We start from the raw sequence: 72089 nt of genomic DNA on the forward strand, positions 1-72089 counted from the left end.
CTTTTTGAGATTAAATAAAATCCGGTAGTCTTTCAAAATATCCAACATGTAGCTGAGAGCTATCGTCCCTGTGACCTGCCTTATTCAATAGAATGCTTAAAAGTGTACAACTTCCAAGGCTAGAACTTTTTTCCAGGGAAATTTTAAATGTTTGAACTCAACCACCATATTTTCATTGGAAGCCCAAGCCAGACACTCATCACATGGACCACATCCAGCTGTCAGCCTCATCAAGTATAATATCAGCCATGTGACTGAGGTCTTCACGGACCATACAGACAGCCTACTGCCCAGCTGACACCACAATGTGGAGAGAGATTGTCCATAGCCCACAGGATTATGAGAGATAATAAATCATTGTTGCTTCAGGTCTCTAAAACTTGGGGGTTTTCTTTAAAAAGCTATTAGATAGTTGAAGCAATAGTGATCATAGAATGAATTGCAAAAAACTTTGAAGTGAAATGAACTCTAACAAGAAATCCTGAAGATAGATTTTATGATTTTGACAGAAGGAAAATGTTTAAAATATTTTCCTAAAATAATTCAGGAATGTATTTTAGACACCCATAGCCTTGTTCATGCTGATAGAGCTCTTTTAAACTTTCTTGAATTTCTACCAAGCCTCTAAGAAAAACTACAGGGTTAAATCATTACAGATTGGTTAGAAATAAACTGCAAACAAATATGATGACTTCTGTACAATTTATGTTTAAGGTTCTTTGTCATTTATGCTTTTATTCTACTAGAGAAAATGGTGTTATAAAAATCATAACAGTCTTCCTAGGATAAAATGTCCACATTTAATAATAACTGTTCTTTCTTTGTAATAAACATTGTCTATGAATTTTTTATCTGTATGTGTTTCTATTCATCACTCTATACATGTATGGAATTAGGAGAATTTGTTAGAGAGTTTGAAGAAAAGAAATGCTCATTTCTATCTGATTTGCATGCCTTTAAGTGCTTTCTATTAGACTTCAGGAAAAAATAAAGTTAATTTTAAATTATTTTCTTCTTTGAACAGAATGTTAAAACAATAATTTTCTGAGACTGAACTAAATGTACCTCCAAGCTTCTAAACTCATGGCTTAATTATTATTCCTACAACCCAACAGATATTTGAGTGGGTTGCAGATGTAGGGCTGGATCTTCGGTGCACTATAAACTATTACTCGTTAGCCTTGCAAAGTCCAACAGCAAAGTTAACTCACTGCTTTAATGTGCACTGACTTCTTATAAAATTAAAACTTGTATAAGGCTCATGTGCATGTATGCATGCTAAGTCACTTCAATCGTGTCTGATTTTGCGACCCTGTGGACCATAGCCCACCAGGCTCCTCTGTCCAAGGGATTTTCCAGGCAAGAATACTGAAGTGGTTTACCATGTCCTCCTATAGGGTATCTTCCCAACCTAGGGTTTGAACTCCTGTTTTTTATGTATCCTGCATTGGCAGGAGAGTTCTTTACCACTAGTGCCCCTGCAAACCCCAATAAATCTCATACTAAAGCATAAAAAGTAAATAAAAACAGTTAAACTTTTCTGAGTTTTTTTCCCACGTGTTAAAATAATCTTTGCTAGTAATTATTAATGTTTTATTTTACTTAGATTCAGCAGAATGATCTGAAACATCAAGTGATCAATCCCTGTGTGTTAAGCAAACTGAGTCCCAAAAGATTAGCCATAATGATTGTTTATGCTGTGAGACATCATTACATTGTTTTGTTCAGAAATTGCTTAAAATTATGCAGCACAGGGAACACATTCTGGAGTGACCAATGAATAATACAAAATATACTCACTACAGTTAAGTAATGTTAAATTTTGTTGACATTCACAAAGTTTGCCACAAGGTATATTGGATGCCTTTTTGGTTTCATTTTGGGTTGCTCAAAGGCAGCAGGCAGTGAGGAAAAATCAAGGTAACTGAAGTAGTAGAAAAGGTTTAGGGTAACACAAAACTTGTATTTATTTGTTCCATTATTCTACTAGTATATTTGAAGTTTCTAAACAGTGCTAGCTCCTACAAGGTTTGGGGGAGATGAGAAATAACTATCTGTTTTTTCAAAAATTTGAAATTTAGATTATTTTACAAAGTAATTAATAGGTGAATGAATTGTTAGATGCAACACTTGAGAAGTGATGAGACACCTCTAGGAAGAAGTGAAATTTCACCCGAGATCTGATGCATACATAGAAAAATAAAGCCAACTAGATTGTAAAGACAGAAGGAAGGGCTTCTGCTTCAACTATGTACAAAATTCATGATCACATTTGAGAAACCGACAGTACTCATGATGGCTGAAGCCTGGGAATTACATGAAAACGCCACAAGTAGTGAGACTACTCTGAAAAGAAGGGGTTGCTTATCAAAGGTTAAGTTAGCCAACCTTTGGGACTCTATCCTATGTCAACAGGAAATAGTAAGCTATGATTTGCATGTTAGAAAGTACACTCTAGTTACAGTGAACAGAGAAAGGATGAATAAGATAGATGTTTGGACAATAATACAGTAAGTTGTGATAGAGGCTTAAATTTCAAGTAGACAGGTTTGGGAAAAAATAGGTTAAATAATTAGTATGTTCAATATCTAATTTTTATCAGTGGAGTTTAGAAAGATATATGAAGTATATTATCTTGGCTTTGTGCCTGAATAACTGGCTGGAAGATGACACCACTTACTGAGTTAGAAAATGCATGCTTCAAAGCAGATGAAAATATTGGATGGTTTTTGAACTGCTGAATTCTCTTTTGAGCATGCTATATTTAGGTACTTTGAGAATACCTAGATGAAGTTATCTGGGGATCTCTTGAATACGTACTTAGAAATCAGAGGTGAAATCTGGCCTTGAAATTTAGACTTTTGTGACACAAAAGTGACAACCATCCCCAGAACATTTGATGAGAGCTTCACAAGAGTGTGCAAAAAATGACACAGGATGGCTTAGGAACGAAATGTAAAGTAATGCTTTAATTAAAACATAAACACAGGGAGTGGAGCCACAAGAAGAGTAAACATGGACAGAAAGATGGGATTCTGATGACTTGCAAACTAAACCAAACCAAAACAATGGTTTGCATGAAAACTAATGTCAACGATATCTGAGACTACATAGACAACATAAAAGAAGTCTCCATTGCCAATGGGAAGAAGGAGATTGTTGGTGAACTTGGAATAAGTAATTGTATAACAATTATGGTGAGAACAATTTCAGAATACAAGTTGATATATAAATGCTAAAGATGAAGCAAATGACTTTCCAGGATGTTTAGTACTGAAAGAATGAAGAGGAGAGGGGTTGATGGATAGAGGAAAAGGAAAAGAAGTCACAGGTCATTAGCAGTGATTTCAGCATGTATCTTGTTTTTAAACTGATGGGGAAGATCAAATAAATTAGTAGAGGATGAACATATGGGATGAACAAAATAGCTTGGGAACCAAAATATAAGTTTATACATTAGAAAGAGAATTTGTATGTTGTGAATAGTCATTGTGGCAATTGATCACAGAGTCTAAGCTGTTTAGGGTGAGCATTGAATAAAGGAGGCAACAGTAGGTAAAGGATACTTAAGGTTAAAGTGATTGAGTGGATACATAAAAGGCTGTAGTGTCATAACTGATGTGAAGGGAAAGTTCAGAAAGTTGTGGTCATAGGACAAGTTTTTGATTTTGGATAACTACTATTTTATCAATTGTCACATAGAAAAAGCTTCAAAATGGAATCATGGGAGTAGTATGCTCAAGAGGAATAGCAGTGGGGTCCCTGATTCCAAGATCAAGGATCTAAGAAACCAAGGTATGAAATAAGTGGTGTTCATGATGCTGATGGCACATGTATGGAAGATAAACAATGATGGCATCAACACCTGAGCCTTCAGTGAATAAGAGGGAGAGACCTGGATGCATATGTGATGACAGTGAATATGGGGACAAGCCTCTAAGCGTCAGGGAAGTGTACCTGAATGCAAGGCATAGCAAAAAACAGGAAAGAATGTTCCAGCATGAACAATGCCTTATTTCACCTGCCAGATTTAACATACGTGGATAGTTTCAAATGGAACAGCCTTTGGAAACCTGGAGAGAAATACATTTTCAAGGATGATCCAAGTTTCAGTTTAAAGAAAGAAAACTAAAACGACTGAAGATATTGGTGAGTTTGGTAACGTCAGAGCAAGAGCTACACAGACTCCAACACATCAGAGAAATATAAGTACTAGAAAAATTAAGAGTCAGGAAAGGTAATGATCTGAGATCACAAGTCAATGAGGCAATGGAAAAAGACCTCAAAATATTGCAAAAAGAATAAGCTACAGTCATGGGTGTGATGGGATTGCATAGTCTTTTCTTTTGAGAATAAGCCTAAATCTGAATACTATTAATACTGATGGAATGAAAAACCATGTGTGCACGCTCAGTTATGTCTGACTCATGGACACACAGAGGAGCCAGCCATGCTCCTCTGTCCATGGGCTTTTCCAGATAAGAATACTGGAGTGAGTTGCCGTTTCCTCCTCCAGGGGATCTTCCAACACAGGGATCCAACCCTTGTCTCCCACATCTCCTGCATTGGCAGGAGAATTCTTTGCTACTGTGCCGCCACATGGGAAGCCCATTTTAAGAGCTAAAATTTACTCACTTAACACATACTGCATGAAAGGCACTATTTTAATCACTTAAGGTATACAAACTTAGAGATCACCTTTCCAAAATTTTCTGATTAATGGGGAAATTCTTGCCTCTATGAAAAGAGTTCATTTCTATAAACTATGAATTGAGGTCAGGGAGTCCAGAACTAGTTCATGAGTTATTTTGCTTTACCCCACACTAATCATGAAACAGCAAGAGGGTTTAAGCTCTCACTCTGAGCTTCCATATCTGAAAATGAAGACGATAGCTTATCACCAGTTGATAGGGTTGATGGAAAGATGATCTGAGATGAAATAGTAGAAAAATTTTTTAAATCAAACGTATCTGCTCAAATGAAGATCATTAAAAACTGTTTCTTTTAATAAACCAGAAATCGGTTTTTAGTTCTACAAAATTATCTTGATTTTTTCTTCTCCTGTTTTGCATTTAGATGTTAGGAGCCACCCGATAAATATGTTTTCTAAATTATTTTAATGTATTTTTAATCATCCTATACATATTTCAGAAGAAGCAAGACTATCTATGTTTCTAAGGGCTTTTCTCCCTTTAATTCCCAAATATTACATAGTAATTGAAAGAAAACTAGAAATCATAGTAAGAGAACAAAATAAAATAAAAATCATCCTGAATAGTTGATATAAAGATGGTCAGAATTTAAAACTACCTTTCATACTACCCCTTCTGAAATTATTTTTTAATTTATTGTTTTCTGTTAATTAACAATTTTCAAAGAATTAACATTTTTGTTTAAAGTATTTCAATAATTAAAAATAATTGTGCTCAAATAACTGTCTTTATTTTCTTTTATTAAAAATAGAGTATTCAATTATGTTAGATTTTAAATAAAATGCCATGTTTCTATCTTTCCAAACCCCACAGAATTTCATACTTTGGAGCTTCTGCAGAGAACAAATCACTTCATTATGAAACCAGAATTTGCATGGAGAGTGTCTTTTGAATGTGTCCAACATAAGATCGGGGTGGATCAGAATCAGTTCCCAACATCTGCTTGATTATCTCTAAGGGAGATAAGAATACTCAGACTGTGTGCTCTAGGGGTTTTATTGTTAAAAACAAAAGTTAAATCTCTACCATGGCAAAAGGCAATTATTCTGCAGTGTCTGAGTTTATCCTCTTGGGACTCACAGATAATCCAGAACTTCAAGCCACTCTCTTTGGTGTGTTCCTAGTAATCTATTTTGCTAGCGTCCTGGGTAATCTTGGTTTGATTGTGTTAATACAAGTCAGCCCGCAGCTTCACACACCCATGTATTTTTTTCTCAGCCACCTGGCTTTTATTGATTTTTCTTTTACTTCGTCTGTCACCCCAAACACCTTGGTGAATTTCCTGTGTGAAGTTAAAAGTATAACATTTTATGCATGTGTCATCCAGGTGTGCTGCTTCATCACATCTGTAGCTTGTGAACAGTATTTGCTCTCAGTCATGGCCTATGACAGGTCATTTGCAACCCTTTACTCTATGCCATCCTCATGCCTAAAAAGCTCTGTAATCGGACCATTGCTAGCACATATATTTATGGATTCATTGTGGGTCTTGCGCAGACAGTCGCAACATTCCTCTTGTCTTTCTGTGGCTCCAATAGGGTCAACCACTTCTACTGTGATGACGTTCCCTTGGTCGCACTGGCTTGCTCTGACACTCATGTCAAAGAGCTGATGCTGTTAATCATTGCTGGGTTCAACACCCTTTGCTCTCTACTGATCGTGATCATTTCTTATATCTTCATCCTCTTTGCCATTCTGAGGATCCATTCTGCTGAAGGAAGGCAAAAAGCCTTTTCTACCTGTGTTCCCCATCTGACCTCAATCACCATATTTTATGCAACAATCATTTTTATGTACCTCCTGCCCAATTCAAGCCATTCTCTGAACACAGATTAATTTGCTTTGGCATTCTATATGGTAGTGATTCCCATGTTAAACCCATTGATCTACAGCTTGAGGAATCAGGAACTGAAGAATGCACTGAAGAGCATTATAGAAAAGTTGCATTTGGCTATCAAATAACTGAAAAAATCAAGGACAGGGAGGAATCAGAGGACATGGAGTTGTGGCTTATCTAGAGTCAAAATGCTGATAAATGATAGGGTCAAATTCCTCACTTCCAGTGTTCATATTTACTCAACATGTCCTAAAGCCTACTCTGTCATTCTCGATGATTTACACGTGAAAGGACTTTTATAAATTTTGAGGTGTTAAATTTAAAAGGAGAAAGAGACAGACAAACAAGGAAAGACAGAGAGTGAAACAGAGATAGAGATATCTTAACCTGTTTGAAAAGACATCTTCATAATTAAAGAAATGAAACATCTAGCATAGTCCCTTTATCTGAATTCTGTGTCATATGGGTCATACTAAGATAGACCAACATTTGGTATCTTATATTTCAAGTTTGCTGCATACATAATCTGGAAAATAAGGCAAAGATTAATACAAGATTTTTTTTTCTTTTTTCCAACAAGCTGAATAATCTTCCTAACACTCCTCTACTTGCATTCAGCTCAAAGAGTAGCACCAACAGAGCCACCTTGACATTGAGCCCTTGGTGACACCGATCCTGACACTGTGTCAGTTAAGTTCACTAGAGCTCTTTCCTGCCATATAACTCCTTGCTTGTTCTGTATCAATTGTGATTAGGAACATGGACTCTTCCTTCACACAGTTTGGCCAACAATTTTAGTTTTCCAAGTAATAGCTGTTATCTTGGGTAAATTATTATATTTCACATCTCTTTTTCTTGGTTTCTTCATCTACAATAGTAATAGTTCCTTTGTCCTGGACTGATTGTGAAGATTAAATAAGATTATGACTATAAAAGTCTTACATAGTTTGTAGTACATGCCAAGCACTTCATGAGTATTGACTATTACACCTAATTAGTAACATTATTTTCAGCATTGTTATTGCCTGTATAGCCTTTTTTAGAAAGAGTTGGCAATATGATATGATTTATTTTAAAATCAACAAAATGAAAATATAAAAGCTAACAAGTTATTGTATTGTCATCATTAAAACAATTTCATTCCTTTTCATTTTTGTTTCAAATTGATATGTGACTTTTTAAACTGTACATATTTAAAGTGCTCAATTTGATAAGTTTTGAAACATCACCACGTGAAAATGCTGAACACGTTTGTCCCATACCCCAAGGTTCCTCCTCCACTGACCCTGGGCAACCACCAACTGGTTCCTGTCACTATGATTGCTTTGCGATTCTTAAATGCATGCTGCATATGCTAAGTTGCTTCAGTCATGTCTGACTGCTTATTTCCTACAGTTTTATATAAATGGAATCAGCAATATGAACTCTTTAAGACAGAGAAATTTTATATTTCAGAAGTGCAAACAGCTTCATGTTGAACATTTGGCATAATTATTCTCTGAAAGTGCATTGCCCACACCACTGAGATGCCGTGCAGCATCCACACCACTGAGCTATTCCAAGGCCATTCTATCTCCCACGCATGTGTGCATCCTGTCCCTTCAATCATGTCCTTGTGACCCCATGGACTGTAGCCCACCAGATTCCACTGCCCATGGGATTATCCAGGCAAGAATACTGGAATGGGGTGCCATGCCCTCCTCCAGGGGATCTTCCCGATCCAGGGATGGAAGAGAGGCCCTGGCTTCTCCTGCATTGGGAGGCAGGTTGTTAACCACCAGCACACACTGGGAAGCCCATCCTACCTCCCACTGCCCCTAAATTTCATCACAATTGCTTTTATTAATTTTGTTGGGTATAGTTGCTTTACAATATTGCATGAGTTTCCTGCCATACAGCAAAGTGAATTAGCTCAGTTCAGTTCAGTAGCTCAGTCGTGTCTGACTCTTCGCGACCCCATGAATCGCAGCACGCCAGGCCTCCCTGTCCATCACCAACTCCCAGAGTTCACTCAAACTCATCTCCATCGAGTCAGTGATGCCATCCAGCCATCTCATCCTCTGTCATCCCCTTCTCCTCTGCCCCCCATACCTCCTAGCAACAGAGTCTTTTCCAATGAGTCAACTCTTTGCATGAGGTGGCCAAAGTACTGGAGTTTCAGCTTTAGCATCATTCCTTCTAATGAATACCCAGGACTGATCTCCTCTAGGATGGACTGGTTGGATCTCCTTGCAGTCCAAGGGACTTTCAAGAGTCTTCTCCAACACCACAGTTCAAAAGCATCAATTCTTCGGCGCTCAGCTTTCTTCACAGTCCAACTCTCACATCCATACATGACCACTGGAAAAACCATAGTCTTGACTAGATGGACATTTGTTGGCAAAGTAATGTCTCTGCTTTTGAATATGCTATCTAGGTTGGTCATAACTTTCCTTCCAAGGAGTAAGCATCTTTTAATTTCATGGCTGCAGTCACCATCTGCAGTGATTTTGGAGCCCAAAGATATAAAGTCTGACACTGTTTCCACCGTTTCCTGCCAGGAGCCGGTGAGGCATTCCACTTGTGACAAAGGTCATGAGGAAGGAGGCTTGGCATACGCAAAGGCAGGATCAAGCCTCAGGAGTCCCCCTGGATATTCTCGAGTATCTACCCTCCAAAAAACCAGAGTCTGCCTACTTTATTGCTTTGTGCTTTCACCTCTGACTTTACTGGGGGCTGTACCCCACCACCATCTCACTCTCTCTGTCAAAGAGTTAACTTACAGCTCCAATTAATAAAGTTCCTGGGCAACTAGGAGTGTTTAAATCCAAACCCCTCAGATAGCTCTCTAACTTGCCTGACAAGTTTACCCAGACTCCTACAGCTATGCATACGATTGTTTACAGTCTCCCAGCCTCCAGAGGCATGGGAAGCTTAAGATATTCAAATAGCTTAGAGCCTCTCAGAGAATTAGAAACTGTCAGAAAAAACTAGTAAAAGATTTCATTGATGAGCCAATGCTTGTTGCCAAGTTTTCACATCCCCTGTATTGTATCCTTGAATGTGTATTAATTAATATATTTGGTATGTAGAAAAAATAAGTAGTGGCCTTGGTGTTAGCAACTTTAGACCCTAATAAATTCTTTCCTTTGTTGTAAACCCATTACACATCCGCCCTATAGGAATGCAGTTTTATCTAACACCTTCAGAAGATGGCACCAAACCTTAAAATAATTACTGTTAGAGAAAATAAGTCTTTGTCAAGAGTCATAAAATGTTAATAGGCCTTCTTGGCCAGAAGATGATGTAAATTACCTAAACCATTTGTATACGATAAATTTGCAGGATAGAAACCCTGGTTTTTGAAAAGGATCAAAGACTGCTGACTTTGCATCCCCTATTATCCTCTATGTGTAACTTAGGGTATATAAGCCCCCGTTGAAAATAAAGCTACGGGCCTTGCTCACCAAAGCTTGGTCTCCGCATGTCATTCTTCTCCTTAACTTCCAGCTGAGTCTCCATCTGGAGCATGGAGGTCCTCTGCGACCATTTATTTGCCTGGGCTTCTAAGACCCACTCGAGAAGGTGCCTAAGGTGGGGCACCTTCCACTATTCGAGAGGGCACTTGCGGCCTCCGTGGTCAGAGCTAACCTGGTGTCACAGGTTATATTGATTTTCCACGTAAACCAAGCTACTCAGCCTCTTTTCTCCACTGAATTTTCCTACTGAGCTATCCTCATTCTATTACTCTTTATATCTTTGATGAATATTTAAATAAATAAGTCGCCGAAGCCATCTCTCCTTTGAATACCCTGGATCAGCCGGGGCTGGACCTCGGCAGTTTCCCCATCTATTTCCCATGAAGTGATGGGACCAGATGCCATGATCTTCGTTTCCTGAATGTTGAGTTTTAAGCCAACTTTTTCACTCTCCTCTTTCACCTTCATCAAGAGGCTTTTTAGTTCCTCTTCACTTTCTGCCATAAGGGTGGTGTCATCTGCATATCTGAGGTTATTGATATTTCTCCTGGAAATCTTGATTCCAGCTTGTGCTTCTTCCAGCCCAGCATTTCTCATGAGGTACTCTGCATATAAGTTAAATACGCAGGGTGACAATATACAGCCTTGACGTACTCCTTTTCCTACTTGGAACCAGTTTGTTGTTCCATGTCCAGTTCTAACTGTTGCTTCCTGACCTGCATACAGATTTCTCAAGAGGCAGATCAGGTGGTCTGGTATTCCCATCTCTTTCAGAATTTCCCACAGTTTACTGTGATCCACACAGCCAAAGTTACACATATACATGTATCCACTCTTTTTTAGATTCACTTCCCATTTAGGTCACCACAGAGCACTGAGTAGAGATCCCTGTGCTATACAGTGGGTTCTCTTCAGTTATCTATTTCATACAGAACAGTGTGTATATGTCAATCCCAATCTCCCAATTCACTCATCTGTCTTTCCTCCCTTGGCAATCATAAGTTTCTTTTCTATATCTGTAATTCTGTTTCTGTTTTGCAAACAAGTTCATCTGTACCATTTTTATAGAATCCACATATAAGGAAGATTATATATTTGTCTTTCTCTTTCTGACTTACTTCACTCACTTTGACAGTCTCTAGGTCCATCCCTGTTCCTGTTAATAGGATTGTTTCATTGTTTTTATGACTCATTGGAAAAGACTCTAATGCTGGGATTGGGGGCAGGAGGAAAAGGGGACGACAGAGGATGAGATGGCTGGATGGCATCACTGACTCGATGGACGTGAATTTGAATGAACTCTGGGAGTTGGTGATGGACAGGGTGGCCTGGCATGCTGCAATTCATGGGGTCGCAAAGAATCGGACATGACTGAATGACTGAACTGAACTGAACTGAAGATTCCATTCATCTGGTCCCATCACTTCATGGGAAATAGATGGGGAAACAGTGGAATCAGAGTCAGACTTTATTTTGGGGGCTCCAAAATCACTGCAGATGGTGAATGCAGCCATGAAATTAAAGGACGCTTACTCCTTGGAAGGAAAGTTAAGACCAACCTAGATAGTATATTCAAAAGTAGAGACATTACTTTGCCAACAAAGGTCTGTCTAGTCAAGGCTATGGTTTTTCCAGTGGTCAAGTATAGATGTGAGAGTTGGACTGTGAAGAAAGCTGAGTGCTGAAGAATTGATGCTTTTGAACTGTGATGTTGGAGAGGACTCTTGAGAGTCCCAGGGACTGCAAGGAGATCCAACCAGTCCATCCTAGAGGAGATCAGTCCTGGGTGTTCATTGGAAGGACTGATGCTGAAGCTGAAACTCCAATACTTTGGCCACCTTATGCAAAGAGCTGACTCATTGGAAAAGACCCAGATGCTAGGACGGATTAGGGACAGGAGGAGAATGGGACAACAGAGGATGAGATGGCTGGATGGCATCACAAACTAGATGGACATGGGTTTGGGTGAACTCCAGGAGTTGGTGGACAGGGAGGCCTGGCATGCTGTGATTCATGGGGTCGTGAAGAGTCAGACACGACTGACCAACTGAACTGAACTGAACTGGAGATTCCATTGTACATATGTATATCTTCTTTATCCCTTCCTCTGTTGATGTACATTTAAGTTGCTTCCATGTCCAGGCTATTGCAAATTGTGCTGCAGTGCACATTTGGGTGCATGTATTCTTAGAAATTATGCTTTTCTTCAGATATATGTCCAGGTGGGTTTCCCCAGTAACTCAGCTGGTAAAGTTGTCCAAGAGACCTGGTTTCAATCCCTGGGTGCTGAAGATCATTCAAAGGAGGGCACAGCAACCCACTCCAGTATGCTTTCCTGGAGAATCCCCATTGACAGAGGAGCCTGGTGGGTGACATTCCATAGGGTTCCAAAGAATCGGACATGAATGAGCAACTAAGCTCACAGACAGCACCTGTAGTTTTTTTGTTTTTTTTTTAAGAAACTTCCATACTGTTCTCCATAGATACCAATTTACATCCCCACCAACAGTATAGGAGGGTTCTTTTTTCTCCATACCCTCTCTAGCATGCATCGTCTGTAGATATTTTGAAGATGGATAGACATTTCTCCAAGGAAGACATATAGATAGTAAAAAAATACATGAAAAGATGCTCAATATCACTAATTGTTAGTGAAATGCAGATCAAAACTACAGTTGGGTAGCAATGACAACCCACTCAAATACGCTTGCCTGGAGAATTCCATGGACAGAGGAGTCTGGCAGGCTACATACAGTCCATGGGGTCTCAAAGAGTTGGACAGGACTGAGCGAATATCACTCACTCACCCACTTACCTAGTTGGCCATTTTAAATTTATTTTTGAATGGCCATTTTAAATTTAGTTTTTCTTGTGTTTGTGAGCATATTTGAAACGTATTTTTTTTTTTTTGGTTCTTCCATTTCTGCTATTGAAATAAGCATATATTTTCTTGAAACAAAATTTGAGCTATTTTCTGCATTTAGTAAGGATTGTATTAATAAAATGTTAATTTATTTAGTTCCACTTTTCAAAGTAAAAACAGAGATAAACTTAGTTGAATCTTCTTCTGTGTGTCTGGTGCTGGATGAAAGTCTTTAAATGGATGGTATCAGCTAATTTTTATAACCCTTTACTGAGACGGGTATTTAAAAAATAAAAAAGTCCAAAACAGTTTATGTAGTTCTTTAATAAGCATGTAGTTTATAACTAGAAAAAATAAGTTTTTGGTTTTTTTTTTGTAAAACAGATTTTTAGTGATTATTTTAAACATTTTTAACTATGGCGTCAGAGAAGACTCTCAAGAGTCCCTCGGACTACAGGGCAACCAAACCAGTCAATCTGAAAGGAAATATCAGTCCTGAATATTCATTGGAAGGACTGATACTGAGGCTGAAGCTCCAATACTTTGCCCACATGATGCAAAGAGATGACTAATTGGAAAAGACCCTAAAGCAGGGAAAGTTTGAGGGCAGGAGGAGAAGCTGATGAGAGAGGATGAGATGGTTGGATGACACCACCAACTTGATGGCCATGAGTTTGAGTAAGCTCCAGGAGTTGGTGATGGACAGGGAAGCCTGCTGTGCTGCAGTCCATGGGGTCACAAAGAGTTGGACAGGACTGAGCAACTGAACTGAACTGGTTTTGAACATTGATCCAAATTCATTTACAAAGTAAATTTAAATTATTTGTTTAATTAGAAAAATAATTTGAAAGATAGATGAGCCTGAATCTGGCACAATGAATGAATATTTCATGGGGCTCACATACTCTGGAAAAGAAAATGAAGGGAAAAGTCACCACACTTGGGGCAAAAGCTCTTTACCTTTATCATTTCTTTGCCTTCCAGTGATGTTAATTTCAGAAGTTTCTGAGAATATATCATCATCTCCCAAAAGCTAGATTTTTAATAGTTTCTAAAAGATGTAACCATATTTCACTTCTACCCTTTGGTGTCACTTGATCCCTTTGCTATTACATAACTGCTTTGGCTTAGAATATAAGGAAAGGATTTTAACAGCTCTGAGGCACAAGTTTTTCATGTAAGTTGAGATATTCAGGAGAAATGAACTCTAACGGTCCTCAGCCTGGATTATTACTTATATAATAAAATATCAACATCCTATGCTTAATTTAATTATCTAAAAACCAAATTAAGTGACAAGGAGGTCTGAGGGGAAAAAAAATCGGTCTATAAATATATAATTACTAATGGTTTTTCTTCATAGGTAACACTGTAATGTTACTATGAAGCAGTCAAACTATATTAAAACATGGGCTTCTCTGAACTAATATGCAAATAAAAAATATAATTGAGGAAATATGAGGTACTTATACATAAACAACAAATAATTAAACTCATCAGAATATTTACATTCTAAGCATATTCTTGATAATCTAGTACTTCTACAACAATTTTTTTGTTAAATTAATAAATTATACTTCAAGAAAATTTAACTTCATATGTTTTCAACTTATCATTTTCAAAAAGGCAAAACGGGTTAAAGCTCACTTTGTTTATTTTGTAAATCCTGATTTTCACATTGCTAAACTTAAATACATATGACTTATTTCTTAGCATTGGTAAGAGGATTAAATCAGTTGATAAAATTCAAAATTAGGCTAAGAAATAGCAAGCACTCAATAAATGTCAGGTATTTTTCTTCTTTTTCTTTGTTGCTAGTAAATAAATTGTATAAGTGAGTGATGGTCTTTGTTTAAATATATCATGTAAAAATAAGTTGTAAAGAAAGTGTGCTGTCCTCTTTAAAATAATTCAATTGTCACTCAAGAAACTGAAAATTTGATGTATAGCAAAACCAATACAATATTGGAAAGTAATTAGTCTCCAATTAAATAAATTTATATTAAAATTTAAAAAATAAAAAGAAAGAAACTGAAAAGAATTGAGAGGATCTTGCTTTCTGTACCAAAGGGTCTGTTTTCTTCCTCAGGTTAGAGTAATTTTCTGCCTTTTTAAAAATTTATATACACATGTATTATTTTTTGAAATTATTTCCATTATAGGTTACTACAAGATATTGAGTATAGTTCCCTGCTACATAGTAAACCTTTATTGTATGTCTATTTTAATTAGAAATTTAACATTCTATTCAGAGTAAGTCAAACAAGAGGAGTCAAATGTCATATATTTTTAGTTAGGCAAAATTTATATTTTTTCTAAAATACATATATTATATATATTATTTATATAAGTATATAAAAAGTTTTTCTATTACTTTTGATAAAGGTTTAAGAACATCCCCCCTCCAAAAAAAAAGAAGAGGTGGAGAAATTGGAAAACAAAATAAATGAAATGGGAGCACTGATTACAAAATAGAAAAAGTGAAACAAACGAGGTAAAATAAGAGATCATCATATAGTCCAGTTGTTTTTAAACATGATTGCTCATTAGAAATATATCTGGAGCTATGGGAAAAAAAATACCTGTATACCATTATTTCTTCAAATACATTTTCTGCCCCTATCTCTCTCTCTTCTCTCTCAGGGATCCCTTTAATGTGAATATTATTATACTTGATATAGACACAGAGGTCCCTTAAACTCTCTTCATTTTTATAAATTTTGTCTTCTTGTTGCTGTTCTTATTGGGTGATTTTCACTATTCTATCTTCCAAATCATTTTTCTCTAACATTGATTCTCTCTCATATGTTATATATATACATATATATGTATATGTATATATATATATATATACATACATCTTTTAAAATTTCAGTTATTGTATTCAGTTGTGTTGGTTCTTTCTTATATTTTCTGTCTCTGTTGATGTTTCTCACTGAATCTCTCCATTCATTTTCTGAGTTTGGTGAACCTCCTTTGATCTTTTCTTTGAACTCTGTATCAGGTAAACACTTATCTAAAGACCATTTCATTAGGGTTTGTTCTGGGGTCTTATTTTGCTCTTTTGTTTGGAACTCATTCCTTTGTCTCCTCATTATGTCTGACTTTTGATTTCTGTTCCTATGAATTAGGCAAAACATCTAGCTCTCCTTGTCTTGAAGGAGTATCTTTGTGTGGGTGCATGTCTTGTGTCCACTGCTTGCAACTGGTGACTTTGGCAGGTTGACTCCAGCTAGAGTGAGTGCAGACCTGGGATAGACCTGGGGAAGTGCTGCTCCTAAGACTGCATAAGAATGTGGATTTTGATATTTTAGCTGAGGGAATGATGTTTCACAGTACAGTTTTAAAGGCCACACAGAATTGTATGTGTCTGTTTAGGAAGAAGCTGAATAACATAACTATTGATTACATGTGAATTTCTTCTTGAATTTCCCTGAGAAAAGTCAGGATTACATTAAGAAATGACTGCTAATAGTAAGGGATTAAAATTGTGTGGACATGGAAACTCCAATTAGTGTTTCAACATTGCTATTGTAAATAATCATTGGAAGCAAAAAGGTAAAGTTAAACATAAGAAGAGCAGAGTTCTTCAAGTGAAGCATTAAGATTCTTTAGGTTTGAACCTCTTTACCTGTGAAAGAGAAACTTCCTGTGTTCCTTCTTTGTGTTTTGTATGTGATATGTGAGAATATGTGTGAATATCCATCAGATAAATATGCACTCACAAGGCATAGTTGCAGTGACTAGAAGCACCATGTTCTCTGTCAAACCTGACTTAAAAATCTGAGGATTCATTCAACTCACAAGATTCTAAACACGCTTCATGGCAACATACATGGGTTTCTTACAAATTAAGTGCAGAAGAGGAAATAATTCCCTTGTACAATATACCTCAAGGCTTCCCTATTGGCTCAGGGTGAAGAATTCAGATGCCATGAAGGAGACTCAGGTTTGATCTCTGATTGGGAAGATCCGCTGGGGAAGGAAAGGGCAACCCACTCCAGTATTCTAACCTGGAAAATGTTATGGACAGAGGAGCCTGGTGGGCTAGAATGCATAGGGTCACAAAACAGTCAGACATGACTTAGCAACTAAACAACAACAACATTACAAACCTCAAACTGACTTTTATATAATGACTGTAACTAGCAAAGTCACCTTCCAAAATGGTAAAATGATAATGTTAAATCAGTAATTTAATTAATTTTTATAAACTCAAAATAATAAAAGAACTTAGAATCACTAATTTTTAAATTTCATGTCATGATCCTATAAGGGTAATTGAATAAATGACATTGTAACCTAAGATTATTTCTATTTGAACATATGAGAATTTATTCATTTTTAAAATATAATTTCTTATAAACCATGTTTTCCAATTATATTTAAAAATCTGATAATGACACCTCTAAGTACAGATAACCTATAATTAGGTTTCCCAGCTGGCTCAGTGAATCTGCCTGCCAATGCAGGGGACCTGAGTTCGATCCCTGGGTCAGGAAGAACCCCGGGAGAAAGGAGTGGTAACCCACTCCAGTATTCTTGCCTTGGAAATCCCATGGACAGAGGAAACTGGTAGGGTACAGTCCATGGGGTCACAAAGAATCTAACAAAACTTAGCAAACTAAATAACAATAACACAGTGATCTATAATTAGAGCTTCCCAGTGACTCTAGTGGTAAAGATTCTGCCTGCAGTGCAGGAGACACAGGAGAGGCAAATTCAAGCCCCAAGTTGGAAAGATCCCCTGGAGTAGGAAATGGCAGCCCACTCCAGAATTCTTCCCTGGAGAATCCAGTGGACTGAGAAGCCCGGTAGGGTACAGTCCGAAGTGTTGCAAATAACTGGACAAGACTGGGAGACTAAGAGTGCAATCTATAATACCCTTTACTCTTAACATCCAAAGTGTTAAGAAAACAAACTTCAAATAGACTTGAATTTGAACTTAGAATATTCCTATTATTAGTTATGTGACCTTAGACAATTTATAAATTATTGAGACCTAGAAGTGAAACCTTACACTCCAGTAGATTTGATATATAGGATTCAGTGCAACTAGGTGATTAAAGTCCTGGAAGGTAGTAGAAATCTAAAAGCTTTGTCTTTCTTATTTAAGACTGATAGACTTTTAAGAACTTAACTGATTGATTTTTGTTACACATAAAAGTATTTATATAACAACACATAGAACTTATGGGCTTCCCAGGTGGACCTAGTGGAAAAGAATCTGCCTCCAGGAGACTTATGAGATGCAGGTTTGATTTCTGGGTCAGGAAGATCCCCTGGAGGGCATGGCAATTCACTCCAGTATTCTTGCCCAATAAATCCCATGAACAGAGACGCCTGACAGGCTGTAGTCCATGGAGTCACAGAGAGATGAACGTGACTGAAGTGACTTAGCAGGCATAGCACTTACTATAACATGATACAGTTCTAAGCCTTTCATAAACATTAACCTGTTTAACCTTCAAAACCAATCAACCATCTGGTTCCCATTATTTTGTAAAGTTGTAAAGAGAGTCATGCAGAGTTCAGGTCAATTGTCCAGAGTTTCACAGCTAATAAAAAGAAGATAGAATTCAAACACATGCAGTCTTGGTTCTAGAGTCCTGAGTTCTAAGAAAAAGATGCTGCTACCTTTGTTTGGGATACATGTATATGTGTTTGGGAGTGTATTTGTGTTTGCTTTTGAAGATGATTTCATGGTCTTTAAATGCTACTATGTCCTGAGCAGGACTCAGAATCAAACTGACTTTCCAGAATTGACCTGGGTCCTTGTAGTAATTATCAGGGTCTGTTGAAGTAATAATCACATTTTCAGTTTACTGGTAAAGAATTACAAGCAATGTCAAAAAGGGAAAGACTGACTTATTTTTCTTCTTGTATTTAATACAATGTTATTATTATTATTTTCTTAATTTTAATATCTTTAAAGTTTCACAACCTTTTCCCAAGACTTTCTTGGAGGCACTTTTCACCTCTTTGTTTCTTAGACTATAGATGAGTGGGTTCAACATGGGGATCACCACAGTGTAAAACACAGATGCCATTTTGTCTGTGTCCAGGGAGTGGTTTGACTTGGGTTGCAGGTACATAAATATCAGAGTGCCATAAAAAATAGTAACAGCCACCATGTGGGAGCCACAGGTAGAAATGGCCTTGAGTCGCCCCTGGGTAGAGCGGATCCTTAGGATGGTGGTGATGATGAAGAGGTAGGACGTGAGGACAATGGAAGATGAACAGATCATATCAAAACCAGCAAAGGCAAAGATCAGAATTTCCTTCATGCGTGTGTCTGAGCATGACAGAGCCAAGAGAGGAAGGTCATCACAGTAGAAATGGTTAATGACATTGGGGCCACAGTAGGTTAGACGGAAGGTGATGATGGTATGGAACAGGGCAACCAGAAAGCTGTATACATATGGAACTGCCACTAGTTGAATGCAGACTCTCTTTGACATCAGTGTGGAATAATGCAGGGGACTACAGATGGCTACATAGCGATCATAGGCCATGGAAGCTAAGAGGAAACACTCCGTGATCATGAAGGTGAGAAAACAGCCCAGTTGCATTGCACAAGCATAGAAAGCAACAGTATTGTGCTCCACAACAAAGTTCACCATCATCTTTGGTGTGATAGCAGAGGAGTAGCAAAGATCAACAAAGGCCAAGTGACTGAGGAAATAGTACATAGGCGTGTGCAGTCGAGCATCAGTTCTGATCAAGGTAATCAAGCCCAGGTTGCCCAGCACCGTGACCAGATAAATGACCAAGAACACCACAAAGCAGGGGACCTGAAGCTCTGGCCGTTCTGTAATTCCCTTGAGAATGAATTCAGTGACAAAAGTAAGATTCACTTTAGCCATTTAATCTGATGGATTTTGAAGAGTTTGTTGTGAGTTGAAGAATAAAAACGACACCTTCTACAGCCTCTGCCAGTGTTGGGGAGGTGATCATTGGCATCTTCTATCCGTGAGTCACTCCACCTTGTGGGCAAAAGGTAGCTGCAGCTCTCCAATGACATGCTGTTCTTGCTCCAGGGAAAGGAATCTACTACTCTCAGAGTAGTCTTCTTAAGCCTTACTTTGCTTTACAAAGAAGTGGTGCTTCTTTGCTTTATGATGTAGAAAATATAGGAAGATGCTGATGAAAAATTAAATAGTATCTGAAAGAAAGCACTTGAGACAATTAATAGTAATATTCCAGTGTTTCTGGTGCCACCAAGGTTTTGGTGCCCATGTATATGTTACAGGGAATAACTTACTCCGTGTTGGATATATTTCTTTCCTTTAACCTTTGTTTTCTGTGGCATTTGTTCACTGAAAGAACACTGTTCATACATATTGGTCTACTTTGGAAAACCCTGCTCCTCTGCCTGAATGTTAAATCAAAGTGCGTTTGTTCAGGACCCTGTCCACTTGTGGACGGCTACAGGAGGGAAGAAATGATCAAATCCTCTGCCCAAGGCTTGCCATTCTGGGAGATAACTACAAAACTAATGGACTTTTTAATTTACTTCTTCACTTCATCTGGACCCCGATTATATGACTATTTTGAGACATCAGTCTGCTATCTTCTTTTTCTGCTGGCTTTCTGCATAAAGTCAATATCCCTTGCCTCAACACCTAAACTCACAGTTAATTGGCTTGCCTTGCAGTAAGCAGAGTGAGCTTAAATTAGGTAACATATGTAGCAGTTAAAAATACATAACAGATACATGAAAGTACATTTTTATTTCCCTGTTTTTCAATTTTGTGTAAGTCCCCAAAGCTTTAAAATGTAAAAATGATCTAGCATGACTTACTTACTTTTATAAAATAAGTACTTGGTGCTATGTAAGTTAAAAAGTAATTAATCAGATCTATGGGAAACTATCATTTTATTTGCATAGGAATTAAAGAGCCTTAACATTATTTTCCAATTTGAAAATTGACTACATTTTGTAGTTTGTTTCTGAGAGATAACATTAAGTAGTCTGTTAGATAATTTTTTGTATACTATATGTAGATGAACACCTTTTCCCATAAACATGTGTCAGTATATTTCAGGGGCTTAAAATATCCAAAGTACTTACCTTCAGTTGTAAGTGAAGTTTTGTGGAAGCATGTATAGTAGTTCTTGATGAATGCTTCAGAATAATTACTTGTATTTTTAACAGCTCTGGAAAAATAAGACTAGTTTCTCTAAATCCAATGTTAGCCTGTTTGAATTTTATTTTTGATCCTGTCTTTATTTCCCACATAGTGGAACCATGAAATATTAACAAAAAAGGAGCCTCAAGACATTACTGTGTATAACTCCTTCATATTTCAAATTTTGTCTATTAATACTATTATTATTTATCTGTTGAATTTGAGAACTGTCCTTACAGATACTCTACATAGTGCAAAACATGAATTCACCTTTGGTATGGGCTTCCCTTACAGCTCAATTGGTCTACCTGCAATGCAGGAGAACCCAGTTCAATTCCTGGGTCGGGATAATCCACTAGAGAAGGGATAGGCTACCCACTCCAGTATTCTTGGGCTTCTTTTGTGGCTCAGCTGGTAAAAAATCTGCCAGCAATGCAGGAGACTTGGGTTCAATCCCCGGCTTGGAAAGATCCCCTGGAGAGGGGAAAGGTTACCCACTCCAGGATTCTGGCCTGGAGAATTCCATGGACTGTGAAGTCCATTGGGTCCCAAAGAGTTGGACACAACTGAGAGACTTTCACTTTTCATAGTTTGTTACTAACACACTCTGATGAAATTTCTATCCCATCATATCTGAGTAGCAATGGAAAAAACCCAGGCTTAGAGCTATGGTCACAGAGTAGGGACTTCCCTGGTGGCTCAGCAGTAAAGAATATGCCTGCCAGTGCAGGCAATGTAGGTTCAATTCCTATGTTAGGAAGATCCCCTAGAAAAGGAAATGGAAACCCACTCCTGTATTCTTGCCTGGGAAATTCCATGCATAGAGGAGCTTGGTGGGGTACAGTCCACGGGGTTGCAAAGGGTTGGAAATGACTTAGCAACTAAACAGCAACAGCAACACAGAGAGTAGATGGTACAGTGTGGGTGTAACTGGGTTTGTTTGACGGCAGAGCCCATATTCCTAATCCATCAAGCCATGCTGCCCACTGTGTAACAATACTGGCAGATACATCCATTTTGCTCTGGTATGAACCTGATATTTAGAGAAGTCAAACATGAAAACTGTAGTTGAGCCAAATTTCAGGAGATCAAACTTCTAAAAACTTTTCTAAAAGTATTTGAAGTACAAATAGATATCCTGTAGAAAGGACTGAAATGCAGAGTATGAAAGTAAGAAATGAAGTTAAGACGTTAGAAGTATTATGATTCCATTTAATACAGCAGCTCATAAAGCAGAAAGGTTTCTAGTGGAAAGCTAAGTTCCAGGTGGACGGTTGACTATTCACTCTACAAACTTCACATGACTCACCTGCTCAGCCATGATTCTGGCTCCAAATGTACTCATTCCGAAGTTGTCTGGGTCATTTAATAGTTCCTAGATCCTTCTGAGTCTAAATTTGAACCTCTAGAGATATCTGAAAGATGTAATATCTCCATCTCTGTTTCTCTCAAAGTATGATGAGCTGAACAAATTATACTGGGGATTTGAAAAAAATATATAATTATCTGTATTCCTGAAGGAACTATACTTCAAGTATACCTATCAGACAATTTCCACAGAAGCAAAAGAAGGCTGTATTAAAGACAACAATGTAAAAAGACCATACACTTTCATTCATTTAAATAAGAACTCAAGTTTTGTGAAAGGTTAAGACCAGCATTTAAATTCTGAGTAAATTATGGAAATGTGGGTAATGTCCGTTTTTTTATTTTTTGGATCTCAGCTTTCTCAATTGTAAAGTCAAGTGAAACATGTTTTATGTTTTAATGAATATTGAATGTGTTAATGTATGTAAAGACTCAGTAACTCTATGATAGTGAATACTCAAAAGAGATTTGCTTTAAAAAGGAAAGTAAATCAGAACATAAAAAAAATAAACATACTTACTCCAAGAAACTACCTGAAAAATGGAACAACTTCATCACAGTGTCAGACTCTATCTTGGTGAATCTGCACAGTAAAGGAAACATTATCATTAATGATGAAATCCATAATTTTTTTTTTTCACAAATTACAAACAAGAAAATCAACTTTAAACCAATTTAAAAATGTTTGTGCATGAAAACGGTAATCACAGCAGTAGACCAATTCCTGAAAAGTTATCCACTGCTTCCGGTTTCTCCTAACCTTTGTCCTTTCCAACGAGTTTTTTCCCACAGCACTGACACCAGTCCTTTCTAGGTTGTGTGATTATTATTTGATCAGTAAACACAACAAACTTTTGCCAAGTCTTAGTTAAATTCCTCTGAAATCTGAAAATGTTGTACATTATCTCACTTCTTGTCATTTATGATACCATGATTCCCTTGATTTATTTTTTTAATGTTATTTTTAATTTATTCATTTTGATCTTCATTGCAGTGCATGGGTTTCTCATCTCAGTGGCTGTGCTCGTTATGGAGCATGGGGTCTAGGACCACAGGCTTCAGAAATCTGTGAGTCTGTGGTGCACAGGCTCAGTTTCTCCACAAAATGTGGGATCTTTCCAGACCAGGGATAGAGCCTGTGTCCCCTGCATTGGCAGGCAGATACTTAACCACTGGGCCACCAAGGAAGTTCCTGTTTCTTTCTTTCTTTTTTTTTTTTTTTTTTTTTTTTTACCTGTAGTAAGTCAAAGATGGAGAAGCTCGATACAGTCAAAAAAAAAAAAAAAAAAACAGGAACTGACTGTGGCTGAGACCATGAACCCCTTATTGCCAAATTCAGACTTAAATTGAAGAAAGTAGGGAAAACCACTGGACCATTCAGGTATGACCTAAATCAAATACCTTATGATTATACAATGGAAGTGAGAAATAGATTTAAGGGCCTAGATCTGATAGAGTGCCTGATGAACTATGGAATGAGGTTCAGGACATTGTACAGGAGACAGGTATCAAGACCATCCCCATGGAAAAGAAATGTAAAAAACAAAAATGGCTATATAGGGAGGCCTTACAAATAGCTGTGAAAATAAGAGAAGTGAAAAGCAAAGGAGAAAAGGAAAGATATAAACATCTGAATGCAGAGTTCCAAAGAATAGCAAGAAGAGATAAGACATCCTTCCTCAGAGATCAATGCAAAGAAATAGAGGAAAACAACATAATGGGAAAGACTAGAGATCTCTTCAAGAAAATCAGAGATACTAAAGGAAAATTTCATGCAAAGATGGGCTTGATAAAGGACAGAAATGGTATGGACCTAACAGAAGCAGAAGATATTAAGAAAAGATGGCAAGAATACACAGAAGAACTATACAAAAAAGATCTTCATGACCCAGATAATCACGATGGTGTGATCACTGACCTACAGCCAGACATCCTGGAATGTGAACTCAAGTTGGCCTTAGAAAGCATCACTATGAACAAAGCTAGTGGAGGTGATGGAATTCCAGTTGAGCTCTTTCAAATCCTGAAAGATGATGCTGTGAAAGTGCTGCACTCAATATGCCAACAAATTTGGGAAACTCAGCAGTGGCCACAGGACTGGAAAAGATCAGTTTTCCTTCCAATCCCAAAGAAAGGCAATGCCAAAGAATGCTCAAACTACTGCACAATTGCATTCATCTCACACGCTACTAAAGTAATGCTCAAAATTCTCCAAGCCAGGGTTAAGCAATACTCAAACCACGAACTTCCTTATGTTCAAGCTGGTTTTAGAAAAGGCAGAGGAACCAGAGATCAAATTGCCAACATCTATTGGATCATAGAAAAAGCAAGACAGTTCCAGAAAAAACATCTATTTCTGCTTTATTGACTATGCCAAAACCTTTGCCTGTGTGGATCACAATAAACTGTGGAAAATTCTGAAAGAGATGGGAAAACCAGACCACCTGACCTGCCTCTTGAGAAATGTGTATGCAGGTCAGGAAGCAACAGTTACAACCATTGCCGGGAGAAATATCAATAACCTCAGATATGCAGATGATACTATTCTTATGGCAGAAAGTGAAGAGGAACTAAAAAGCCTCTTGATGAAGGTGAAAGTGAAGAGTGAAAAAGTTGGCTTAAAGCTCAACATTCAGAAAACGAAGATCATGGCATCTGGTCACATCACTTCATGGGAAATAGATGGGGAAACAGTGTCAGACTTTATTTTTCTGGGCTCCAAAATCACTGCAGATGGTGACTGCAGCCATGAAATTAAAAGACGCTTACTCCTTGGAAGGAAAGTTATGACCAATCTAGATAGCATATTGAAAAGCAGAGACATTACTTTGCCAACAAAGGTTCGTCTAGTCAAGGCTATGGTTTTTCCAGTGGTCATGTATGGATGTGAGAGTTGGACTGTGAAGAAGGCTGAGAGCAGAAGAATTGATGCTTTTGAACTGTGGTGTTGGAGAAGACTCTTGAGAGTCCCTTGGACTGCAATTAGATCCAACCAGTCCATTCTAAAGGAGATCAGCCCTGGGATTTCTTTGGAAGGAATGATGCTAAAGCTGAAACTCCAGTACTTTGGATACCTCATGCTAAGAGTTGACTCACGGGAAAAGACTCTGATGCTGGGAGGGATTGGGGGCAAGAGAAGAAGGGAATGACAGAGGATGAGATGGCTGGATGGCATCACTGACTCGATGGATGTGATTCTCAGTGAACTCCAGGAGTTGGTGATGGACAGGGAGGCCTGGAGTGCTGCTATTCATGGGGTTGCAAAGAATCAGACACGACTGAGTGACTGATCTGATCTGCAGGACACTTAACATAAGATCTACCCAGTTTTATTTTTAAGTACACAATAAGATATTGTTAACGATAGACAAAGTGTTGTACAGGAGATCTCTAAAGCTGCAGAGAAAGCCTTTGAAAAAATTCAACACCCATTTATGATAAAAACTCTCCAGAAAGCAGGAATAGAAGGAACATACCTCAACATAATAAAAGCTATATATGACAAACCCACAGCAAACATTATCCTCAATGGTGAAAAATTGAAAGCATTTCCTCTAAAGTCAGGAACAAGACAAGGGTGCCTACTTTCACCATTACTATTCAACATAGTTTTGGAAGTTTTGGCCGCAGCAATCAGAGCAGAAAAAGAAATAAAAGGAATCCAAATTGGAAAAGAAGAAGTAAAACTCTCACTGTTTGCAGATGACATGATCCTCTACATAGGAAACCCTAAAGACTCCACCAGAAAATTACTAGAACTAATCAATGACTATAGTAAAGTTTCAGGATATAAAATCAACACACAGAAACCCCTTGCATTCCTATACACTAATAATGAGAAAACAGAAAGAGAAATTAAGGAAACAATTCCATTCACCATTGCAACGGAAAGAATAAAATACTTAGGAATATATCTACCTAAAGAAACTAAAGACCTTTATATAGAAAACTATAAAACACTGGTGAAGGAAATCAAAGAGGACACTAATAGATGGAGAAATATACCATGTTCATGGATTGGAAGAATCAATATAGTGAAAATGAGTATACTACCCAAAGCAATTTATAGATTCAATGCAATCCCTATCAAGCTACCAACAGTATTCTTCACAGAGCTAGAACAAATAATTTCACAATTCGTATGGAAATACAAAAAACCTCGATTAGCCAAAGCAATCTTGAGAAAGAAGAATGAAACTGGAGGAATCAACCTACCTGACTTCAGGCTGTACTACAAAGCCACAGTTATCAAGACAGTATGGTACTGGCACAAAGACAGAAATATTGATCAATGGAACAAAATAGAAAGCCCAGAGATAAATCCACGCACATATGGAACACTTTATCTTTGACAAAGGAGGCAAGAATATACAATGGATTAAAGACAATCTCTTTAACAAGTGGTGCTGGGAAATCTGGTCAACCAGTTGTAAAAGAATGAAACTAGAACACTTTCTAACACCATACACAAAAATAAACTCAAAATGGATTAAAGATCTAAACATAAGACCAGAAACTATAAAACTCCTAGAGGAGAACATAGGCAAAACACTCTCTGACACACATCACAGCAGTATCCTCTATGACCCACCACCCAGAATATCGGAAATAAAAGCAAAAATAAACAAATGGGACCTAATTAACCTTAAAAGCTTCTGCACATCAAAGGAAACTATCAGCAAGGTGAAAAGACAGCCTTCAGAATGGGAGAAAATAATAACAAATGAAGCAACTGACAAACAACTAATCTCAAAAATATACAAGCAACTCCTACAGCTCAACTCCAGAAAAATAAATGACCCAATCAAAAAATGGGCCAAAGAACTAAATAGACATTTCTCCAAAGAAGACATACAGATGGCTAACAAACACATGAAAAGGTGCTCAACATCACTCATTATCAGAGAAATGCAAATCAAGACCACTATGAGGTACCATTTCACACTAGTCAGAATGGCTGCGATCCAAAAGTCTACAAATAATAAATGCTGGAGAGGATGTGGAGAAAAGGGAACCCTCTTACACTGTTGGTGGGAATGCAAACTAGTACAGCCACTATGGAGAACAGTGTGGAGATTCCTTTAAAAACTGAAAATAGAACTGCCTTATGATCCAGCAATCCCACTGCTGGGCATGCACACTGAGGAAACCAGAAGGGAAAGAGACACATGTACCCCAATGTTCATCACAGCACTGTTTATAATAGCCAGGACATGGAAGCAACCTAGATGTCCATCAGCAGATGAATGGATAAGAAAGCAGTGGTACATATACACAATGGAGTATTACTCAGCCATTAAAAATAATTCATTTGAATCAGTTCTAATGAGGTGGATGAAACTGGAGCCTATTATACAGAGTGAAGTAAGCCAGAAGGAAAAACACCAATACAGTATACTAACGCATATGTATGGAATTTAGAAAGATGATAACAATAACCCTGTGTACGAGACAGCAAAAGAGACACTGATGTATGGAACAGTCTTATGGACTCTGTGGGAGAGGGAGAGGGTGGGAAGATTTGGGAGAATGGCATTGAAACATGTAAAATATCATGTATGAAACGAGATGCCAGTCGTTCAATGCACGATACTGGATGCTTGGGGCTAGTGCACTGGGACGACCCAGAGGGATGGTATGGGGAGGGAGGAAGGAGGAGGGTTCAGGATGGAGAGCACATGTATACCTGTGATGGATTCATTTTGATATTTGGCAAAACTAATACAATTATGTAAAGTTTAAAAATAAAATAAAATTTAAAAAAAAAAAAATAAAGCTATTCATCTTGTATAACTGATACATTTCTTTCCTAAACAACTCTTATTGACCCGTCCTCCCAGATCCTGGGAACCACCATTCTTTCTTTTTTTTTTTTTTTAATTTTCACAGCCATTCTGACTGGTGTGAAATGGTACCTCATAGTGGTTTTGATTTGCATTTCTCTGATAATGAGTGATGTTGAGCACCTTTTCATGTGTTTGTTAGCCATCTGTATGTCTTCTTTGGAGAAATGTCTATTTAGTTCTTTGGCCCATTTTTTGATTGGGTCATTTATTTTTCTGGAGTTGAGCTGTAGGAGTTGCTTGTATATTTTTGAGATTAGTTGTTTGTCAGTTGCTTCATTTGCTATTATTTTCTCCCATTCTGAAGGCTGTCTTTTCACCTTGCTAATAGTTTCCTTTGATGTGCAGAAGCTTTTAAGGTTAATTAGGTCCCATTTGTTTATTTTTGCTTTTATTTCCAATATTCTGGGAGGTGGGTCATAGAGGATACTGCTGTGATGTGTGTCAGAGAGTGTTTTGCCTATGTTCTCCTCTAGGAGTTTTATAGTTTCTGGTCTTATGTTTAGATCTTTAATCCATTTTGAGTTTATTTTTGTGTATGGTGTTAGAAAGTGTTCTAGTTTCATTCTTTTACAAGTGGTTGACCAGATTTCCCAGCACCACTTGTTAAAGAGATTGTCTTTAATCCATTGTATATTCTTACCTCCTTTGTCAAAGATAAGGTGTCCATATGTGCGTGGATTTATCTCTGGGCTTTCTATTTTGTTCCATTGATCTATATTTCTGTCTTTGTGCCAGTACCATACTGTCTTGATAACTGTGGCTTTGTAGTACAGCCTGAAGTCAGGTAGGTTGATTCCTCCAGTTCCATTTTCTTTCTCAAGATTGCTTTGGCTATTCGAGGTTTTTTGTATTTCCATATGAATTGTGAAATTATTTGTTCTAGCTCTGTGAAGAATACTGTTGGTAGCTTGATAGGGATTGCATTGAATCTATAAATTGCTTTGGGTAGTATACTCATTTTCACTATATTGATTCTTCCAATCCATGAACATGGTATATTTCTCCATCTATTAGTGTGCTCTTTGATTTCTTTCAACAGTGTTATAGTTTTCTATATAAAGGTCTTTAGTTTCTTTAGGTAGATATATTCCTAAGTATTTTATTCTTTCCGTTGCAATGGTGAATGGAATTGTTTCCTTAATTTCTCTTTCTGTTTTCTCATTATTAGTGTATAGGAATGCAAGGGGTTTCTGTGTGTTGATTTTATATCCTGAAACTTTACTATAGTCATTGATTAGTTCTAGTAATTTTCTGGTGGAGTCTTTAGGGTTTCCTATGTAGAGGATCATGTCATCTGCAAACAGTGAGAGTTTTACTTCTTTTCCAATTTGGATTCCTTTTATTTCTTTTTCTGCTCTGATTGCTGTGGCCAAAACTTCCAAAACTATGTTGAATAGTAATGGTGAAAGTGGGCACCCTTGTCTTGTCCCTGACTTTAGAGGAAATGCTTTCAATTTTTCACCATTGAGGATAATGTTTGCTGTGGGTTTGTCATATATAGCTTTTATTATGTTGAGGTATGTTCCTTCTATTCCTGCTTTCTGGAGAGTTTTTATCATAAATGGGTGTTAAATTTTGTCAAAGGCTTTCTCTGCATCTATTGAGATAATCATATGGTTTTTATTTTTCAGTTTGTTAATGTGGTATATAACATTGATTGATTTGTGGATATTGAAGAATCCTTGCATCCCTGGGATAAAGCCCACTTGGCCATGGTGTATGATCTTTTTAATGTGTTGTTGGATTCTGATTGCTAGAATTTTGTTAAGGATTTTTGCATCTATGTTCATCAGTGATATTGAGCTGTAGTTTTCTTTTTTTGAGGGATCTTTTTCAGGTTTTGGTATTAGGGGGATGGTGGCCTCATAGAATGAGTTTGGAAGTTTACCTTCCTCTGCAATTTTCTGGAAGAGTTTGAGTAGGATAGGTGTTAGCTCTTCTCTAAATTTTTGGTAGAATTCAGCTGTAAAGCCATCTGGACCTGGGCTTTTGTTTGCTGGAAGATTTTTGATTACAGTTTCAATTTCCATGCTTGTGATGGGTCTGTTAAGATTTTCTATTTCTTCATGGTCCAGTTTGGGAAACTTGTACTTTTCTAAGAATTTGTCCATTTCTTCCTCATTGTCCATTTTATTGGCATATAATTGTTGATAGTAGTCTCTTATGATCCTTTGTGTTTCTGTGTTGTCTGTTGTGATCTCTCCATTTTCATTTCTAATTTTATTGAATGATTTTTCTCCCTTTGTTTCTTGATGAGTCTGGCTAATGGTTTGTCAATTTTATTTATCCTTTCAAAGAACCAGCTTTTGGCTTTGTTGATTTTTGCTATGGTCTCTTTTGTTTCTTTTGCATTCATTTCTGCTCTAATTTTTAAAATTTCTTTCCTTCTGCTAACCCTGGGGTTCTTCATTTCTTCCTTTTCTAGTTGCTTTAGGTGTAGAGTTAGGTAATTTATTTGACTTTTTTCTTGTTTCTTGAGGTATGCCTGTATTGCTATGAACTTTCCCCTTAGGACTGCTTTTACCATGTCCCACAGGTTTTGGGTTGTTGCGTTTTCATTTTCATTCATTTCTATGCAAATTTTGATTTCTTTCTTGATTTCTTCTGTGATTTGTTGGTTATTCAGCAGCATGTTGTTCAGTCTCCATATGTTGGAATTTTTAATAGTTTTTCTGTTGTAATTGAGATCTAATCTTAGTGCATTGTGGTCAGAAAAGATGCTTGGAATGATTTCTATTTTTTTGAATTTACCAAGGCTAGCTTTATGGCCCAGGATGTGATCTATCCTCGAGAAGGTTCCATGTGCGCTTGAGAAAAAGGTGAAATTCATTGTTTTGGGATGAAATGTCCTATAGATATCAATTAGGTCTAACTGGTCTATTGTATCATTTAAAGTTTGTGTTTCCTTGTTAATTTTCTGTTTAGTTGATCTATCCATAGATGTGAGTGGGGTATTAAAGTCTCCCACTATTATTGTGTTATTGTTAATTTCTCCTTTCATACTTGTTAGTGTTTGTCTTACATACTGCGGTGCTCCCGTGTTGGGTGCATATATATTTATAATTGTTATATCTTCTTCTTGGATTGATCCTTTGATCATTATGTAGTGACCTTCTTTGTCTCTTTTCACAGCCTTTGTTTTAAAGTCTATTTTATCTGATATGAGTATTGCTACTCCTGCTTTCTTTTGGTCCCTATTTGCATGGAAATTCTTTTTCCAGCCCTTCACTTTCAGTCTGTATGTGTCGCCTGTTTTGAGGTGGGTCTCTTGTAGACAACATATGTAGGGGTCTTGTTTTTGTGTCCATTCAGCCAGTCTTTGTCTTTTGGTTGGGGCATTCAACCCATTTAAGGTTTAAGGTAATTACTGATAAGTATGATCCCATTGCCATTTACTTTATTGTTTTGGGTTTGAATTTATACACCGTTTTTGTGTTTCCTGTCGAGAGAATATCCTTTAGTATTTGTTGGAGAGCTGGTTTGGTGGTGCAGAATTCTCTCAGCTTTTGCTTGCCTTAAAAGCTTTTGATTTCTCCTTCATATTTGAATGAAATCCTTGCTGGGTACAATAATCTGGGCTGTAGGTTATTTTCTTTCATCATTTTAAGTATGTCTTGCCATTCCCTCCTGGCTTAGAGAGTTTCTATTGAAAGATCAGCTGTTATCCTTATGGGAATTCTCTTGTGTGTTATTTGTTGTTTTTCCCTTGCTGCTTTTAATATTTGTTCTTTGTGTTTGATCTTTGTTAATTTGATTAATATGTGTCTTGGGGTGTTTCGCCTTGGGTTTATCCTGTTTGGGACTCTCTGGGTTTCTTGGACTTGGGTGATTATTTCCTTCCCCATTTTAGGGAAGTTTTCAACTATTATCTCCTCAAGTATTTTCTCATGGTCTTTCTTTTTGTCTTCTTCTTCTGGAACCCCTATGATTCGAATGTTGTAGCATTTAATATTGTCCTGGAGGTCTCTGAGATTGTCCTCATTTCCTTTAATTCGTTTTTCTTTTATTCTCTCTGATTCATTTATTTCTACCATTCCATCTTCTAATTCACTAATCCTATCTTCTGCCTCTGTTATTCTACCATTTGTTGCCTCCAGAGTGTTTTTAATTTCACTTATTGCATTATTCATTATATATTGACCCTTTTTTATTTCTTCCAGGCCCTTGTTAAACCTTTCTTGCATCTTCTCAATCCTTGTCTCCAGGCTATTTATCTGTGATTCCATTTTAACTTCAAGATTTTGGATCAATTTCACTATCCTTATTCAGAATTCTTTATCAGGTAGATTCCCTATCTCTTCCTTTTTTGTTTGGTTTGGTGGGCATTTATCCTGTTCCTTTATCTGCTGGGTATTCCTCTGTCTCTTCATCTTGTTTAAATTGCTGAGTTTGGGGTGTCCTTTCTGTATTCTGGAAGTTTGTGGAGTTCTCTTTATTGTGGCTTTTCCTCGCTGTGTGTGGGTTTGTACAGGTGGCTTGTCAAGGTTTCCTGGTTAGGGAAGCTTGTGTCGGTGTTCTGGTGGGTGGAGCTGTATTTCTTCTCTCTGGAGTGCAATGAAATGTCCAGTAATGAGTTATGAGATGTCTATGGTTTTGGGGTGACTTTGGGCAGCTTGTATTTTGAAGCTCAGGGCTGTGTTCCTTTGTTGCTGGAGAATTTGCTTGGTATGTCTTGCCCTGGAACTCATTGGCCCTTGTGTGGTGCTTGGTTTCAGTGTCGGTATGGAGGCGTTTGATGAGCTCCTGTCAGTTAATGTTCCTTGGAGTCAGGAGTTCCCTGGAGTTAGGGTTTGGACTTAAGCCTCCTGCTTCCAGTTATTGGTCTTATTTTTACAGAAGTTTCAAAACTTCTCCTTCTATACAGCACCATTGATAAAACATCAATGTTAAAGATGAAAAGTTTCTCTATTGTGAGGGTCACTCAGAGAGGTTCACAGCATTACATGGAGAAGAGAAGAGGGAGGAGGGCGTTAGAGGTGACCCAAATGAAATGAGGCGGAATCAATAGTGGAGAGAGTGAGCTAGCCAGTTGTCACTTCCTTATGTGCACTCCACAACTGGACCGGTCAGAGATGTTCATGGAATTATACAGAGAAGAGAAGAAGGAGGAAGGAGACAGAGGTGGCCAGAAGGATAAAAGGGGGGAATGAAAAGGAGGGAGACAGATCCAGCCGGTAATCAGTTCCCTAAGTGTTCTCCACCGTCTGGAACACACAGAAATTCACAGAGTTGGGTAGAGTAGAGAGGGGTTAGGGAGGAGACACAGGTGACCTGGTGGAGAAAAAGGAGAGTCCAAAGGGAGAGAAAGCAGTCAAGCCAGTAATCTTGCTCCCTAGTGAAAAATGGGTCCTGAAGATTGGGTTCTTAAAGGTACCAAATTGGTAACAAATACATAAAAGCAAAAATTAAAAATCTAGAGTAGAGTTTGGAATTTCAAAAATACGATGTTAAAGAAAAGAAGAAGGAAAAGAAAGAGAGAAAAAACGAACAAAGAAAAACAAACAAGGTCGCGAAAATTATAAAGAAAATATAGGTACAAAATTGATAACTAATACCAAAAAGCAAAAATTAAAAATCTAGAGTAGAGTTTGGATATTCAAAAATACAATGTTAAAAAAAAGAAGAAGAAGCATAAACAGAGAAAACAAACAAATAAAAATAAATAATGTCACAAAAATCATAAAGAAAATACAGGTACAAAATTGATATCAAATACCAAAAAGCATAAATTAAAAATCTGGAGTAGAGTTTGGAATTTCAGATATAAAATGTTATATAAAAGAAGAGAAAGAAACAGAAAAAAAAAAGTCACAGAAATTATAAAAAGAACTATAGGTACAAAATTGACAACATATATCAAAAAGCTAAAATTGAAAAACTAGAGTAGAGTTTGAAATTTCAAAAATACAATGTTAAAGAAAAAATAAAAAAAAAAGATAAAACAAGGTCAAAAAATTATGAAATATATATATATGAAGTTTGCTGAAGAGAAAAAAAAAAATGGGGTCTTTTTTTTTTTTTTTGCAAAGTAATAGGTTATAAAAGTGAAAAATTAAAGGAACAATAGAGGACTTAAAAATTTTTTTTTTAAAAAAAAAAGAAAGAATGATCGTAAAAATAGGAAAAATATATCTAGGACTTTTTCTGGTTTTGTTGTGAGTATTGTGGGTTCAGTTCATTTTTGGCTAGTTCCTTGGTCCGACTTATATTTCTCAAGATCTATAGGCCCCTTCCTATGTAGTCCGTAGTAACCACAGGGTTTTCATCTATTGCCTGTAGCTTCCAGGGCGTTTCCCTCTGTTATAGCTTCTTCTGTTTGCTGGTCTCTTCAGTGTCTGGTTTCTGCCCTGACACAAAGGGGACAGTGGAGGAAACTTTTTTTTTTTAGGCTCACTTGTTCAGTTGCACTGTGGGGAGGGAGGGAGGGATGCTGCAAACAAGTAACACTGGCGTGCGCTCGCAGTGCCTCAGCCACACTGGGTCTGCCCCGGCTCACGGTGCGTGTAGCTTCCCTGCCCACACTGCTCAGGCTCTAGGTTGTTCCGCTGGGATCAATCTGAGGCCGGCCCTGGGCTGCATGTACCTCCCAGGTCCAAGCCACTCAGGTTCAGGCACTCGGGTGGTCCTCAGAGTTGCAGACTCAGTTGGGCCTGCGTTTTGTGCTCTTCCCAGGTCCGAGCAGCTCAGGTGATGAGGTGTTTGGGGAGCGCCAATGCTGCGACTTATCGCCTCCCCGCCACTAGGTTATGTGGGTGTAAAACCGGCGCACCTTCTCAGGCAGATGTTAACCGTCCAGACCCCCAAGAAGTTTAATTAGCAAAGAAGCCTGCTTACACTTTTATAGATAATGTCTCTCTGGGGCTGCGATTGCCCCCTTCCGGCTCTGGCTGCCTGTCACCGGAGGGGGAAGGTCTGCAGCCGGCTATCTCTGTTCAGTCCTTTGCTCCGTGCACGGACCTGGCGGTGTCTTAGGTTGGGGCTGGCTTTTCGCGTGGTAGATATCCCACAGTCTGGTTTGCTAGCCCAAATTATTTCGCTCAGATAGCGCTCAGGGTATTCAGGCCAGATTGTTACTCTAAGCGATGCAGCACGCGCCGCGCCTCCCTGCCCAGCCCCCGCTTGCTAATGGCATGTGCAGGCATCTGCGCTACTTCTCCGCTGGGGGAGTTACCGTAGGGCTCGCAATCTGCGAGTTTTAATTGTTTATTTATTTTTTCTCCCTGTTATGTTGCCCTCTGTGCTTCCAAAGCTCGGCACAGATTCGGCAGTGAGAAGGTTTCCTGATGTTTGGAAACTTCTCTCTTTTTAAGACTCCCTTCCCGGGACGGAATTCCATCCCTCCCTCTTTTGTCTCTTTTTTTGTCTTTCATATTTTTTCCTACCTCCTTTTCGAAGAGTTGGATTGCTTTTCTGGGTGCCTGATGTCCTCTGCCGGCATTCAGAAGTTGTTTTATGGAATTTACTCTACGTTTAAATGCTCTTTTGATGTATTTGTGGGGGAGAGAGTGTTCTCCCCATCCTACTCCTCCGCCATCTTGGCTCCTCCCCCGCAACCACCATTCTACCATTTCTTTCAAGGACTATTTTAGGTACATTATATAAGTGGAATAATAAGCAGTGTATCCTACTCTAACTGGCTTATTTTACTTACAGTATCCTCCAGGCTCATTTATGTTGTCACATATGGCAGAATTTCTTTTTAACACTGATATTCCCATGTATGTATAAGGCACATTTTATTTATTTTTTTTTTTTTATTAAAGGATAGTTGACATTAATTTCTTCTGCAGAGCAAAGTGATTCATATCTCTGTGTATACATATATGTATATATTATGCCTGGAAGGCTTACAGTTCATGGGGTCTCAATGAGGTAGACATGACTGAGTGACTGAGCATGCATTTTATATATATATATATATATATATATATATATATATATATTTTCTTCATGTTAATTTCTATTATGGTTTATCACAGAATATTTAATATAGTTCCCTGTGTTATACAGTGGGACCTTGTTGTTTATCCATCCTATATGTCCTTACAATTAAAATATATACAGTAGAATACTACTGCTGCTGCTGCTGCTAAGTCGCTTCAGTCGTGTCCGACTCTGTGCGACCCCATAGACGGCAGCCCATGAGGCTCCCCCATCCCTGGGATTCTCCAGGCAAGAACACTGGAGTGGCTTGCCATTTCCTTCTCCAATGCATGAAAGTGAAAAGTGAAAGTGAAGTCGCTCAGTCGTGTCCGACTCTTAGCCACCCCATGGACTGCAGCCCACCAGGCTCCTCCATCCATGGGATTTTCCAGGCAAGAGTACTGGAGTGGGTTGCCATTGCCTTCTCCGAAAATACTACTACTGAGCCATAAAGAAAAAACGAAATAATGCCATTTGTAGCAACATGAATGGACCTACAGATGAACAGAGCCACTGAACAACAGGAGGTATGGATGGAACCTATCTGACAATGAACAGACATGTTAAAGCTGGCAGGTTTTATGGAGGAAATTATCGTGTCAAATCTTATAATTTTGTATAGGTTTGAAAATTCCCATAGTAAAAAACCTGATTATATGATAATTAGTTTTCTTAGTAAAAAGATAAAAATCACTGAAAGTCTGTAAGTAGCTGTTTCAGCTTGTGCTTTGAAATACTAATACATCCTTTTTAAAACTAATGTCATACAGGTCAGCAAATCTTCACACAAGAAAAAAAAAATATATATATATATAAAACTTCAAACTGTCCTTTACAGTTGTTACCTCTGGATGTGATAGAAAAAGTGGAATTCAAAGTGAAAAAAATACATATTATAGATGATGTGTGTGTACTTCAAAAACAAGAGAATTTAGAGATGTAATTTTATAGTTTACTGCTCTCTGGTTTATGTTGGTGTGATAAGGGGTTCTATACTGGGATTATTATTTGAGGAAAGAAAATTTCTTTGGTTGAGATATTTAAAACAAGTTAATGATATGCATAAGTATCTATGTATGTATGCATTTGTCTATCTATCATCTCTCTATTATACTACTACAAAAATGACACAAGTATCCAGGAAGTTTGTTAGACATTCTGAAAGGGACACAGTAATAGTACATTCTTGAGAATTTTAGATTGCATTAATTTTGAAATAATAGCCATTCTGCAGTTAGACCTTGATTCTTGATACTAGCTAAAGATTTAATCAGCTGTGACTTGAGACAAATTATTTAAATTGTCTGAATTTCTCTTATCTAAAATATGGGAGTATTTTCCTGCATCATTGTGTTTTGTAAGGAATAATAATATAAAGAATGTAGATCTTTTTACTACCTTGCTTGGCACATAATTAGGACCCAATAAATCTTAGTCACAGTTACCATCGTTACTATCATTCTACTTGCAATTATTACAGCAGCATCAATTTTCAGTTTGCAAATTCATTTACTGTCCATTAAAGGTTTATTCATCAAAAGTGCCTGGTGTTATAAGTAGTATTTTTCTTTCTTAATTGGGGCTCAGAGTTTATGACTTTCCCAAGTGTGTGTGGGGAGGTAATTGATGAACCTGAGTCAAACCTACATCCTGCTCCAAAACCTCTAATCTTCCTACTGCAGTCTGCAGTTTGATCTCCCAAAGGAAGATGCTTCAAGGCGGAGGACAGAGTCATCCCTGAGGAATCAGATGATTCCTTCAACACACTCAAACTGCACCCCATATTCATTAATCCTGAGTTTAAACTTTGTTTGTTGAAATTGGTTTCTGTTAATACATCCCCAAGAAAAAGCTGAGAAATTATTTTAATGTCTCCTTGAAACTGATTAAAAGCTAAATCTACTTTCAGCAATTACAGTAGGGGATTCTGTTTGCAGGGAAGAGTTTTGTAATAAGACCCAGAGAGACTAGTTTCATCACTGGCACTCAAGCACACTCTGACTTCAGTTTCTCTTTACTTAATGATCAGCAATTATTCAATCAAAATAGACAAGTAAAGAATGGTAGCTACAAAAATATATATATTTTTCTTAGTTTTCCCAGATATTCTGAATTTTTGCAAACGGACTAGAAATGGAAATATTAACCTAATTTATTTCATATTATATATTATGGGCAAGCAACAGGCACTTGGGAACTTGTAAATTTTGTGGAGAGATACTTAATATTCACTAACACCAAATAATTTGGTAATAGGATCACTGATTAATTCTTTTTTCAAATTCAATGCTGCTACTTTTTTTTTTTTCATATTTTGGATTTTTAGCTTATCAGGGAAGGTCCTGCTAGAATGCATTAAAGGATACCAATGGGTTTAATATTTCCCTGAATTAAAAAATAAAATCCTAAATAGTCAGCTAGGTAAAAGCTAACTCAGATGAAGATAGGATTGAAGTAGCAAATGTGAAATATATGTACTACCAATGTGAGACGCCATACACCATGTGTGCATAGTCTGGAAGAGGTGATAGTGTGTGAGCTGCAATAATTAGACAAAGTTTTGGTTTCTTCATAACTCTAGAATGGAAATTATGAATCAAAATATGATTAAAATGCTCATATTTAGGGTTTGATCATTTTCCAGAAATTAGACAGAGCACAAAAGTCTCATCACGATGAAAACAAGATAATGAAGCCATCAAATGAAGTCCAATCAGTGGTTTGCCATTCCCTTCTCCAGTGGGCCACATTCTATCATATATTAATGCATATATATGGAATCTAGAAAAATGGTGCTGATGAACCTGACTGCAGGACAGGAATAGAGACACAGACATAGAGAAGGGACTTGTGGACACAGGAGAAGGAGTTGTCAATCAGCCCCTAAACATGTCTGGTTCTTTTCAAACCCATGGACTGCAGCATGCCAGGCTTCCCTGTGTTTCACCATCTCTTGGAGTTTGCTCAAACTCATGTCCATTGAGTCAGTTATGCCATCCAACCATCTCATTCTCTGTCACTCCTTTCTCTTCCAGCCCTCAATCTTTCCCAGCATTGGGATCTTTTCCAATGAGTCAGTACTTCATATCAGGGGCCAAATCATTGGAGCTTCTTCATTAGTCCTTCCAATGAATACTCAGTGTTGATTTCCTTTAGGATTGACTGGTTTGATGTTCTTGCAGTCCAAGGACTCTCAATAGTCTTCTGCAGCTCCACAATTGGAAGGCATCAATAATTTAGTGGTCAGCCTTCTTTATGGTTCAACTGTCACATCTTTACATGACTACTGAAAAAATTATAGCTTTGATTATACGGACCTTTGTCAGCAGAGTAATGTCTCTGATTTTTAAGAAGTTGTCTAGATTTATTATCTTTTCTTCCAAGGAGCAAACATCTTTTAATTTTGTGGCTACAGTCACAGTCTGCAGAAATTTTGGAGCCCAAGAAAATAAAATCTAGCACTGTTTCCACTTTTTCCCCATCTATTTGCCATGAAGTGATGGGGTTGAATGCCATGACCTGAGTTTTTTGAATGCTGAGTATTAAGCCAGCTTTTTCACTCTCCTCTTTCACCTTCATCAGAAGGTTCCTTAGTTTCTCTTTTCTTTCTGCCATTAGAACAGTGTCCTCTGCATATCCGAGAGAGTGGGGCAAATTGAAAATGGAGCATTGACATGTAAACACCACCATGTGTATAATAGAGACCTAGTGGGAAATTTCTGTAGAGGACAGGGAGCTCATTTGGTGCTCTGTGATGACCTAGAGGATGGGATAGAGCGGGGAACTAGGAGGGAAACTCAAGAGGAGATATATGTCTACTTAAAGATGACTCACATTGTTGTACAGCAGAAATCGACACGACATTGTCAAGCAATTATCTTCCAATTCAAAATTTGAAAAAATTTTAAATTTGAAAAAAACATAAGAAAGAATCTGATTTCTATACTGGGTGAAATGGACAACTATTGGAGGATTCTGGGCCAGGGAATGAGATAACCTAACTTACTTTTTAAATAAATTACTCTGCTTTACTATCGACTGAAGAGAGAAAGGATGGAAACAGGGAACCTAGCTGAAAGGATGATGGATAAAAACATGGAGTAGCATTTTAGCTGGTAAAATAAGTTGGATGCCAGATGAATTGGAAGGTAACACCACTCTGAATTTCTCCAAATCAACAGTCACTCAAGGTATTTGCCTGGAGCAACCATAGGATTCAGAGGACTTAGAGAGGAACAGGCTTGAGAAAGGAAAGGACATGGTATTAGAAACTCAATTATGGACACTAAATCTAAGATACTTAGTGCACTACCAAGTAAAGACATCAATCTTATGTTGAATGTGAGAGTTCAGAATTCAGAATGTACTAAGGTGAAGAGTTACATTGGGAACAATTTGCATATCAGATGAGATCAGTCGCTCAGTCGTGTCCGACTCTTTGCAACCCCATGAATCACAGCACGCCAGACCTCCCTGTCCATCACCAACTCCCAGAGTCCACTCAGACTGATGTCCATCGAGTCAGTGATGCCATCCAGGCATCTCATCCTCTGTTGTCCCCTTCTCCTCTTGCCCCCAATCCCTCCCAAAACATGGTCTTTTCCAATGAGTCAACTCTTCACATGAGGTGGCCAAAGTACTGGAGTTTCAGCTTTAGCATCATTCCTTCCAAAGAAATCCCAGGGCTGATCTCCTTCAGAATGGACTGGTTGGATCTCCTTGCAGTCCAAGGGACTCTCAAGAGTCTTCTCCAACACCACAGTTCAAAAGCATCAATTCTTCAGCACTCAGCCTTCTTCACAGTCCAACTCTCACATCCATACATGACCACAGGAAAAACCATAGCCTTGACTAGACGAACCTTTGTTGGCAAAGTAACGTCTCTGTTTTTGAATATGCTATCTAGGTTGGTCATAACTTTCCTTCCAAGGAGTAAGCGTCTTTTAATTTCATGGCTGCAGTCACCATCTGCAGTGATTTTAGAGCCCAGAAAAATAAAGTCTGACACTGTTTCCCCTGTTTCCCCATCTATTTCCCATGAAGTGATGGGACCGGATGCCATGATCTTCGTTTCCTGAATGCTGACCTTTAAGCCAACTTTTTCACTGTCCACTTTCACCTTCATCAAGAGGCTTTTTAGTTCCTCTTCACTTTCTGCCATAAGGGTGGTGTCATCTGCATATCTGAGGTTATTGATATTTCTCCCAGCAATCTTGATTCCAGCTTGTGTTTCTTCCAGTCCAGCGTTTCTCATGATGTACTCTGCATGTAAGTTAAATACGCAGGGTGACAATATACAGCCTTGATGTACTCCTTTCCTATTTGGAATCAGTCTGTTGTTCCATGTCCAGTTCTAACTATTGCTTCCTGACCTGCATACACATTTCTCAAGAGGCAGATCAGGTGGTCTGGTATTCCCATCTCTTTCAGAATTTCCCACAGTTTATTGTGATCCACACAGGCAAAGGCTTTGGCATAGTCAATAAAGCAGAAATAGATGTTTTTCTGGAACTCTCTTGCTTTTTCCATGATCCAGCGAATGTTGGCAATTTGATCTCTGGTTCCTTTGCCTTTTCTAAAACCAGCTTGAACATTAGGAATTTCACGGTTCACATATTGCTGAAGCCTGGCTTGGAGAATTTTGAGCATTACTTTACTAGCTTGTGAGATGAGTGCAATTGTGCAGTAGTTTGAGTACTCTTTGGCATTGCCTTTCTTTGTGATTGGAATGAAAACTGACCTTTTCGAGTCCTGTGGCCACTGCTGAGTTTTCCAAATTTGCTGGCATATTGAGTGCAGCACTTTCACAGCATCATCTTTCAGGATTTGGAATAGCTCAACTGGAATTGCATCACCTCCACTAGCTTTGTTCATAGTGATGCTTTCTAAAGCCCACTTGACTTCACATTCCAGGATGTCTGGCTCTAGGTCAGTGATCACACCATCGTGATTATCTGGGTCGTGAAGATCTTTTTTGTACAGTTCTTCTGTGTATTCTTGCCATCTCTTCTTAATATCTTCTGCTTCCGTTAGGTCCATACCATTTCTGTCCTTTATCAAGCCCATCTTTGTATGAAATATTCCTTTGGTATCTCTGATTTTCTTGAAGTGATCTCCAGTCTTTCCCATTCTGTTGTTTTCCTCTATTTCTTTACATTGATCGCTGAGGAAGGCTTTCTTATCTCTTCTTGCCATTCTTTGGAACTCTGCATTCAGGTGTTTATATCTTTCCTTTTTTCCTTTGCTTTTCGCTTCTCTTCTTTTCACAGCTATTTGTAAGGCCTCCCCAGACAGCCATTTTGCTTTTTTGCATTTCTTTTCCATGGGGATGGTCTTGATCCTTGTCTCCTGTACAATGTCACGAACCTCATTCCATAGGTCATCAGGCACTCTATCTATCAAATCTAGGCCTTTAAATCTATTTCTCTTCTCACTTCCACTGTATAATCATAAGGGATTTGATTTAGGTCATATGGAATAAGACTGAATGTAATTAACAAGTAAAGGAAAATGTGTAGATATAAACAGATTAAATTTACAAAGACTTGAACTTATGTCTGTCCAACATTTAGAGATCAAGGCAATGAAGAGAAACCAGTAATGAAGCTGAGGATGAACATTCAGGGAAAAAATTCAGAGGGGCATGAAAATTCAAATGTGAGAAAATTCATGAAGGAAGGGAAAACTATGGCAAATATGGGTGATAGTTTAAATAGCATGATCTTCTTAAGTGGACTTTATAGTGAATAATGGGAATAAAAGAGTGACTGGAATGATTTCATGAGGAGTGGGAGGACATACACTAGAGGCAGCATACGAACACAAACAACTTTGCAAAGAACAGCGCTGCTAAAAAGATAATTTTTGCATTAAAATAAGTACAAGGCTATGTTTGTTTGTTTGTTTCTAGTTGGAGAAGGCAATGGCACCGCACTCCAGTACTCTTGCCTGGAAAATCCCATGGACGGAGGAGCCTGGTAGGCTGCAGTCCATGGGGTCGCTAAGAGTCGGACACGACTGAACGACTTCACTTTCACTTTGTTTCCAGTAGTCATGTATGGATGAGACGGTTGGACTGTAAAGAAGACTGAGGGTCAAAGAATTTATTCTTTCAAATTGTAATGCTGGAGAAGATTCTTGAGAGTCCTTGGACTGCAGGGAGATCAAACCAATTAATCCTAAAGGAAATTAAACCTGAATATTCATTGGAAGGACTGATGCTGAATCTGAAGTTCCAATACTTTGGCCAGCTGATGTGAGAGCCAACTCATTAGAAAAGACCTTGATGCTGAGAAAGTTTGAGGACAGGAGGAGTAGGAGGTGATGGAGGATGAGATAGTTGGGTGGCATCACTGACTGAATGTACATGAGTCTGAGCAAACTCTCGGAGATAGTGAAGGACAGGGAAGACTGGCAAGCTGCTTCCATGGAGGTGAAAAGTGATCATGCCATCGTGATTATCTGAGTCATGAAGAGCTTTTTTGTATAATGCTTCTGTGTATTCTTGCCACCTCTTCTTAATATCTTTTGCTTCTCTTAGGTTCATACAATTTCTGTCTTTTATTGAGCCCATCTTTATCTAATGCAAAATTAAAACAAATTCTACAACCAGTGGGGTTTGTGTCCCTAATCCTACCCAACTGGTTGTAGAATTTGCTTTAATTTTGCATTAGATATGAAGTTCTTCATCTGAAGAGTCAACCAACTTTGAATAGAGTAGGACTGTAGTAGTATTTATTGAAGAGAAAATGGCATATGAATGGATCCATGCAGTTCAAACACCTGTTGTTCAGGTGTCAACTATACTTTATTTATGTTCTTAAAAAACATTTTCTTTTCATAAAGTAAAGCATATGTAAAAATGACTTAAAAGTTTTCTAAAACTCTAAACTCATGGATTTTATTGAGATATTTTAGTAAATGAGTTGATACTTTTAAAGTCTTGTTAACTATAAATATAATAAGAAGGAGATAGATTATTTAATTAATAATATTAAGAAAATTAGTTCACAGTGTGGAAAAACAATAGCTTAGATTCTTGCCACAGGTCACACACAAATTAATGCTATGTAATTTTAAAAGCTGAATTTTAATGACATATGATGTAAATAGAGGGTATTTATTGTTCTTAGGTCTACACGTAGCAAAGAATAAAGAAAACAACTTAAGATTTATATTATGGCATCTGGTCCAATCACTTCATGCTAATAGATGGGAAAACAATGGAAACAATGAGAAACTTTATTTGGGGGGCTCCAAAATCAGTGCAGATAATGACTGCAGCCATGACATTAAAAGACCCTTGCTCCTTGGAAGAAAAGCTGTTATCAACCTAGACACCCTATTAAAAAGCAGAAACATTACTTTGCCAACAAAGGTCCTTCTAGTCAAAGCTATGGTTTTTCCAGTAGTCATATATGGATGTGAGAATTGGAATATAAAGAAAGCTGAGTGCAGAAGAATTGATGTTTTTGAACTTGGACAGCAAGGAGATCCAACCAATCTATCCAAAAAGTAAATCAGTCCTGAATATTCATTGGAAGGACCGATGGTGAAGCTGAAACTCCAGTACTTTGGCCACTTGATGCTAAGACCTGACTCACTAGAAAAGACCCTCATGCTGGGAGAAATTGAAGGCGAGAGGAGAAGGGACCGACAGAGTATCAGATGTTTGGCTGGCATTACTGACCAAAGTGATAGACATGAGTCTGAGTAATCTTCAGGAGTTGGTGATGGATAGGGAAGCCTGGCATCCTACAGTCCATGGGGCTGCAAAGAGTTGGACATGACTGAGTGACTGAAGTGAACTGAATCAAGGATTAGTGATTTCATGATTACATCACTACAGTTTATTTTTTATTTTTTATTTAATTAATTTATTTTAATTGGAGGCTAATTACTTCACAGCATTCTAGTTTAAAATAAGACCTATTTTACCTTTGTCTTTATAGGCTTTTTTTTTTTTTTCCTAATTGAAGCTTTCTAATCACAGTTGCACCCTGGAGGGTCAGTGAACCTGGTGCAGTCACGTCTGGGGAATATTAGGAATTAAGTCCCCAAGGAATAGGGACTGCACTTTATAAAGGCCTACTTCACACATTCAGGTACCCTGGGTATTTCAAGTTTCAGGGGAAGATTTCTTCTACAACCAAGTAGGTTAAGAAGTACTGTCGGTCATTTCCATAACCCTCCTTTCCCAAGCCTCTAGTAGACACTTTTCACAATTTAAAGGAAAGTAGATGACCCTGCCTAACTCTTCCCCAGCTGGATGAAGCTGACATGTATACACAATAATGAAATACCTTTCTTAGCCCACCCCAAATAAAATATCCTCTTTGACTTCTGCCCAAGACTTGGGTTTCCTTTAGAATAAAACACTTTATTGATGAAACTGTAGAAGCCAATTCCTAAGGAAGAAGAGCATTTGTATGTGTGAGTGTTGTCTTTCTCTCAGGGGAAACTTTTGATGGTTTAAAAAAATGTAAAAAGAGACATTTGTGGCTGAAAGTAATTCACAAAATAGGTTTTTTTTTTTTTTTTAATTGATGTGGCTGTGTGAGTTTGGCATCTTTTTCCTTTTATTACAAAGAAGAAATATAAAAAAATAAGCCTGATTTCAATGTATGCTCAATGAAAAGTAACTCAGTATCAAAATATCTGTTAACTACCTCTAAAATATCCAAATTGATATTTATCATGGAAGACCAAAGTGAGACCAGAGTTATTATATTACCACAATGGAAATGGGCAAATGATGTTCAGATCAATATTTTACCATTTTTTCCATTCTTTTGCCAGAATGGTGATCTGTAGTGCCAGTAGCTCTGTTAAGATGTCTGTTCAGGAAGATAAGTTAGTTAAAACAATGCCTTTCACAAGCTAGGCTTTGCCTCCAGCAAGAGGAAAATAAATGAATGGGGGAAAACAGTTTTCATGTGATATATATGTACTTATGTGTAAGTATGTGTGTGTTTGTATATATGCATATGTATGTATATATGTATGTGGTGCTGGTTTAGTCGGTAAGTCGTGTCTGACTCTTGCGACCCTATGGACTATAGCCCACCAGGCTCCTCTGTCCATTGGATTCTCCAGGCAAGAATACTGGAGTGGGTTGACATTTCCTTCTCTTAGGGCTCTTCCCAACACAGAAATCGAACCTGGGTCTCCTACATTGCAGGCAGATGATTTACCATATATGTATGTATGTGTGTGTATATATATAGGCTTCTCCAGTGGCTCAGCAGTAAAGAGTCTGCCTGCAGTTCAGGAGCCAAAGGAGATGCAGGTTCGATTCCTGGGTTGGGAAGATTCCCTGGAAGAGGGTACAACAACCCACCAAAGTATTCTTGCCTGGAGAATTCTGTGGATAGAGGACCTTTGCAGACTACAATTCATAGTGTCACAAAGAGTCAGACACAACTGAAGTGACTTAACACACACAAGTATATACACATAGGTGCATGTGTATTATTTTTTTCTGGAAAACACATTAGGTACAAGTCATCATATTAAGCTGAGTCAATAGAAAGAGGAGAAAAAACTAAAAGGACACATTTTCTGACTACTCACAGTAACTTGTTAACCATTGAGTAAATGATTATAAAAGACTCTACTTTTTAACATATGTAAATTAATTCTAACTACAAGTGTACTTTTTCACTTTTAGAAAGTAGTATTTGAAAATGAATAAATTACATATGAATCCAAAATGTGCCTAATTCACAAATAGAAATATTTCTTTTCCTCCACTTTTCTTTATCCATGGAATATCCTGTTTAGCTTTGTATTATATTTAGCATAATGAACATTTGTTAAAATAAATGTCTATTAAAACAAATAAAATGTTACATATTAAAGTTTTACTCCACTGAGAAGTAAATATGGGAGCAGGATATTTTAAAATGTCTTTATTCTATTATTTAATATGACTAAAAATAATCTAAACCTAAAATATTACATATATTTATAAACATTATTTTTATTAAACCTCAAATTTTGGCTTGGCTATCCAAAATTATAAATAGTCAGACAGGAGAGTTTGAGAGGGGATATATTTATTTGTTCTGATATTCTGCTTCAGATATTCTGGGAACTTCCTGGTGGCTCAGATGGTAAAGCAGTCTGCCTGCAATGTGGGGAGACCTGGGTTCAATCCCTGGGTCAAAAAGATCCCTGGAGAAGGAAATTTTATAAACATTCCAGTACTCTTGCCTGGAAAATTCCATGGATGGATGAGCCTGGTAGGCTACAGTCCATGGGGTCGCAAAGGGTCGGACACGACTGAGCAACTTCACTTATTCTGCTTCAATGAGCAATAATTTCTCAAGTTAAAACACACACGTTTTGGCATCTGATGACAATTCCTTACTCCTGATAACTTATCTGTCTTTAACTTGTCTCTTTTCAGCAGTTCAGAGACTAGAACAAATGATTGAAGAGAATATTACCAGGTGATGGAACTCATTCTTTTGGGTTTTTCAGTCCAGAGAGAGATTGAAATCCTTCTCTTTCTTCTCATTTTAGTGGTATATTCTCTAACTCTGGTGGGAAACATTGGCATGATTTCCTTAATCCGGTTGGATCCTCACCTTCACACACCCATGTACTTTTTTTCTCAGTAATCTGGCCTTTGTAGACTTTTGTTACTCCTCATCAATAGCCCCAAAGTTCCTGGAGACCCTCCTGACCAAGCACAGGTCCATATCTCTCTATGCATGTGCACACAGCTGGGCTTTTTCCTGAACTTCTTGATTTTGGAGACGTTCCTTCTTGCAGTAATGGCTTATGACCGCTATGTGGCCATCTGCAATCCTCTTCTCTACATGGTGATCATGTCCCAAAAGGTGTGCATGCAACTGGTAGCAGGCCCTTACTGATACAGCTTTTCTGTTGCTTTCCTCCACACAGTTGTTACTTTTCGATTGATCTACTATGGCCCCAATGTTATTAATCACTTCTATTGTGATGATGTCCCTTTGATGGCCCTTGCCTGCTCAGACACCAGCCTCAAAGAGATCTTGATTTTTATCTTTGCTGGATTCAACATAATCAGCTCTTTGACCACGGTCCTTATTTCTTCCCTATACATTGTGGCTGCCATCCTGAGAATCCAATCTGCAGAAGGGAGGCACAAAGCATCCTCATCCTGTGGTTCTCATCTGACTGCTGTCACTATATTCCAAGGGACTCTGATCTTCATGTATCTGCAGCCCAAATCAAACCATTCCCTTGACACAGACAAAATGGCCTCTGTCTTCTACACAATAGTCATTCCTTTGTTGAATCCCATGATCTACAGCCTGAGGAACCAAGAGGTAAAAAATGCCTTGAGGAAAGCCTTTGAAAAATGTTATTTCCTGTCTCTAATAAACATTAAAATGTATCTTGTAACACTGACTGTCTTGGAACTATGCCACACGCAGATGTGTTGTTTTTATTATCTTTGATAGGTTAATTTTATTTCTACCATTTTTATATGAGCAAAATGACTTTGCACATGTGTTCTATTTTTCATATAATTTTATAAGATAAAAGGTTTAAAAGATTATAATGCACATTTTTAACAAATTGCTACTATTTGCATCTGTGACACTTGATAGTTTTGACCTGGATAGTTTCTATTTAACTGATAATAAGATTTAGCCACTGCTTTCAAAAATGCTTCTATTTTATACATTGTGGAGACAGAACAAGGGAGGTGGTAAAGTAAATTTCTTGTCCATCCCCATGTCATTCCAGGCAGTAGCTGTTCCTCAACTGCACCCTGTCTGCTAAAAATCATTCCTCTCTGCTTCTGACTCCCACTAGATTCACTGTTGGTCACTCTCTGTAATTCCATGGTTCTCATGTTGTTTGAAAAGATGTCATTTTTTGACATGCAGATCTGGAAATCAGGGTCAGCTTTTGGAAAGTCATACTCTCTTTTTCTGTATCAAAACAAAAATGCAGACATACCCTATATTCCCTCAGCAAAGCTTAAGATCCTTTTATATTTTAGGGATTTGAAGAAATTACAATGGTTTGACAGGAAGCAGTAGTTTAAAACCAAGTTATAAATGTGGTTGCTGTCAGATGTCAGGAATATTGTTCTATGTTGGGGTGGTTGTACAGTGATGCAATCTAAGACCACTTAAACCATCAACTGGAATGCTTTTTTTTTTTAATTCAGATTCAAATGTTTGGTGTCTACCATGTGGGTGATATTGTGAGCTATTCTCATAGGGCAAAATCAAAAACATTCCTGAATATGCTGAATAGTCTGCTATTTTGGAAAATACTGGCAAAAAATTGATTGTATAAGTTATTTAGAAACAGTTTAGCTTATTTTATCCAAGTTATCTTAGTAAACATTTCATTGTTAAATTAGATTTCACATTTATGTGAAGACATCAATATTGCCATGTTAAATTATTTATATTAAACTTTATTTTAATTTATGCCTCACCTAACCTCAACACCATTATTAAAGCAGCAACAAGGTGTTCTAAGTGGATGTAAACTGTACAAATTCTGAAGAGAAGCAATGAATTGCAATCCTGATTTTCAAGTTCTTAAATCAACTTCTTTTGGGGTCAGGAGCACAGTTGCAGAGAAATTAATCTTGGGAATCATGACTGTCAATTGCCAAAGATAAAACTCAAGAGAGGAGAACATCTTTGTTGTTGCTATTTTTTAAATAATTCCAAAAGTATAATTTAAATAGTTAAAAAAAGAACATCTTTGTTGTTGCTATTTTTAAAATACAGCAGCGAGCTTCTATAGTAAACTGCAGAGTAAGGGCTGAACCTGAGATTGGCAATGTGAGAAGGGTTTAAAGGTCAGTGAATCTTTCAAAGGAATCTGGTGCCCCTTCTGGGTAGCACACTGGATTCAGGGGAGGTTGCTGCAAAACCACAGGTTTACCAAAGAAACTTCAGATACATTTGAAGAGCTCCTAGAGCAGAAAGGATGATAGCCTGGGACACTAAGAAAAACTAAAGTAAAACCAAAGTTCTAACTTTTAAAAATTACTGTAAAGAAATATATTAGTTTCATCAGTCTGCGTTAACAAAGTACCACACACTCATTGACTTAGAACAACAAAAATTTATTTTCTCACAGTTCTGGAGCCTACAAGTCTGAAGTCAAGGTATTGGTGGAACCAGGCTCTCTATGAAGCTCTAGGGGAGGTTCCTTCCTTGTTTTTTCCAGCTGCTCATGGTCCCAGGCATTCCTTGTCTTGTAAGCATCTTTCCAGTCTCTGCTGTCTTCTCATGGTCATCTTCCCTCTACATCTGTGTCCAAATTTCTTCATTCTTGTAAGGACATCACTCACACTGGATTAACAGTCCACCTTACTTCAGTATGACTTCATATTAACAATTGCATCTTCAACAACCCTATATCCAAATAATGACCCTATAACCCAATGATCCTATAACCAAACTCTGAAGTTCTTCAGGTTAGGAACTTAACACATCTTCTGGGGGAACAATTTCACTCATAATAAGTGCATGTAAGTGTGTGCATGCTCAGTTGTGTTTGACTCTGTGTGACCCTATGGACTGTAACCTGCCAGGCTCCTCTGTCCATGGGGTTTTCCAGGCAAGAATACTGGAGTAGGTTGCCATTTCCTTCTCCAGGGGATGTTCCCCCAGGGATTGAAATCATGTCTCTTGCCTTGCAGGTGATTCTTTGCTGCTGACCCATTGGGGAAGCCCCACTAATAAGTAAGGACAGTTAAAGATGTGCTGGCTCAAATGTATGGTGAAAACACACCTTATCTACACCTGCAAGCACAGTGCAGAAAAAAAAATAGCTGAGATTTCCTAAGCTTAAGAAAGAGACTTGTAAGTACCTAAAAAGGCTAGCAAAATGGCCTAGATGACAGGTCAAAAGGGATCCAAAACCATTTAATGTGAAAACTGGAGGTCTTAAGACTTCCCTGTTGGCTTAAAAAGCCCAAGGATTCATCAAGTAGTTAGGACAAAGGGATATATAGCCTAATATCTGAGATAGATCAGAAGTTTGAGTTTTCTCCTTCTGGTTAAGACAGAATACAAGATGACCTTCTCTCAATACCAGAATAGTTTCTGAAGAGACTTGATCATTCTCAGGTAAAAATTGTCCTAGTGAGTGGTAAGATGCAGAGGTGAAGTGCCAAGGATATGTTTATGGAAAGTATTATAAGAGCAAATATAGCACTATAGCTAAGTGAACTCCCAAGATGCAGTGACTTAATAAAGTAATTTATTCCTTTCTCAGGCAGCAGTATGAGTTAAGGGGTTTGGGAAAGGCAATTAGACCCTCAATATGTGGTTTCCATCTTTGTCTAAAAAGTGATCATTTCAGTGGCAACATTTTCAAGTGGGAAGGAAGAGAAAAAAGTCTGTATCTAATGGCTTTAACATAGAGAAGGTGATCTTTAGGTTTCAGGCACCACTTTCTACTGATGGCTCATTGCCAAGACTTGACAACATTATGTATCCCACTGACAAGGGGCAATGGGAATGGTGGTGAACAGCTGGATGACAAATGTTTTACTTATAAAATAAAACATAAAATAGTGGACACTGAGGAATATGTCTGCCATAAGGATCACAGAAAATGTGATCTTAAAGGGTAAAATTATAATGATCTCTGTCAATACGATTGTTTCTTGAGCAGCCTATCTTTTCATACTTGACACCAACTTGTTAGAAGCAAACTTGGGTGATTTGAAAACATTAAAAAAAAAAAAAAAACTTTGTTAATGTAGTTTCCAATACTAATCAAATGGTACTCTTTCTTCCTGCTCAGAACCTAAAGTTATGAAAAAGAACTCTCCTCCCACCATTTGCCTTTTCTCAGAACCAATCTGAGGGAATGTGGCTTGTGGGCAATTAGTAAATTAGCCTGAGTAACAATATTTTCTGTGCTTAAATGAATACATCTTTCCAGTGATATTACCACAAGTAAATGTTACTTCTCAGAGTCTTTCTACACATGTTCAATTGTCCACCCCTTTTAATTGGATTAGCCCTTAAACAAGAATAAACTCATTCATGAGAAATTACTTCTGCTTCTGATTTGCTTTTATGCTGGTATTATTAGCAAGAGTCAACAAGGACAAAAAATGTATTCCACTTATATTAAGAATGAAGGTAGAATAAGTGGACACCAGTGAACATAAATTGAATAGTAAACTTGTAATCAGATCCCAATGGATACCAGTTTGAGCTGTGCTGATCACATTTTAACACATGTCTAGTGCAATGGCATTCGGTTTTACAGTGATTCTTATCTGGTTGATCCACTCTAGTTATTGTGGGCTGCCATCTATGGCATCACACAGAGTCAGACACGACTGAAGCAACTTAGCAGTAGCAGCAACAAGCAGCTAAACACAGACCTAAGAATGTAATGTTAGTGACAAGAATTTGGAATCAAACAATAGCTTCATTATAGCAATCAAATGTTTAACAGAACATTCTTCTGATTAAAAGATAGATTTTAAATGACAAAAATCCATATTGCTTCATCTTTTTAAACTATGAGAAGGACATGATAGGCTTTAGTCATAAATATTTCACCTATTTAAATTAATAAAGAGAAAAACAACTAGCCAAAATCCAAATCAAAGAGTAGAATCACGGTGAGTCAACAGATTATTTGAAACACAAATAGTGTTAATTCTAGAGCAATATATACCGAGAATTAATCTTCTGAATTCATGACACTAGTTTTCCAGGGTCCAGTCCCAGTGGATCCAGGGAATTCAAAGGGGAGACAGCTTCGGCGATCAGGATACGATAGAATTTAAGATATAAAGAGTGGTTAAATAAGGATAGCTCAGTGAGAAAATTCAGTGGAGAAAAGAGGCTGAATAACTTGGTTTATGTGGAAAGCTAATAAAATTCCAAGACAAGGAATTTGCGTCACCTACATAGGCCGCAGGCATCCTCCCGTTCTCCCAAAGGAGAGGAGACACTAAGGCCTCCCCAGTCAGATCTTAGAGCCCAGGCATAATTAGTAGGCTTGACGAGCCTCCATTCTCCAGATGGGAATTCAGCCAGAAGGTGAGAGAAAGAGCGACATGGCGAGACCAAGCTTTGGTGAACAAGACCCGCACTTTATTTTCCAAAGTAGCGTTTATACCTTAAGTTGTTCATAGAGGACAATAGGGGAAGGGGTAGAGTCATGCAAGGACAGCAGTCCTTGATCCTTATTGAAGCCAGGCTTTCAAACTTATCATATGCAAAAGTTTAGGTGATTTACATCATCTTCTGGCCAGGAGGCCTGTTGATTATTATAAAGTCAGGCGCCACCCTCTGAAAGCATTAGATAAAGTTGCATTCCTATAGGGCAAAGGTGTGGTGGGCTATAACAAGAAAAGAATTAACTCAAGGGTCCAAGGTTACAAACATTAAAGCTACTACTTACATTGCTATATACCAATTATATTAATCAATACACTCCCAGGGACACAGTAGGTAAGGGACATGGAAACTTAGCAGCAAACATTGGCCCAACAAGTGAAAAACCCTTCACCAATACAATTTCTAATCAATCATTTAACTGCTCAAAGGAATCTGTATTTAGACAGTTTAGAACACTCATGCCTTTCATGGTTGGGAGGCTGTAAACAGTTACATGTGGCCAGAAGAACCTGTTCAGGCAGGCTAGAGGACTTCCAAAGGAGTTGGTAGGTTGAAACACTCTTGTCATGCCCAGAAACTTTATTAACTGGAGCTGTAAGTTAATTCTTTTTCAGAGAGAGGTGGTGGGGGACAGCCCCCTGTAAAGTCAGAGGTGTAGGTGAGAGCACAAAGCAGTAAAGTAGGCAGACTCTGGTTTTGGGGGTAGGTGCTTGAGAATTTCCAGGGGGACTCCTGAGGCTTGATCCTGCCTTTGCATATGCCGAGCCTCCTTCCTCATGACCTTTGCCAGGGGCAGAGTTCCTCATGCTGACTCCCGGCACTAGTTGAAGATTCTGAATACATTTTTGTTTTCAAAAGTCCATGCATGTATGAATGTTATTGAAAGCTTTCTTGGTAAATGAGAATTCACCAACTTTTGTATTCATGGAAAAGTGATAAAGTCTTAATTTTTCTCATGAACTTATATATTACTTATAAAACAAATGAAGAGCAATTTTATATAGAAAATATCCTAAGAAATCATATTCAACTCTTACAAAGATACCCTCAAAATTAGCATGTGCTTATCCAAATGTACTTATCAGTTATCCGATGACTACACTTAGCACAATTTTACATACACTGTGACTACCAGTAATAGGTCAGGGTTAGTATGTTTGCACACGTAGATAAAGGAGGCTTAGTCCTGAGAATCCATTCATGGGGTAAACCATCGCTGTGTTAGACTGGACCTCTTAGTATATTTAAGTGTTGCCTGTATACAGTCTATTTTAAACAGGGAATTTATATGCCTGGACATTTATAACAGGAAGTGGCATACACGGAATTATGTACTGCAGGTTCACTGCCTCAAGTTTGCCTTGACGATTGCTTTGTTGACCACCTCTTTCACATCTTTGTTCCTCAAACTGTAGATCATGGGATTCAGCATGGGAATCACTGTGGTGTAAAACATAGCCACCATCTTCCCCTGCTCCACAGACTCTTCAGTGGGCCTCCTGAGATACATGAAGAGGAGAGTCCCATAAAACATTGTAACAGTGGAGAATGCCTTCCTCCTGCCATCAGCAGAGCGCATGTGCAGCATGGCTGCTCCACTGAGGGTATAGGAAATGAGAACCACTGAGAGGGAATGTGTGAAATTAATCCCAGCAATAACAATCATGGTGCATTCTTTGATGTGGACCCCTCCACAGGCAGTCTTGATAGAGGAGGGTCAGCACAGTAGAAGTAGTTGATTTCAAAGTTTCCACAGAAGCACAGGCCATATGTCCACAGTGTGCAGTTTAGGCTGACAGAGAACCCCTAAATGTATGTCAGAAAGATGAGACGATCACAGACAGTCCTGGACATTTTACTGCCATAAAGCAGAGGGTTGCAGATCGCCATGTAGCGATCAAAGGCCATCACAGCCAAGATATATACTTCCACATGGACAAGGGCTATGAAGAAGTAACACTGCACCAAACACCCCACATAGGAAATGGTTTTTGTTTGATAGTAAGTTTTCCAACATCTTCAGAGTGACATTGGAAGAGAACCACACACCCACAAAAAACAAATGACTCAAGAAAAAGTACATGGGGCTCTGAAGCTGGAGGCTGATGTTGATCAAAATAATCATACCAATGTTCCCTATCAGAGTGATCATGTAAACTACTAGAAACACCACAAAAAAGAGAACTTGAAGCTCCTGATGACTGGTCAACCCCAGAAGAACAAATTCTGTCACATCTGTGAACTTTGGCATTGCCTTCACTTAGACCCAGTCTGTAGTGCCTATGGACAAATTAAAAGAAATGAATGGATTTATTTTATTCTTGAAAATTTTGAGTCATGTTTAATTAGTATTCTAGTTCAAATGATATAAAAATCAATGTAGACTTTGCACAAAGTCTAATATAAGACTATATAATCACATTTATTTCCTTTAATAGGCCTTATAGGTAATTATTGCAATATTTATTAGTTTCTTAATTCTAAAAGAGACAATTACATTCATATACTACTAGTATTAGACACTTATTTTTGCTAAATTATTACAATGATGTTAACCTCATAGAGTTCCAGTAAAAGTAAAGCTAGACTGAGAGTCATTAGAGAATGACTAAATCCATTTCAACGTATTGTCTTATAGAAAAAGACTTGAGACTCATAAATGTAAATATTCAAACAAGGTCAGACAACCACTTTGTGCTGAACAGGGAAGTAAGAAGAGTGAATCATTGAAATTCCATTGAATACTAATTTTGTGTATGATGGTTGCCTCTCATTGTCAGTATTAATACAAATACACATGCAATATCAACTCACTCATTTTCCTTTGACTTGGAAGATATCCTTTTTTTAAAAAAAATGTATTTATTTTTGGCTGTGCTTGGCCTCCTCTTGGTTGGGGTGTGTGGGCTTCTCACTGCAATGGCTTCTCCTGTTGTGGAGCACTGACTCTAGGTGAGCAGGCTTAAATGGTTGTGGCTCACAGGTTCTAGAGCGCAGGCTCAGTAGTTGCAGCACTCGGGCTTAGTTGCTCCATGGCATGTGGAATCTTCCTCCAAGCAGGGATCGAACTTATGTCCCCTATATTGGTAGTCAGATTCTTATCCACTGTGCCACCAGGGAAGTCCAGAAGGTATCTTCTTATCTACACAATTTTACAGGATGATCCTTGGTCTTACAATCTAGTCATTGACATACTTTTCTACACTATGTCAGCTTATGATATCAAAAGCTTTCAACTTATGAAAATCCTAGTCATGTGTTATTTTATTTAGCTATATATTTCACTTGCTTGATTACTGCTGCTTGCAGGATGAGGTAAGAGGTATTTAACAACATGGACTGTATCAGTTTAACAGTTGGAAAAGTAAACTGCAAATGGTTCAATCACCATATCAAAATTATATCAATAGATAAATTCTATATACATATAAAATAAAATTCAGGTGCCATGTTTTTAAAATTACTGTCTTATTTCAGTTTCTACTGCTTTTCAGCAACAATCCATTATTTGTCTAATTATTTATTTTCAAATTTAATGTCATTACAAGGAAAATGTCCTCAAGGAATATTTTCTCCATTTAATACATTTCCCCAGATAAGTCTTCTGAGAAGTAAACAGCTCTGAGTATTTAGGGATGCATCTGTAGGATTTACATCATCTTTGGAATTTAAGATCCCCATAATAATATTGCTTTAAGAGAATATTATGACATAAAATGGGCTTTAGTTATAATTGCTTATAATTTACACACATCAAAACCAACTTTATGTCAAATATATTTGCTATATTATATTTATTATTTATTACTTTAAATCTAGAAGTAGTCTAAGTTTTGCAATATGAAATTGAACAAGCTACACGAGATTCTGGTTTGTATCATAATTGTTCAGTCCACTAAGTCATATTCGGCTATTTGAGACCCCATGGACTGCAGCATGCAAGGTTCCTCTGTCCTTCATTATCTCCCAGAGTTTGCTCAGACTCATGTCGTTTAAGTTGGTGATGCCATCTAACCATCTCATCCTCTTATAATTAGTTGTACCAATAATCCAAGTAAAATTTTGTTAATTAGGTAATTATGGATTCACCAAGTAGAGTCAAGAGTTTTTATACATGAAAATTCTTGGTTTTAGCTTTATCTCCCAGTGAAAATCAACTCTCATCTGGCTTAGTATACCCACACTTAGCAGCTGGAATATCTACGATCGTGAAAATATAGGGTACCGTGAACTCAGACCAGAACTGAAAAATCAGTGCCTATGTTACGTGCCCAAATCGTTTTCTCTATGGTGTATATAATTACCATATGAATAATTTCAGGGGTAGGAAAATACTTCACAGTGATTAATCAAATTCCAAATTGTGAGTTGCTACTAGTTGGAGGGAGACATGAAACAATCACAGAGTTTATACACTTTTTAAAATATTTCCTCTTTTAATTTTTCATATTTTCATTCTCTTTTTCCTCAATATTTTACATGGCTGGCTGCTGCTGCTGTTGCTGCTTCTAAGTCGCTTCAATTGTGTCCAACTCTGTGCGACCCCATAGACGGCAGCTCACCAGGCTCCACCATCCCTGGGATTCTCCAGGCAAGAACACTGGAGTGGGTTGCCATTTCCTTCTCCAACATAGCTGGCTACTGGCACATAACTGAAAAGTCACCTCCTCAAAGAGATCTTTGACCATTCTATGTGCATCCTGCCTCTTCTTATTTCTGTGTTTATCAGCATGCTCTGTCTTTGTTTCATTCCATTCCCTAAATTGTCTCATTTGTATATTTTTCATTCACTCCTTTTCAGTCAGTTCAGTTCAGTCGCGCAGTATTGTCAAACTCTTTGTGACCCCATGAACTGTAGCACGCCAGGCCTCCCTGTCCATCACCAACTCCCGCTGTCCACCCAAGCCCATGTCCATTGAGTCGGTGATGCCATGCAACCATCTTATCCTCTGCAGTCTCCTTCTCCTCATGCCCTCAATATTTCCCACCATCAGGGTCTTTTCCAATGAGTCAGCTCTTCCCAACAGGTGGCTGGAGTATTGGAGTTCTAGCTTCAACATCAGTCCTTCCAATGAACACCAGGATTGATCTCCTTTAGGATGGACTGGTTGGATCTTCATGCACTCCAAGGGACTCTCAAGAGTCTTCTCCAACACCACAGTTCAAAAGCATCAATTCTTCAGCATTCAGCTTTCTTCACAGTCCAACTGTCACATCCATACATGTCCACTGGAAAAATCATAACCTTGACTAGATGAACCTTTGTTGGTAAAGTAATGTTTCTGCATTTTAATGTGCTATCTAGATTGGTCATAACTTTCCTTCCAAGGAGTAAACATCCTTTAATTTCATGGCTGCAATCACCATCTGCAGTGATTTTGGAGCCCTCAAAAATAAATTCAGCCTTGTTTCCACTGTTCCCCCATCTATTTCCCATGAAGTGATGGGACAAGATGCCATGATCTTCCTTTTCTGAACGTTGAGCTTTAAGCCAACTTTTTCACTCTCCTCTTTCACTTTCATCAAGAAGCTTTTTGGTTCCTCTTCACTGCATCTGCATATCTGAGGTTATTGATATTTGTCCCGGCAATCTGATTCCAGCTTGTGCTTCTTCCAGCCCAGCGTTTCTCATGATGTACTCTGCATAGAAGTTAAATAAGTAGGGTGACAATATACAGCCTTGATGTACTCCTTTTCCTATTTGGAACCAGTCTGTTGTTCCATGTCCAGTTCTAACTGTTTCTTCCTGACCTGCATACAAATTTCTCAAGAGGCAGATCAGGTGGTCTGGTATTCCCATCTCTTTCAGAATTTCCCACAGTTTATTGTGATCCACACAGTCCAGAGTCTCTTGGACTGCAAGGAGATCCAACCAGTCCATTCTAAAAAGATCAGTCCTAATTGTTCTTTGGAAAGAATGATGCTAAAGCTGAAACTCCAATATCTTGGCCACCTCATGTGAAGAGTTTACTCATTGGAAAAGACTCTGATGCTGGGAGGGATTGGAGGCAGGAGGAGACGGGGACAACAGAGGATGAGATGGCTGGATGGCATCACTGACTCGATGGACATGAGTTTGAGTGAACCCCAGGAGTTGGTGATGGACAGGGAGGCTTGGGGTGCTGTGATTCATGGGATCTCAAGGAGTTGGACATGACTGAGTGACTGAACTGAACTGAACCACACAGTTACACTCATCTCATACACTAGTAAAGTAATGCTCAAAATTCTCCAAGCCAGGCTTTAACAATACGTGAACCATGAATTTTGAGAAGTTCAATCTGGATTTAGGAAAAGCAGAGGAACCAGAGATCAAATTGCCATCATCCACTGCATCATGGAAAAAGCAAGAGAGTTCCATAAAAACATTTATTTCTGCTTTATTAACTATGCTAAAGCCTTTGACTGTGTGGATCACAATAAACTGTGGACAATTCTGAAAGAGATGGGAATACCAGATCACCTGACCTGCCTCTTGAGAAACCTATATGCAGGTCAGGAAGCAACCGTTAGAACTGGACATGGAACAACAGACTGGTTCCAAATAGGAAAAGGAGTACATCAAGGCTGTATATTGTCACCCTATTTATTTAACTTCTATGCAGAGTACATCATGAGAAACGCTGGGCTGGAAGAAGCACAAGCTGGAATCAGATTGCGGGACAAATATCAATAACCTCAGATATGCAGATGCAGTGAAGAGGAACCAAAAAGCTTCTTGATGAAAGTGAAAGAGGAGAGTGAAAAAGTTGGCTTAAAGCTCAACGTTCAGAAAACGAAGATCATGGCATCTTGTCCCATCACTTCATGGGAAATAGATGGGGGAACAGTGGAAACAAGGCTGACTTTATTTTTCTGGGCTCCAAAATCATTGCAGATGGTGATTGCAGCCATGAAATTAAAAGATGCTTACTCCTTGGAAGGAAAGTTATGACCAACCTAGATAGCATATTCAAAAGCAGAGACATTACTTTGCCAATAAAGCTCCGTATAGTAAAGGCTATGGTTTTTCCAGTGGTCATGTATGGATGTGAGAGTTGGACTGTGAAGAAAGCTGAATGCTGAAGAATTGATGCTTTTGAACTGTGGTGTTGGAGAAGACTCTTGGGAGTCCCTTGGAGTGCAAGGAGATCCACCCAGTCCATTCTAAAGGAGACCTGTCCTGGGTGTTCATTGGAAGGACTAATGCTGAGGCTGAAATTCCAATACTTGGGCCACCTAATGTGAAGAGTTGAGTCATTGGAAAAGACCATGATGCTGGGAGGGATTGGGTGCAGTTGGAGAAGGGGATGACAGAGGATGAGATGGCTGGATGTCATCACCGAATTGATGGACATGAGTTTGGGTGAACTCCAAGAGCTGGTGATGGACAGAGATGCCTGGCTTGCTGCAATTTATGGGGTTACAAAGAGTCAGACAGGACTGAGCGACTGAACTGAACTTAGTCATTCAGTTGTATCCAGCTCTTTGTGACCCTGTGAACTTTAGCCCACCAGGCACCTCTGCCCATGGGATCTCCAGGCAAGAAAACTCAAGTTGGTTGCCATTCCCTTCTCCAGGGGGTCTTCCTGACCTAAGGATTTAACCCAGATCTCCTGCATTGCAGACAGATTCTTTACCATTTGAGCCACCAGAGACGCCTCTTCTATTGTATGACTGCTGCTATGTCACTTCTTTTGTGTTCGAGTCTGTGCGACCCCATAGACGGCAGCCCACCAGGCTCCCCTGTTCCTGGGATTCTCCAGGTAAGAACACTGGAATGGGTTTCCATTTCCTTCTCCAATGCATGAAAGTGAAAAGTGGAAGTGAAGTTGCTCAGTCGTGTCTGACTCTTAGTGACCCCATGGACTGAAGTTTACCAGGCTCCTCTGTCCATGGGATTTTCTAGGCAAGAGTACTGAAGGGGGTTGCCATTGCCTTCTCCCTCCACTGCATGAATGGTGTATGCTTAATGCTCTATTATGGTTTTATGTGAGCTTCCCAGGTGGTGCTAGTGGTTAAAACCAAACCAAACAAAAAAACTACCTGTCAATGCAGGACACTTAAGAGATGCTGGGAAGTTAAATCTTTGGGTCAGGAAGACTCCTCGGAGGAGAAGGGAATGGCTACCCAGTCCAGTATTCTTGCCTAGAGAATCCCATGGACAGAGAAGTCAGGCAGGCTACAGTCCAGGTCCATAGGGTCTCAAAGATTCAGACACAACTGAAGTGACTTAGCATGGACGCGTATGGTTATATGTACTTGGGAAACAAAAATACGTCCTTTGTGGGAATTACCTGGTAGTCCAGTGGTTAAGACTAGGTGCTTTCACTGTCGTGGGCCCAGGTTCCTGGGTGGAGAACTAAAATCATACAGCTTAGCAGCATGCTCCCCACACACAAAAAATGTCTTTTGCACAACTACAAAATCCTTAGTAATATTAGTGGTGTATACATTCGATCATTTTAACTCATTGGCCTGGCAATTTATGCCCATCCATCAAACTTGTTTCCTTTCCTCTCCAGATCAGTATACTCATACTGCTTCCCCTTCAGTTCTTATAACAAGAGCCTATTTCTGCTTACGAAGAATTATGAAGGAAATTGCTGATTTTCTTCCAAAGCTATTCTTGATTTTCTGTTGCAATAAACCTTTTATTAGAGAGCCCTGGGCATGACCCTGCCCCAGGACCCATGACACATGGGGCACATGGTAGAAGTGCAAGAAATGTTCATTCAATAAAGAAAACGAGTGATTATCAGACTTTCAAATAGGTGACTGACACAGGTAAGAGAGGCATATATCTAACACTTAGATACACCTCAGGTTAAGGCTGAGAAGCCCTAGTGTTACAATTAAACCATACTTTGGTAATTGGTATAAAATATTTGGTGCATATAAGTTAGCACTCTGAGTGGATCTTGAGAGAAAACTTCTAACTTGAGAAAATCCACGTGCTCCCCAGGAATAGGAATCGACTCCTCACAGAAGTTTTGGATCTATTATCTTTCAGAGAAACCTACCTCTGACCCAGGATACTTTTCAACTGCCAATTAATTTTATCACCTTAATGTTTTTCTAAGTTTAATTTTTAAGGCCATCCTCTACAGGACACTAAACAGCCTCATGTGATGCCCTTGGGTTTTATGGTACAAATATGGTTCTCAATATAAGTAACCAGGAGGATCACTCATTTATCACAGAGAAATCTAGGTAGGACAACTCCCTTAGCAAGAGACTGAGTTTCATGATTCTATTCTTCAGGCCCCAAAGATATAGATAAAGCAGAATCTACTTTTGTAATTCATGTAAAAATGACCACCTCTTTCACCACCATTTCCTTGGGGCTACCCACGTAAAGCCTATAACTTCCTCACCTGAATTTCCATGCTGAAAGTGAAAGTGTTAGTTACTCAGTAATGTCCAACTCTTTGCGACCTCATGGACTGTAATCCACCAGGCTCCTCAGTTCAGTTCAGTCACTCAGTTGTGTCCAACTTTTTGCAACCCCATGAACTGCATGCAGCACACCAGACCTCCCTGTCCATCACCAACTCCTGGAGTCTCCAAAAGCATCAATTCTTCAGCATTCAGCTTTCTTCACAGTCCAACTCTCACATCCATACATGACCACTGGAAAAGCCATAGCCTTGACTAGATGGACCTTTGTTGGCAAAGTAATGTCTCCGCCTTTGAATATGCTATCTAGGATGGTCATAACTTTCCTTCCAAGGAGTAAGTGTCTTTTAATTTCATGGCTGCAGTCACCATCTGCAGTGATTTTGGAGCCCCCAAAATAAAGTCTGACACTGTTTCCACTGTTTCCCCATCTATTTCCCATGAAGTGATGGGACCAGATGCCACGATCTTCATTTTCTGAACATTGTTAAGCCAACCTTTTCACTCTCCTCTTTCACTTTCATCAAGAGGCTTCTTAGTTCCTCTTCACTTTCTGCCATGAGGGTGGTGTCATCTGCATATCTGAGGTTATTGATATTTCTCCCAGCAATCTTGATTCCAGCTTGTGCTTCTTCCAGCCCAGAGTTTCTCATGTTCCATGGAATTCTCCAGGCAAGAATATTGGAGTGGGCTGCCATGCCCTTCTCCAGGGGTTCTTCCTGACCTTCTGGATGTCTTGTACCACAGGTAAATTTTTTAGTGTCTAAGCCACATGGGATATTTAGCTCATATTGCTTATACAGTCCTTATTACATTGTATCACATATAATTTCAATTGCCTGATTCATAATGTGAAATTAGAACAATCTGAAAAAATGCACAGTGTTCTATTACTGCACTCTTCGTAATTATTTAATACAAAGCATTTGTTAGGTCTTATGAAGGATGCAGGAAGGTGTGTAACATCATATCCTGTTTAAGTGGGGGTAGTGGTAAAGAGTCCTGCAGGAGACACGAGAGACAAGTGTTCAGTCCTTGCTTCAGAAAGATCCCCTGGACAAGGAAATAGCATACCCACTCTGGTAATTTTGTCTGGGAAATTCCATGGACAGAGGAGCCTGGTGGGTTACAGTCCATGGGGTTGCAAAGAGCTGGACATGACTGAGCACGCACACACACACACACACACACATACACACTTCACACCTATTGAAACACATAGAGACACACTGAACACATAATAGACACACCAAATTCATCCCTACCTATCTTTACCTGGTTTCCCTCGTGGCTCAGCTGGCAAAGAATCCATCTGCAATTTGGGAGACCAGGGTTCAGTCCCTGGGTTGGGAAGGTCCCCTGCAGAAGGGAAAGGCTACCCACCCCAGCATTCTGGCCTGGAGTATTCCATGGACTGTATAGTCCATGAGTCTCAGTCAGACACGACTGAATTTCACTCTCACTTTCCCTTTCTCCCAGAAACTTTGGAGCTTTTTCAACCTAAGAGTATTTGAAATAAATTCTTGGCTTAATATTTTTAAGACAAAATAGCTAATAGAATTTCATGAACCCCTGAGAGCTGAGTTCATGATTGCAATTTCAGTGCCCAAGTGTGCAGGAGTCCTCAATTCCTTCTCACTAACTATGGAGAAAATGCATCAGGTAAACTCACTGGCAATAGGTCATTACAATGTAATCTACACTCCCTCAAGGAAATGTAGATTTCAGAAGAAACTGTGGCATTTGTGTGTGTGTGTGTGTTAGTGAGGGAGAGATCAAGAAAGAGAGAGGGTGACTGAGAAAGGTAAGTACACTTTATCCTGAAGATGCTTAACTATAATGATGTCGGTAAACATAGAAACAAATGTAGCAATGCTGCTGCTGCTGCTAAGTCGCTTCAGTCATGTCCAACTCTGTGCAACCCCACCAGGCTGCCCCGTCCCTAGGATTCTCCAGGCAAGAACACTGGAGTGGGTTGCCATTTCCTTCTCCAATGCATGAAAGTGAAAGTGAAAGTGAAGTCACTCAGTCATGTCCGACTCTTAGCAACCCTATGGACTGCAGCCTACCAGGCTCCTTTGTCCATGGGATTTTCCAGGCAAGAGTACTGGAGTGGGGTGCCATTGCCTTCTCTGAATGTAGCAATAGCATTCAGTTTTAAAAGCCGTTTTACAAAACTATTCTAAATGAAAACTATCCTTAATTTAAAAGCTTTAAAATTACATTTTAAAATTTATTAGTAATTATCAACTAATTTGGAATGCCAATAGTTTTCCAATAAATGGTGAATAAATAGTCTTACAGACAAAAGGAATTATGTCTAGCTCACCCAAATAGTAACATTAAGTAAGAGCTTAAATTCTTTAGGGAGGTTAAGTTTTGCATTACAGACACAATGATATTATTATAATTTAATCAAAATCCCCAATCTGCTTACATACAAACAGCTTTGAAATGTTGCCCATGATGTATGTGTGAATGAATGGAAATGAGTTTATATGTGCTTCTGCTTTCCCGTGAGGAAAATAAAAACTCACATTGGACAAAGAGGACTTCCCTGGTGGCTCATTGTAAAGAATCCACCTGCCAGTGCAGGAAACATGGGTTGATCCCTGATCCAGGAAGATCCCACCAGCCATGGAGCAGATAAGCCCAAATGCTACAACAGCTGAGCCTGTGCTCTAGAGCCTGGGAGCCACAACTCTTGAGCCCATGTGTCAAAACCATTGAAGTCCACATGCTCTAGAACCTGCGCTGGGCAACAGGAGATGCCACTGCAATGAAAAGCCCATGAACTGCAACTAGAGATCAGCCTATGCAACTAGAGATTCCCTCCACTGGCCACAGCTAGAGAAAAGCCCTCACAGAAATGAAGATCCTACGTATCCAACAATAAATATATTAATATAATAATTAAAAAAGACACTGGACAAAGAGAAATGTTTGTTCTCCTATACATCATTCTTATTTTATATCTACATCTCTGTAGATAAATTATGAATTTTGTGATGATTTAAATGCATGATCTTAATGTGTGAATGACATTTCAGTGGCTATGTGTTTCTGTGTCAAGATATTAGGATATTTATTTGTTTACCTATATCAGAAGACATAGAAACATTATGGATGTCCAAGTTGTAAACTTGTTGCCTCATCGCTGTACTAGACGAACCGAGCTACAAGAGAGAAGCCAAATTATGTTTACACTATTAAGTCAGGATATGTTATTGTTAAGAAAAAAGAGAGCACCCAAATATTCCTTCTTTCAAGGAAAAAGAATTTAGTATTTGATATAACACTTAGGTCAAAAATGTGCAAAATAATCCACATGAATATTTATTTAATTTGTGAGAAGAAATATGTACCTTTGTACTTGCAAAATGACACTAATTCTGCCTACTTCTCAGTTAGAATGATGGCACTTTGGCTGGGGTACATGACATGTGCACAGTCTGGCTACACAACAACTATTAGAATCAGTAAAAAGAGACACTTATGCTGTTGTGTCTCTTAAATACAAAAATGTTGGAAAAGGATTACATATCATAGTATCTCTATTTTCAAAACAAAGATCTATGAACAAATCTACCTTTCACATTGAAAAAGGCATTAAATATCAGGTTTAAGTTTTTCAGCTACCCAGTGATGTTATTATAATTTGAACAAAATTCCCAATTTGTTTATGTGCAAAGAGCTTTGAAATGTTGCCCATAATGCATGTGTGAGTCAGTGGAGATGAATTCACATGTGCTTCTCGTTTCCCCACAGGAAAATAAAAACCATTAGCAAGACCACCATCTTTATGCACTTACATTAGAGAACTGAATGAAATATGTTGCTATTTCTTCTACCTCAGATTGTAGTCTAGTAGATAAATAGATAAATATTTCCTAAATTCATTACTACATTTTTGAATAATAAAATCAAAATCTTTTTATTCTAACAAAGGATATAAACAATGTCAATACATATACCTGTGAACTTGGGCTGAAATAGTCTTCTCTATTAATTTATTAATTTTAGCTAAGCTTGACTACTTGTATCAATGAGAGAAAATCCACTTTTTCCCTCTGAATTTTAATTTTTCTTGTTTTTTGTAAAGGGTAAAGTTCTTTTTGTGAATTTTCTAAAGCTGTGTACTAAGCAGTAATCTTTTGACAAATGAGTATTGATGAAATGCAGAGAACAAAAGTAACACAACTTTACTTTGTTAAAATTGTCCTGCTGATCACTTTGTTCATGGCCATTTTCACATCTCTGTTCCTCAGACTGTAGATCATGGGGTTCAACATGGGGATCACTGTGGTGTAAAACACAGCCACCATCTTCCCCTGCTCCACAGACTCCTCTGTGGGACGTCTGAGATACATGAAAATAAGGGTTCCATAGAACATGACAACAGCTGTCAAATGGGATCCACAGGTGGAGAAGGCCTTGCGCCTCCATTCCGCTGAGTTCATCCGTACAATGGCAATGAGGATGAACAGGTAAGATAAGATAACTACAGTTAGAGAATATATGAAGTTAATGCCGGCGAGTATGAGCATCGTATATTCTTTTACAAAGGTTCCAGCACAGGCCATTTTGATGAGAGGTGGGTCTGCACAGTAGAAGTGGTTGATCTCAATCTTCCCACAGAAGTACAAGCCATAGGTCCATAATGTTGCTGCCAGACTAATCAGAAAACCATACACATATGGGAAAGAAATCAGTCGGATACAGACAGTCCTTGACATTTTGCTGCCATAGAGCAAAGGGTCCCCAATGGCCATGTATCTATCAAAGGCCATCACAGCAAGAATAAAAACTTCTACATGGACGAGAGCAATAAAAAAGAAACACTGTACCAAACAGCCAGCATATGAAATCGTTTTTGTCTCTGATAACAGGTTTTCCAGCATTTTAGGAGTGACATTGGAGGAAAACCATACATCAACAAATGACAAATGACTCAAAAAAAAGTACATGGGGCTGCTGAGTTGTGGACTGACCTTAATTAACAGGATCATGCCGATATTACCCACCACGGTGATCACATAGACCAGCAGGAAAATGACGAACAAGAGAACTTGCCATTCACGACGACTGGTTAGTCCCAAAAGAATAAACTTTGTCACATCTGTGAAGTTGAGCATTTTCTCTGTTCTTGGTCAATATTATTTATAAGCCTCTGTGATAATTAAAATGAAACAAATTTAAAATCAAGTATTTATTACTAATTTATATTTTTTATGTCCCCTTTCAATTTTTACTTTATTAAATATCTATGAATGTGTTATTCCATTCTTTTCAACAAATCATGTCTGAACACTTGCTATGTAACAGTCTCTCTGATAATTATGAATACTAGATGGATAAATACACAACTATAATTACATAACAGTTACACAACTCTAATTACATAACAGTTGTATAAAATGTGATTGAACTAGGCTAGTACTAAAATTTGTAACTGGCCAATTGTCCATTAACTACTTTTTAAATATCCCTTGTTTCTAACACTGGTGTATTTGGTAGTCACACGTTTTTAAAATATTTATGGAGGGTTAGTTTCTCTTTTAAACACATCACAAATATTACTTTATCTCCTTCTAATTTTAACCATATTATAAATGGAAGCTACTTAATCAGATGTATTATCAGCCCTCAGTTCAGTTCAGTCACTCAGCTGTGTCCGACTCTTTGGGACCCCATGGGCTGCTGCATGCCAGGCTTCCCTGTCTATCACTAACTCCTGGAGCTTGCTCAAACTCAACTATCAGCCTTAATTACTAGATAAAAAGTTATCCTTAATCTAAACCTGCTAGTTGTGCTCATTTAAAGAGAGACAACCTGGTCACAATAGTTATCAAAATAAAGAGGCAAACCTCACATTCAAGCATTATGCATATTCCCTAGCTAAGGACTCTTTCATATCTAACATGCAATTATAATCAACTAGATATCCTCCACAGTTATGTGCTGCAGATTAAGAAATAAGTAAGACAAAGAGATTAATGTTAATCTTTAGAGTTGTATTAATGTAATAAAATACTACAATATCATACCTATTCTGCTGCTGCTGCTGCTGCTGCTAAGTTGCTTCAGTCGTGTCTGACTCTGTGCGACCCCATAGACGGCAGCCAATGAGGCTCCCCCGTCCCTGGGATTCTCCAGGCAAGAAGACTGGAGTGGGTTGCCATTTCCTTCTCCAATGCATGAAAGTGAAAAGTGAAAATGAAGTCGTTCAGTCGTGTCCGACCCTCAGCTACCCCATGGACTGCAGCCTTCCAGGCTCCTCTGTCCATAGGATTTTCCAGGCAAAAGTACTGGAGTGGGGTGCCATTGTCTTCTCTGTACCTATCCTAGAGATGATGAATTATACAGGAGGATATACATGGGTTATATGCAAACACTAGGCCATTGTGTAGGAGAGACTTGAATCTCTACAGAGTTTGGTGTCTTGGGGAGAGAAGCAAACCCTGTTGTATACTGAAGGAGGATTGTATTTGTCTCAAATGTGTTCAAGGGTCATTTTGAGCTTCCTGTGAACTTACTTGCCAAACAGGAACAGGAAGAAGAAAATCAGATTACAGATTTACCTGTAAACTGACCAAATAATGCTAGTTTATTAAAAAATTTTAAGATAATGTATTAATTTTTGGAAAAAAAATTGAATACCCTGAACAAGAACACTGGATATTTAGTGTTTGGCAATTTCATAATCAAAGATAAATTGATGAAAATAAGTTGTAGAAACCATCAAAAATAATAGAGGAAACACAAAGGTGAAGGAGAGGTTTCATCCCTGAAAAGGATTGCAAACGTATCTGCAGGGCATCCTGGTATTAAATCAACAGAATGTGCTTGCGGCTGCTAGTGGTGTTCACCCTCATGTGCGACTCACCCTGCAGTGTTCGATCTTCATTCCCTGAGCAGGGATGTAACCTGTGTCCCCTGAATGGGGAGTGTGGTGTATTAACCACAGGACTGCTAGGGATGTCCCCGCACTAATGCATTTTTAAAGGATAAGCAATAGAGAACAGTTTATTTGGCAAGTCAGATCTAATTGTGTGGTATCAAGGATGATCTAGGAAAAAAAAAAAAAGATATGAAAAAACAGTTCAAACCATTCCATCCTAAAGGAAATTAATCTCAAACATTCATTGGGTGGACTGATGCTGAAGCTGAAGCTGGACACTTAACTTTGGACACAATGCAAAGAGCCGACTCATTGGAAAAGATCCTGATGCTGGGAAAGGTTGAGCACAGGAGGAGAAGGGGACAACAGAGGATGAGAAGGTTAGATAACATCAGTGATTCAATGGATGTGAATTTGAGCAAACTCTCCAAGAGATAGTGGAGGATTGAGGAGCCTGGCATGCTACAGCCATGGGGTCACAAAGAGTTGGACACAACTTAGCAACAGGAAAAACAAGCAGCAACATGAAAAGGTAGTGGTGTTAGTACTTTGCAAAAGCTAAATACATGAAATTCTGAGTGCTGGTTAGTCTGATAATTGTTACCTTTAGTGAACTCACAGGGAAACTGGAGTGGTCAGATCTGGTCTTAGGAGGGATGAGGTTTGGGAAAAAAGTGAAGAGTCTGGGGAACTTAGAAGCGCTTAGATGTTTTTCCTCGCCATCTCCAGGCAAACCTACGGACACAAAACCTCCCATATTGTATTTCTCTGTGTTTCAAATTCAGTTACCTATAAATGTGGATTGTTTTTTCCCCAAGGCCAGGAAAGAGGAAACATTAAGTATTACATTTAAAGAATTCTGTCTCTAAGATTTTTTAATATAAATTTATTTATTTTAATTGGAGGTTAATTACTTTACAATATTGTATTCATTTTGCCATACATCAACATGAATCTGCCACAGGTATACACGTGTTCCCCATCCTGAATCCCCTTCCCTTATTGTGAGATTTTGAATTTTGGTTCCATGACTTAATTTATGAACTTCGGCAATTTTTATTAATATTGTGTTTTGTCTTTATCTATGTTTAACATGACATAATATTAATATACTGTTAAATTTGTTGTGATATGAAAAGAGACATTGCACATCAATATGTAATAAATACACAAGGCAGAATTATTATTAAATGCACTCCTGTCAATAGTAGCTTCCATCAATAGTTTATAACAGTCAAGTAATCAAACTTCTCCAAAAAATTTCCTATGTCTCTCTCTTTGACAAACATACAAATATACACCTCCAGGCAAGGATAATATATATGGAATAATTAATGTTAATTGATAAATAGTAAAAGAAAATAAAAACTAAGGCACAATCCTCCTCTTGCAGCTCTAGATAGATACATTTGTATACCAACCTCAGAATAAAGGGAAGCATTCCCAGTTAAGATGCAGAATTCAAAACAAACTGCTGTATAAGAGATGGCAATATGCAAAAGAGAAACTGGAAATCCACAAGAGAAATTTCCTTTAAATGCTTGCCTTAGGGAAAAAAAAAAATGAAGCAATTAAGTTTTCCCTAGAAATTTCCCTAGAAATCTCTGAGGAAGAGTCAGCTCTTGGTTTCCCTACTTTTCATAACAGATTTGAATAATTTTACTTTCCCCCAAATTCAAGTTATTTTGAAAGTGTCCTGGGATCAAATAACATACTTTGTTTGGATTTGCATCACACTCAGCTCTGCAATGATGTCGGTCATCCTGCATAAGCCAAGTCCATGCTCTGGGCTGCTTGGTCTGTGCCACTTGAATTTTCCAGTGAAAGATGAAGTGCGTATTACTCCTTATAACCAAAATTATGGCATATAATATAATGTATGAAAAAATTATCTTCAAAATGCATTTTTCAAAGCATGAAGAATGAATCCTTTCCAACTCCCTCATTTTATAAACAAGTAGACCTAGAAACTGAATCACAGCCACAACAAAGCATTTATTACAGTTAGCACATGCCAGACATTATGGTATTTTAATTCTCATAACTACCTCCTGAGGTAATCATTATTATTATCCATTTTCAGACCAAAAAATTAGTCTTAGAGAAGTTCAGTGACTTGGTCAAGGTCACACTTTCAATGAATCAGGGACAATCCTGATTCCAGAGTTGTACTGTTAATCATCCCATTCTATTGTCCAATAAATATTAGTAAGTATTAATAGAGCAGAGCAAAACTCAAGTCCTGCCCTTGAAGAGTGTCATTGCCTCTGTATTACTGATGTATTTTCAGTGTTCTGCAACAATGTTATGAACTTGGGAAATAAAAATGTGTTCTTTGTACAGCCTAAAAATTATGGATAGTTTTAATGATGCATGCATTTGAGTTGCCTAGGGATTCATGCCCCCCTCTCAAACTTGTTTCCTTTCTTGGCCAGATCAGGATATTGCACTCATACCGCCTCCCCTTCAGTAGCTTCAACAGTAGCCTATTGCAGCTTGTGATCTGTGGAGGACGTTGCTGCTTGTCCTCCAAACCCGTTCTTCTTCCATT

General features: G+C 38.2%; 3 protein-coding genes and 2 pseudogenes across 3 annotated transcripts; 2 read left to right on the forward strand and 3 right to left on the reverse strand.

The window, feature by feature from the left end:
- The first annotated feature begins 5697 nt into the window (after window positions 1-5697).
- Window positions 5698-6674, forward strand: LOC102286711 (olfactory receptor 5AL1-like). Its single transcript, XM_070366908.1, is given in 2 exon segments — window positions 5698-6103; window positions 6106-6674. Coding segments are annotated over 2 exon segments (933 nt in total). The 5' UTR covers window positions 5698-5739.
- Window positions 6675-18776: 12102 nt separating this feature from the next.
- LOC102286435 (olfactory receptor 8U3) lies at window positions 18777-19736 on the reverse strand. Its single transcript, XM_005908381.2, has one exon. It carries the CDS (start codon window positions 19734-19736, stop codon window positions 18777-18779), a length of 960 nt encoding a protein of 319 aa, XP_005908443.2.
- A 27704-nt stretch (window positions 19737-47440) lies between these two features.
- Window positions 47441-48602, forward strand: LOC102287114 (olfactory receptor 8U3-like; annotated as a pseudogene).
- Window positions 48603-54601: 5999 nt separating this feature from the next.
- Window positions 54602-55510, reverse strand: LOC102266252 (olfactory receptor 5M9-like; annotated as a pseudogene).
- An 11329-nt stretch (window positions 55511-66839) lies between these two features.
- On the reverse strand, window positions 66840-67772 carry LOC102265963 (olfactory receptor 5M3). Its single transcript, XM_005909407.2, has one exon. It carries the CDS (start codon window positions 67770-67772, stop codon window positions 66840-66842), a length of 933 nt encoding a protein of 310 aa, XP_005909469.2.
- Window positions 67773-72089: the final 4317 nt, after the last annotated feature.

This window comes from Bos mutus, unplaced genomic scaffold (genome assembly GCF_027580195.1).
Source record: "Bos mutus isolate GX-2022 unplaced genomic scaffold, NWIPB_WYAK_1.1 CTG254, whole genome shotgun sequence".
Lineage (NCBI taxonomy): Eukaryota > Metazoa > Chordata > Mammalia > Artiodactyla > Bovidae > Bos > Bos mutus.

Excerpts from the sequence above, each read along its gene's own strand:
- LOC102286435 (XM_005908381.2), bottom strand. The coding sequence starts at position 19,736 with ATGGCTAAAGTGAATCTTACTTTTGTCACTGAATTCATTCTCAAGGGA.
- LOC102265963 (XM_005909407.2), bottom strand. The coding sequence starts at position 67,772 with ATGCTCAACTTCACAGATGTGACAAAGTTTATTCTTTTGGGACTAACC.